Source organism: Arachis hypogaea, chromosome 4 (assembly GCF_003086295.3).
Source record: "Arachis hypogaea cultivar Tifrunner chromosome 4, arahy.Tifrunner.gnm2.J5K5, whole genome shotgun sequence".
Lineage (NCBI taxonomy): Eukaryota > Viridiplantae > Streptophyta > Magnoliopsida > Fabales > Fabaceae > Arachis > Arachis hypogaea.
The window spans coordinates 21,107,032-21,179,120 of NC_092039.1; the positions used below are offsets into that span (position 1 = coordinate 21,107,032).

Below are 72,089 nucleotides of genomic sequence, written 5' to 3' on the forward strand. Positions count from 1 at the left end.
CATAACCTTAAAAGAAACTTAACTCAAAATAAACTCAAAAATAAAAGGGTTGGCTGGTCCAAGCCAATAATATAATTCAGTACAACAGTCAGTAGTACACAGGCAAAATATAAGCAACAAAAAGTAGCTAACAAGTCCATACTGACATTGCCAGGACCTTAGCACAAACTTAAGTAAAAATAAACCAACATGCATAGTATAGAAATATGACAATTTGATGCTAAGTTTTCCATTTCCCTAAAGCAATCCCAATTTTCCTGGAGACAACTTTGCCTTTAACTTAAGTTTCTTTGGAGAAACGTGAGATCCTCCAGAAAGCCTGACAGAAAAGTGTCCAGTGGGTTGACTTGAAGCTGTGGAAAGAGTTGGCTGAGATGCTAGAAGAGTTCTAGTAGTTTGCTGTGATGAGGATGAAGAAGGTGTTGAACTTATTGGGCTGACAATCCTCTTGGGTTGTGGATCATGTTGGGCTGAAGAGTTAGGCTTAGTGGTTCTCTTGGGCTTGCCTCTAGGCCTTTTTGACTGTGTTGCAGAATTGGACTAGGCTGAAGTTGGTGGCTGTGTTGCTGAAGCAGCTTTTCGCTTGACAGTGAGTTTAGGAGTGGGCTGTGAAGATGCAATCTTCTTTCCTCCCTTAGAAGTTAGAGGCCGTGATTTGTTGCTTCCCTTTTTCTGCTTGCTTTTGCTTAGTTTCTTTGAATGTTGGGCCTAAGAAACAATTGCAGTGAACGTAAATGAATATAAGGCTTATGAACAAATCTCAGACAAGTAACCAGAAAAATTAATCAACATATCTCATCCTCAATACGTTTAGGGCATCTGCTTTTATTATGTCCAACTGAACCACATATAGAGCACCTTTGTTTCTCCCCCTTCGTTGACATGTGAGTGCGGCTGCTCTGTTCTTCATCTTCAGCAGCTGATTTTTTTTTACCGGCCTGTGACTAGGCATTCTATAAGGGGGCAGCATAACATCAGGATGTATTATTCTCTCCCATAGATCAGCTCCATTTAATGGGTGTATGACTGCCTCGTAGCACCTTAAGTATGCTTCTCTCTTATAGTAGTTGGCCACATAAGGTTTTAATCCAAGCCCCTTGAATTTGATGCAACTAATAGCATGGACACAAGGTATTCTACTCATATGCCACCTTCTACATGAGCACTCATAAGATCCTAAGTCAACAAAAAATTTGTCTAATCCATTAACAACCTCATATTTCTGAGCTGCAGACTAATATGGCCACCATTCTCCAGCAGATCTAGACCTCCTCTCTAACCTGATTCTAATCCTAGGTAATATTGTCCCTGAATAGTTTTGAGCAAGATCCCTATTCTCTACCCACCTAGTCATTAGTTTAACCCTGATCTCCTCTAACATCGTAACTATAGGTTTCTCTCTAGCATCAACTATGGCAGCATTAAAGCTCTCAGACATATTGTTAACCAGTGTATCTACTTTAGAATTATAGGTGAACCTAGATCTAGACTAATACCTAGGAGGGATAGCATTTAGGTACCGAAAAGCTTCCTGATTCACAGCTTTCAGTTCGGCCATGTACCTCTCCCATTCCTTTCAGTGAGTTGCCTTAGCACACTTCCATATGAGTTGCTTCAATTGTAACCCTGGAAACCTTTTCCTGAAGTTGTTGTATAAGTGTCTCACACAGAATCGGTTATCCACTCCTGGTATAACATCCTCGTATGCTGGCAACAAACACTCATGAAATTGAGGAGCATACAGTTAGTGATACTTGAAATGCAGTAATTCACCACGTAAATGTGCATAAGTAAAATGTGGTGAACCATGCTTACTTTCTGCTGGTCAGACATGAATGTAGATCTTCCCATCTTCTCAGCTCCAATGTCAGATGCAAGATGATTTAGAAACCAAGTCCATGAGTCCTTGGTCTCGGCCTCTACAACCGCATATGCAATGGGTAGCATTTGGTCATTCGGATCCCAACCAATGGCAGCGAGCAATTTTTCTCCCTGGGGTGTCTTCAAAACACAGCCATCTAGACCAATGAAGGACCTGCAATACTGGAAGCTCTGCTTGCATGCTTCCAAGCACACGTAGATCCTTTAGAAGATGTCGTAATTGGTCATGGATGAGGCTTGTGCTTCATTATCAAGATCAGGGGACCTTTGCACTTGTACACGAACGAAGGAGCCTGGATTTGCCGGCAGGAGCTCATGTCCATAATCATATATCCTCTTATACTGCTCTCGGAAGGTTTCCTAGATTTCATCTAGTGCAATCTGCTTGGTCCTCGTTGCCATTGACTTAGTGACAGTCAAGTTCCACTTTTTTTTAGCTTTTGAAACCAACTCCTTTATCTTCACCTTGGGATTTGATTCAACCTTCTTCTTAAATGCCTTGCCAAGCCATTTTGAGTATAAAATCCCCACCCTATGTGCTTGTGTACATGTGTGAGTCAAATTCATGCTACGAAGCTGCCAAGTATCATCTTCTCGAATTTTTGTAGCATAGAGCCAAAAGGGACACTCTCCAGAACAAACAGCCATAACCCTCTGCAGATCACACTTCCTAAATGTGATTGTCCTAGCGGTCTGCACGGCATATGCAGTCACAGTGTCCTTGAACTCTTTTCGAGATGCATACACTGTGCGCACTTTCCACTTGTATTGATTCATGTCTTTTTTATGCTTGTGAACTAGATACCTCTGTCCCTGATGGTCTAAAGCTGACACATCAGTTCCAACCTCGTGGTCGATTTCTAACTCATCACTGTTTGCTCCCTCGTCATCTTCAAAGTTGTCAGTTGGGACACCCTTCTTTTTCACTGCCCTACGTTTTTCATTCATGACATTAACATCCTGAAACCCACTAACATCAGGATCAAGCTCATCTTCACTGTCGGTAAAGTGTAAATCATCTTCACTGTCGTCCTCTTCTTCAGATGGTTTATACTCTGAATCAACACTGTCACTATCACCAGAATTACCCAACTCAGCTTCCTGATTAACATCATCATCACTGTTCCTAGTCTCTGCCCCAGAGTTATCAGCACCTGGTCCAGATTGGTTCAAACCAGCCTGTTCTCCACCATACACAACCAGCTCTTGTCCCTCACTTTCATCAACCATCCTATGATCCCCCTAACATCAATGTAGCTAGCAACAGGAAACACGTCTTCCTCCTCAACCTTGTACACAACATACAACTCCACATAATCTCTCAACTCAGCTATTTTACACATGGCAATCGAATCTGCATCACCTTTAAACAACTTTAAATTTTTCTCTAAGTCTTCATGTGTAGGATCCTTGAACCACAACGCAGAGATATTCTCCTCCACATAACCAAATTGTTTTAGCTCTGCATAGGCTTCAAAAACGGACCACCGATCACCATCAATCTCTTTTATCACTGTTGTTTCTCCTCCCACATACTGTAACGGCCCGTTCTGATAGGTAAACCATCTTCCATGGTAGACTTTCAGTTTAAAATAATACATTGTCTTCTCCAACACCCTATACCCAGTACTATATCGCAACAATAGAAGAAAAAATTAAAAAAAAAGAACCACACAGACCTGCCTATTTCACAGTGATGTTAATCCCTGGTCTCAATAAACATCGACTCCATTCAACCATCAACAAACTACCAAAATGTAACCTTCTAACTTGAAATTAACTACTACGAGAGTTACCAAAGCCAATGGAAGGATGGAAACATACCTACGCCAATTCTGCGAGTACTGCCTGACGAACTGTCCACGACCCTGCCTTCCAGTAACCCGAAATCGCCTGTTTTGAGTTTTGTTTGAATTTTTTGGCATAGATTTTTTTTTATTTTACTTTTTTGTATTTATTTAGAAGATAATAAGAATCGAATTCTATATCTTTCAGTTATAAAAGTTATGATACTATGTCATAAAATTATTTTGTTTAAAAATTTAAACTAATAATATATATATATATATATATATATATATATATATATATATATATATATATATATATATGTGGTTATATTTGTAACAAAATGTGGTTAGAGTTATAAAGAAAAAGAAAAAGAAAAAGAAAATTTTGGAAGGGAGATAGCTTAAAGAAGTGAAAGAAGGACTTAAAATTTTTAAATTCGCTCTCGTTAGTTCATGAGTCTGAAGTAAGAAAAATGAGTTTAGAGGGCTTAATTATTATACAACTTTTTCAGTAATTATATCCTTTATTTAAATGATATGAATAAAAACTTATTGACGACACAAAAAATTGTTAGCAATAAAAAGGTAATTTAAATTTAAATCTCATAAAATCTCTCAATTTAGAGAAACCTAAAAATGAAGAGTTTGTAAAATTTTGGAGGGTTAACACAACTTCATAAACCCTGGCTTTTCAAATAATAAAACTTAGGAATGAGATTTAACGAACCCTCTAAAGCCTTTTATTTTCTCTCCTCCAAAATCTTTTACAATCAAACTCATGAATACATCATAAATGAAAATGATATTATTAATTTGAAAGTGGAAATATGCACTCTAAAACAAATAGTTTCAATGATGTCTCCTCTACAGTCTTATATTTGAAGTTGACACCAAAATATATAATTATGAGTTTAAATAGTATTTTTCATAATTTGGTGATATATAATTGAAGAAAAATACCGATAATTTTTTTCTTCCCATATGTTTCAGTTTTTTGTCTTTTTTAGGTATGTTAATATGTTATCATCCATGTGGATTGACTTATAATGCTTGAAATTTCAAATTAATTAAGAGTAAATAACTATTTTGATAACGAAAAATTCTGATTTTGACAAAATAAATTTTAATATTTGTTTTTGATAAAATAAATTTTTAAATATCAAATCTATTTGATGAAATAGTAATTTAAGTGTAGTTTTGTGAAAATAGATTAAGCAAAGAAAAATTAAGAAGAGAGTTTAAGAATAGGTAAATTTACGAGAAAAATATTTTTATTAATAGCAAATAAGCAACATAAGAACTAAAAATATAAAATAGTGGTAGAAAATAAATGTTGAAACTTTTATTAATGTCACAAGAGGATGAAAGAACTCTTTTAAAATGGACAAGAGTTAATTAAATTTGCTATAGTGTGTTCTAGTGGAATATGCGAATACTAACTTTTTTGAATTTTTTCGTTTGAATTTAATGAACAAAATGAAGAACAATGAGAAGAATTGGAAAAGAGAAAATGATAAAGATGATCTCTCAAATTTTAGAAAAATTGTCCTTGAGAGAAGTAGATTGAAATCTTTTTATAGTCTCAAGTCATTTTAAAGAGGAATATATTGTCTAATAATTACAATGTCATATTTAATCTACATTTTTTTATCCAAAGGCTTGTTACTAAATAGGATAATTGGTAGAAGATGTTTTTAGATATTCTCATTATTTTAAGTCATTAACTAAAAATAAATATAAAAAAGAAGTTGATCTCCATAAATTAAGGTAGCAATTCTTACATTAGTCTATATATATTATTCCTTTCAAAGAGGTATCCGACTAAAAGAATGTTTATGACATGCAACATTAATAAAAGAATATTTAGTTTAGTTTATTTTTGACTAGATATACTCTTTAACTAGATACACTCTCTATATTTTAAATCCAACTAATTCACTCCTATCAATTTAATTTTTATTTAAAGAGAATTTTATCTTTTTTTTTATCATGTTTTAGACCATCTTAAAATTATTATTTATACACAACAAAATTGTATTTTTAGTGTACAATTAGATAACCTAAATAATATTTAGAATAATATGTTAATAATTAGTCTATTTTATCCAACAAAGATAATATTTAAAAGTTCATTTTATTAAAATTAAAAATTGAGATTTTATTTTAATATAATCAGAATTTTTTAAATACCAAAATGACTAATTATTCATGAATTAATTAGGAAACTATAGTCCTTCATTCATGACTTAAATAAAAAAGATAAAGGAAAAAAAAAATGAAATGCTACTCCGTTCCATGTCTCCATCACGTAACTAACATAGCTTGGAATCTAATGTTATATATTGACAATTTGACACTTTTTTTTCCTCCACTCCTTTTTTACTTTTGTATGTGTGTGGTGTATACATAATATACGTTTTTTGAAGCAAATACAAGATGATATGGATTGCGTTCGAGAAAATCTACCAAAACTTGGCAGATAGATAGACTCCTTTCCCAATCGATCCTGTATCTCTCTGTCTTCACACTTCATAGAAGAAAGAGATTTTGCTGGAAGTATCTTCAAACACTACAAAAGAAAAAAAAAACGATGAGCATCATTAGAATTATCGTTAGAAAAACAAATAAAATCCAATGATAAATTAATTATCGATGAATTTATTGTCTAAAAGAATTTAATAGTATAAATTTTGTCGGTAATTAGTTATTATCAGATTTTTTTGTCCGATTAAAATTACAGTCAAATTCTGTAACAAATTACTTACCTAAAAAATTATTTAGTTATTGACAGATTTTTCTAACAATAATATTAGTGCCACAATATCTTATTTTCCGCACTATCATCGTCGGATTATGCTCTTAGTAAATCCAACGGTAATATCAATTTTTTTAAAAAATATTGTGATGCAATCTTTTTTAATTTTAATTTATTTTTCACACAATTGATGGTCAAATTATAAATAATAGAAACCAATTATGTAATATTAAAATATCAAATGTTTAAATAAATTAAAAGTCAAATAAATTAAATAAATACAATAAAACAGTAAAACAAAATCCTAATCACTAAAGATCCTAGTAGTCATTGTCGTCGTCATGCCGTGATCTTGTTGAGGCGATGGAAAACGCAATGATGTCTATGTCCCACTAGCAGCACTACTGCCACGAGCAGTACTGCTGCCACCAGCAGGGCCATTACCACCGGCGCACATCTGAACTCGGTACACTGTCATCTGCTGCTCCATCTGCTGAAGTCGCTCCAGTTGCTCCTTCCACTCCAACCTAAGGTCATCCATGTCTGTCACGCGTGTGAGGATCTTCTAATACCTCTCCCGAGTCTCGATCAGCTCCTAAGTCTATTCATGAAGGCTCCGGGTGAACTCCTGCACCTGCAACCTTAAATCAATACCTTCCTCGGGATCGACAGCTCAACTGGGGCAAAGGAGGACGATGGCCTCAATGTGGAGGTGTGAAGGCTGCTGGCAAATAATGACCCTAGCTCATATACGTGGTTCATGTACGGCGCAGAGGCGGTCTTACACCAAAACACATTGGGATCGATGACCAAAGCAGCAAAGCCACTAGCGTTTTCTCCACTTTGCTGAGATTGTTGAGTTGCGGCCACCAGTCTCTACGTGTAGGACTGCTGTGTGACACATGTTATTATGATTAAGATGACAGTTGTACAGCTAATTAAAAATTTTATATCACAAGATTATATGTTTACTCACATAACGATCCGCAGATCGCTAATCAGCAAACCTCTCTTTGCTCTCCTTCAAAGTGTGGGTGTACTTGAAAGTCTATGCCAATGTCTCATCACAATCCAACGACTTCGATCACACATGTTGCATTGAAACAATATGTTAGGATGCCTACTAATGATATGTCAAAGAATAAGACTAAGTTAATAACAAAATTAGAGAAGCTACATACTAGCCTGACCTTAGTCTTCATGAATATCGCTGAGCCACCGGTGTACTTGGACGACCTGGCCGATGCCTTCATAGTCTCCTAGTGAACGTACAGAGCTTGCTTGATTTTTGGGCGGAGCCAAGGAGTGTGGTGGTCGCGCCTCTCACGTACATCCTCCGGCTTCTGTTATAGCCACCTACCCATTCGATGGTCATATATCTTCCTTATGAGGGCATTGTGCTCCTTGTCCCATATAAAGTTCAACTGCACAAAGAAACTTTAAAATTAGTTAATCAAAATATATCGTATTAAATAAAATAGAAGATATAAACTAGTTAAGAAAGTTTGACTATATTAAGTTTTTACCGCCCATTTCTAAAACCATCACTCTCTCGTCTCAGAGGGGATCTTCTTATAGCTCAGCCATGGATGGTCGTACATCATATTGATGACGTTAGTCATTTCCTGAGTACATACATTGTTGTTTGACACAAACCTATCAACAATTCACAAACAAACCAATATGGCAATATAAATTAAAATTTCAGAAGCAAATAACCATAATATATAGAGATTTTTTTAGAAATTTTAGCAGAATTTTATCTATAACTGGAATGCGCCACAAACTCTATCCATCAACAATTAACTTAAATAACACCAACTGTCAACAATCAATGCACAACACTCAATAATCAAGAAGCAACATCCATAAATCCACTAAATTCACTAAACTAGAATCAATAACTAATCAATAATCAGGATATATCAAACACTTTGAGCAATTCAAACCTACAACCCTAAATCTACTAAACCAGAATCAACTATCAAGAGTCACTAATCACCATATATGAAACACTTTCAACAGTTCAAACTTACAACCCTAAATTCACTAAAACTAGAATCAATAATCAAGAATCACTAATCACGAGTTATCAAACACTTTCAGCATATAAAAGACATAAAACAGTACTTACATTGTTCTGCCATTAGGCTAAATCGTCATCCGTACAATGGGAGGTGGTGGAGGGGCATCGGCTGGCTGGCTTCCATGAAAGGATTTTGACGTCGCAGTATCCGTTGCTGGAGGCAGCGTCGCTGAGATAGTGGGCTACTGAGCAGATGGAGGTAGCGTCGTTACCATAGACGCAGGGACGTCGTAGTTGGGGTTAGGGACCATGATAAACAGCTGGTCTGATACACCCACAACCTGTGACGTCACCGATGTAGTCGGAGTAGAAGGAGAGGATCCGGAATTCCCAGGGGTACTGGCAGAAACTCTCCCTCTACCACGACCACGACTACTAGGCTGATCCGCAACACCTCTACCCGTCGTCATATATGCAAAGAGCATACTAATTAAAAATATACTAAACATATTCACAATATCATTCAAAATAATTAATCAAAATAAACTACATTAAACTTAGTTAAAAAAAATACATTATCTGTTGAAATCAAATAAAATAAAAAAGATAAGTGCATATTTCAACATCACAAACATTTAGTAATATATAGTATTACATGTATAATTTGTTCGTATGCAAATAAAAAGTATCCATAAGTCATTTAAAGTGATCTCATATTTGATCTTTTTTAATTTACTGTCATTTTCACGCTTAAAACATATTGAAAATTAATGTGACTTATTATTAGAGTCTTTAATCAAAACCAAACAAAGAGAACAAATCAACAATAATCAACACAAATCAACAATAATAAAAAATTCAAAATAACAAATGAACCTTACAAATGAACAAATTTTATATCCTAAATTCAGAATTTTTCAGTACAAGAAAAACGCTGAGAACATTCGAATTTACCGTCAAATTTAGCGGCAACGACTATAGTCGAATTTAGCGTAAGATTTAGAAAAGGATTTGATGAGAAATTCATCATATCAAATAATTACCGACGGATAGTCGCTTCCGACGGTAAAATTGACTGTAATTTTTTGTGAAAAACCACAACAAATAGGTGCTAAACTTCAGTGTCGGAGTTATCGTCAGAAGAATCTGATGGTAGACACGTTTAACGAAATGCTGTATTTTGGAGATCCGAACCAAATTATCGTTGGAAATATCCGCCAGTACATACGACGGTAACCGTGCCCTAAATTGAGACCGTGAACCTCCTCCCCCTTCTTTTGAATTCAGTCTCTCCCTCTCTCTCTCTCTTTCTCTCTCTCTCTCCTCTCACCCTCTCACTCTCTCTCTAACCTTCTTATCTCTCCTCTCTGTCAACTTCCTCCGCCACTGCCGCTTTCACAAATGCCTCCGACGTCGCCATCGCTGCTGCTACTACCTCCTACGCTAACACCGCTGCTAAACGTACATGCTGCATTTGCTGCAATGCCTCTGCCAAATCTATTTTTGCCGCCACTGCTCCTCCACCCTTCTTTAAGGTTTTTTGTTTGAACTCTGGTTATTTCAAATTCTGTTATATCAAGTTAATTAATTAGTTACTTTAATTTTCTGTTTTAGTAGATATAGGTGGTTAGGATAGGTTAGAGTGGTTAGACTCTGAGATTACAAAAATTATTTGATTATTAAGTTGTTTGCTGATTTTTGCTACTAAAATTATTAAGAAAAATGCTTGACTGTATTAATAATGATTGAGCTGTTTGTATATTACCTTAATAATGATTGAAAAAATCAACCAGTTAAGTAGGGTTGATGAATATTTGGTTTGGATGAAACCTTGAAAGGTGGAGAAATCTAAATTTTAGGAGAGACTCTGTCAAAATTTTTGTAATATTTTAAGTAAAATCGAAAAAATTAAAAATTATATTTTCAAAATTATTATAATTAGTTGTTGGGTTGCTGTATTTTTGTGTAATTGTTAATTTTTTGAATAATTATTTTGATCTTAGTTTATATTTTTTATTTTGTTAAGTTGGTGTTATGATAAATATTTATAGCATTTACAATAGAACTATATATATATATATATATATATATATATATATATATATATATATATATATATATATATATATATATATTCATTTTGGTTCTTATGAAAGAAAATTTTCTCCTTTGCAATTAGTGTTTTATTGCTCTATAGGCACTTGTTAGTTTGCTAAACTAACCAAAACACTTATTAATTCTAATTAATTATCTTGGAACTAAAACACTATGTAATTTTCCTTTTTTTAATTTACTAAACTAAAACACTTTTAGAATTATTTGTTATTTCTTGAGTTTATTCTTATGTTATTATTTATTGGTATTTGTTATGTTATGTTATTAATATGTTACTAATATATTCGTTGTACAGATATGACGACAGGTAGTAGAGGTAGGTCGAGTGGGTCACGTGATCGTGGTAGAGGATAGACTTCCACCGAATTCCCCAGGGCTGGGCAGTCATCGCCCTCTATCCCGGTTTCCCCAACTACCCTGTCAACCCCTGTGACATCACAGGTGGGATCATCGGACCAGCAATTCATCATAGTCCAAAACCCAAACTAGGTGTCTCCTTCTACTACGCCCCCTACAGATGCAGGGATGATGTCGACAAAACCCATAGTAGGTGATTTCTCTAATTCCCCCGAGCAGAATGCCCCTCTATCACCGTCCGTCATCCGGCTGAGGATTTGGCCAGTTGGCATGCAGTCGTGAGTTTATTTTTTTAATATTAAGTTTGTTTATCTTATGTGTTTGTTAATGGGAGGTTTTTTCTCTGACAGGTTTGCACCAAACCCCAAAATTCTTATACACAAGAGACATCAGAGGTCATTAAGTCCATGTACGACCACTCGTGACCGACCTACACGCAGATCCCGATTAAAACCAGAGAGTGTTAGTTTTTAGAAGTGGGTAGTAAGAATCCAATTCTGTTTGAATTAATTAACTGTATATGAACTGTATTTTATTCTGACTAACTAATCTTGGTGAATCACTTTGTGCAGTTGAAATTCATATAGGATGTAGAACACAATGTCATGATCAGGAAGATCTATGACCACTGGATAGCCAAACGACTTCAACAAATGATGAGCAACATTCATCAGGGAAAAGACTATCTGACATCTGAATCCGTCCAAACATCAATGGTGAATTGGAGGCCTATTTTAGAGATAATGACGGGTTCAAGCATCGTTGTCTGATGAACGTTGCTAATAGGGCTTTGCCCAGGTCATTGGATCATGAGGCGACACTAGATAAGACCTTCAATTATACCCATACTTTGAAGATAAAAAATGAGAGATTTGCTGATAAGTGGTCTGCGGCCCATTATGTGAGTTTAAATTAATCCTAAGTTTCAACTATATTTGGTTTACAGTAAATTATTTAACTATTATCCTAATCACAACTAATGTGTGTGAAGTAAGAGGAGTACATGCAGAGGTTGAAGGCTGCGACCCAGCAATCTCAGCCGCCTAGTGGGGCCAACAAAGTCGGCTCTGAGACCTCAGTGGTAGATCCTGATAGGATTTGGCACGAGACTTTCTCTAAACCCCACAAGAATTGCCGTTTCAGATTGGGGTCGTTCTTCGCTAGTGACCTCTGCTCCTCCACGTTGGCGGCGTTCTCTGTCTCTACATCTGCCACCAACCCTGCTGATCCCCAGGAAGTTATCGACATGAGGGAGGAAGTGTAAAAGCTAACATAGGAGCTTTACCAGCAGGCAGAGCAGTCTGAGCAGATGTATCGAGAGATTGTTGCACGTGTTGCCGTCCACTCGGACTTGACGGAGAAGCTCGTTTGGTTGCGACAGCATATGGAGGAGTATAGTCAGCAAATGTGCGCTAGAGGCAGCAGCACTGCTGGTTCCAACGGCAACGCTGCTGGTGGGGCACCGACGGCAGCACCTCCTCCGCTGCCTCAACAGGGGAACCACGACGCTGATGACAATGACGACAATGAAAATTACCGGGATGTATAGGGTTTAGGGTTTTACTCATTTTTGTTTGTCTATTTTATTGTACTCTACATTTTGTGACGTTTTATTTTATTCAAACTATTTATTTTTAAATAGAATAATTTCTTGATTTCTGGCAACGCTAAATTTTTGCTAACAATTTTGTAAGAAGAGTCTATGAATTGTGTCTTAACTGTGCCAAAAAAATTTTGAAAATAAAATTAACATTACCATAGAATTTACCATCGGATAAATTCGACGATAAATTGATGCCTAAACACGTGAGACGGCACCAAAGTTACTGCCGGATACATCCGACAGTAACCATCAACACAATCTCGCCAAATCAATTGAAAAGGCTGATAGAAAATCCGCTGGTAATTAGCATCGAACAAAATAAATCCGCCGGTAAGCAGTTTCTAACAACATTTATACTAACAATGCAAGGATGGCGATAAATCCGATAGTAATCTATTTAGTAGTGGATTTATTTTATTAATCTGATGGTAATCAGCATTTTTCTTATAGTGTTAGAAAATCCTAAGTTCAAAACTAAATAAGGAACAGAAATTAGAATATGTTCTAATTAAAATTGAAACTAAACAAGTTTAATACCCTAAGTTAAAATTTTTAGAAAACTCTAAGTTCAAAATAAGTTCAATACCCAAAATACAGAACTAAATAAGGAACACAAATCAGAATATGTTCTAACTAAAATTAAAACTAAATAAGTTCAGTAACTTAAGTTCAGAATTTTAGAAAATCCTAAGTTCAAAATAATTTCAGTACCCTAAATTCATAACTAAATAATCAACAATAATCAGAAGTCTTAAAATAGCAAATAAACCTTATAAATTATATCAAAAAATTAGAATTTTAGAAAACCCTATATTCAGAAATATTACCTGATGAAGAGCACAAGAGCTAAGAAGAAGAAGCGGCATAGACGTTAGTAGTGTAGGCAGCGGCGTAGACGGCGGCAGAAGCAGCAGCGTAGACGGCAGCACAAGCAACAGTGTTGGCGGCGGCGGCAGCAATGGTAGCAGCTTGTTAAGAATTCGGCAACTACAATGGTGACGGCAAAAACAACAAGGAGTAGCTCCTGGAAAGAGGGGCTGCTGCGGAGATGAGAAGGGTAGAGAGAGAATGGGAGGTGAGAGGGTTAGAGAGAGACAAATTCGAATGAGGAAAAAGAGGGTTGGCGCTTCAAATTTATGACACAGTTACCATCGGAAAATCCAACAGTAACGCATTGTGGGTCGCCAAAATGAAGCGTTTCTCTAAGTGGGTTTACCGTCGAATTTTTTCGCCAATAAATCTGACTCTAAAGGATGCGCCAATGTTTTTTGTTTTTCCTCCAATTATTACCGGTGGCTTTACTATCGAAATCGTAAATCCACCGGAAATAATTTGACCTGACATATTTGACGCTTAATCCATCAGTAAATTTGTCGGTAAAGACGCAATTTTTCTACGATACTAAATCCGATGATACTCCGCGTTTTTTTTTTTGTAGTGTAAGCTAAACCATGCAAATTGGATATCTAATTATCAAATCATTAATAGAAGTATTATCTCTTAAATTTGTTAATGACAAAAATAACATTAAAATGTTTTAAAATGTGATAAAAAATAATCAAAACCTACCATTCTTTTTATAAGTAGTAAATAATTTTTTTATTTGACAAATAATTTGTATATTTATCTAAACTTTTGTAGAATTATTTGAATAACTATTGAGCAAGTTTATATAAAAAATAAGACTAAAATCCGATCTTTATAAATTTTTATTTTAAAAAATAATTTTGGTCATTCATAAATACTTACAAAAAAAAATTCATTTGGCCTAAAATTTTTAAATTTTAAAGATAAAATATCTATTATTTTAATAATACATGCAAATTTTATATTGAAATATAATTTCTAAAGCCTTTTAAAATATATATATATATATATATATATATATATAACAGTTAGATACTTTTGTCGCGTTTAAAAAATTGAGTAAATTTTTGTCGTTAACAAATTTAAAAGATGCTTTTTTTATTAATTTAATAATTTATAGTCATTTTTGATAATTCGAGTTCAAAATGAAAATATTGTGTAAATCATTATAGTGGTAATTAAAAGTTCGTACTGCTGATAACATATTATCTTAAAAAATAAGCTCTTAAATTATTTAAAATATGACCAAAATATCATATTGTTATCATTAGAAAATAATTTTTGTATTTAGCAAGCAATTTGTGTATCTAATCCGAATTTTTGTGGAACATTTAGATAACTAGTTAAAGGTGCAGACAAAAGATTAGAACAAAATTCAATTTGTAATTTTTTTATTTTTTCAAAAAATTCATTCATTAAAAAAATTCACTTATCATAAAATCATTAATATTTAATAATAAAAAACCTCATTTTTTAAAAAATATTTGAAAGAAACACCATCCAAATTGGATTTTTTTAAAATAAATATATGAATTACAAAAATAAACATTTATGAGCATTTTTATTGAAAAGCATCACATCACTTATCTCGTTTATAGTATACATAAAATAAGTAAACACGTATCTCATTTATACTATAAACAAAATAAGTGATGCAGAAGCCTATATATGTATCTCGTCTACAGAGAGGGTCTTAATCCTTTGACTTCTCTTTTTTGACCTTATCTCCTACTTTTAATCGTTTCTAATCATATTTCTGAGTTATTCAAAGAATATGGCGTGCGCTGATAATTACGATGGGGATATTAATAGACTCAACACAACTTGACACATTGCAGGGGTAGAGAATTTTGAGGTTGGTGTTGTTTTTCATTTTATGTTTATATTTTTCATTTTATGTTTACGTAGATAATATGCAGTACATGTTAAGATGAGTTTAAATGTTAGGATATGATATTTAGGTACAAATTAAATTAGATGTTATTGATTTAGTTATTAATTAAGGTTTTTAACTAAGGTTAGGATTTGTTTAAACGCTAGCATATGATGTTAGGTTTAAATGCTAGTATGCTAAGTTATTGTTAAGTATATGTTTGTGAATTTAGTTATTAATTTAAGGTATTAACAATTTATAATAAACCTAATCTTGAAGCAAAATATTTATGTTTGTATTTACCAAATATCTAAGTAAATTATTTTTTGTTAAGTTTTTTTAAGTAAACGTTTTCATTTAATCTATCATATATAGGAGTGGCGAAATGAATTTTGTTATTCACTATTTCACTAAATAATTTTATTTAAATTAATTAAAATAGAAAGCGTAGTCATTAGTTATCTTAGGAGACATTTTCACTTGCATTAAAACAGACGTTAAAGTTAATTATTTATCTAAGCATTTTCATTTTTCAAGTAAACTTTTTTATGTAAATAAATTTATAATTTAAGTGTTTGTATCTGATTCAGTATTCTTATTGTTTACCAGAGGCCTCACCTGCTTTTTCCGAGGAGAGTGAGTCACACACTCCTACCACCAGACGCTATTGCCCCGTACCTGAGGGAGGCTGGATTTGGTGATGTGTTGCCGCTCAGGAATTTTGTTTTCGACAACTCTTTAATCACGACATTTGTTGAGTGTTGGCGCCCAGAGACCCACACCTTCCACATGCCTCAGATTAATAAGAAAGAAAGACCATGATTTTATCGTCTCAAACTCAACAATTGCAAAGGCTATAGGAAGGATATTGCTATTACCGTCTTGTGCAACAGCAATAAAGAGAATACTACCATGTTTTCCATACATATGCGTACCATCTAGGAGTGTTTGGTTTGCGGTTCGGTTCGATTTTTTGACAAAAACCTATCCGATCTAATGTTATCTTAATTATACGGTTCGATTTGGTTCAATTTTTTTTATTGAGACCATATGAATCAAACCAATTAATATCGATTTAGTTTGGTTCAGTTTTTTTCAGTTTTCCAATTAATTTCATAAAAAAAGTCTAAAAATTGAAGGAACGGCATGTATACAATATAAAATATACATTATAAATTTGAAGATAATTTTTTTCCAAAGTGCACCATGAGATATATGTAAATTTTTGTTAATCAAAGTACATCATTTGTTAACTAAAAGTTATAAAGTGAAAAATATCAAGTTTCAAAATGCAAATTCCCATCTCCATTCCATAAAAGTGAAAAGTTACTTTGTGCCTGTTGTAGAATTTAAATTGCATTAGCAACAACTTCCTCACACAATAAAATGTGCTTTGTCTTTAAAACAGTTAAATTCTTTGCACCTCTTGCTTCCATTGTCCCTTCTCCGCTTCCTTTACTGTGTCTTTGGTTCTTCCATTTGGATTAACAACCTCCAGCCTCTCATAACCCATTATACTGAGAATTAAAATTACAAATTTTCAACAAACATAAAATCTCCCAGCTCATGAAACTGAATCAGCCTAAAACAAACACAAGCTTCAGGAAATAAATCAAACAGTTAATAACACATTTCATATTCTAGTGAAACAGAAAGAAATGAAACCCCAATAACCAAAAGTAATCACAACAAACTCAAAACTCAAATGGTTTTTACATTAAACTATGCGTTTAGATAACTCAAACAACATATATATCTAATAAAACTGCTACATCATTATTTCAATCCAACAAACAAAGAAAACCAAGTAAGATCGATGATCATCCAAACCAAGTTAAATCAGTGATCTTAATTCTTGAACTTCTCTCATACAAAACAATTCACAAAGAAAAGCAAAAAGCAATATAAAATTAACAAGTTTGAATCCAAAGGTTCTAAAAGATCTTATACGCATTCACGAATTTTGATATGGCAATTCTAAAATTGGACAAATTATGCAAACAGAAATTTCAAAAATAATCAACAATTTAAAAAATACAACAATGAACAATAAACTACATAAACCACATACAACAATCAACAACAATCAACAATTTCAAATATACACTGAACATAGAGTAGAAATTATTCAACAGAAGCAAAAATTCAAACAAAATAAAATTAGTAACAACTACCAGAAACTCAGACAAAAATACACTGAACATGGAACAGAAATTATTCAAACAAAAGTAGAAATTGAAACAAAATAAAATTATTAGTAATTACCAGAAATTAAAACAAAAATACAATGAACATAGAACAGAAATTATTCAAATTAATACCTGACTTCAAAGCTCCATATCTGGTGTTCGGAGGGGCTGGGTTTGCTAGTTCGACGCTGCTAGGAGGGATGGTCTGGCACTGCTGGGTGGCTGGTCCGACGCTGTTGGGAGGGGCTAGGAGGCACTGTTGGGAGGAGCTGGGTGGCGCTGGTTCGGCGGGACTGGGAGGGTTTGACTGAGATGCTGACGATCGGATTTGACTGTATTAATGAGAGGATGACACGGCAGATAAGACTGCTATCAAATGGTCCTGCGACATTGTGGGTGCTAAACACATATGCGCTCTACCTACCTTACACACCTCCCTAGCGAAATAGAACAACAGTGGTAAACATGCTCAACAAGCATAACAACGACAAATGACAACATTGAATACAATAAATTCTTAAATACCAGTATCTGAGATTCTATCGGAGAGTAACACGGAGACTCTAAGGGCAGCTTGCAGCATGTTGTCGGCAACGCACATGGTATTTCAATCGATCGGACTCCACCATTCGATATTCAACACTTCTGTGAATGCTGTAATTCTTAACACCCTACACTACTGCATCTCTGCTTTTGATTCTGTGGCCAACCCTAAAGTCCACCCCACTGTCCAAGTTGTAATCTTCCTCACTCGTGTTGCCTAATGGATTCTTCTCGTGCATTGCATTCAAAACGTACTATAGTGACTACATATAGATGACAAGGCCGGAATTGGACAAGGGGAGGCAAAAGATACCTACATGATGCCTTAACCAGGGTCTCCAGTACAAACTCATCCTGTTGAGTTAAAAAATTAACTAAATTAATTTGATGATGACAAACATTATTTTTAGTGGGTTAAACACTCAATTAGTTTTTAATTGTGCTTGATAAAGTGTTGCAGGCCAAAGAAAGAATATTGCAGCAACTCAATAGGAAGAAAATCAAACCTGAAACAAAGTGGGCTACAAAGCACTAAAGGCCCAAGGTTGTTAAGCAATAGAATCAGTTGGGCTGAATGGAAACATATCTAACCCAAGTCCAAGTTGACTCCATCAAGCTTCTCATCCAAGATTGAAGACTTTCCTCTCTCTACTTGCTTCGGTCAGCATCAGAACAAAAGAGAAAGAGAGAGAGATTTGTTCTTCTTGTTCTTTCATCAGAAAAGAAAGAGAGAGAAAGGTAAATCACAAAAAGTTAATGTCTAATCACCCTAATCAGAGCAAGCTAAGCTAAGTCAGAGATGGCCATGCCATGGTTTACATCCTAGAAAGAAAAAGAGGTTAGCTACAAAGAAGAAAGAAGAAGAAATCAGAAGTTAGGGCAAAATCAGATCTTAGGCAAATCAGAAAGATCTTTCCATTATTGGTACCCCAAAGTAACTTGCTGAAGCTTCTTTTCCCCTCATACCCATTTTTGGTAAAATAAAGAAAATGGATGTTATGGAGTTCTACTGTGGATGAACGGTCAAGAAAGGAACTTGGAGCCAAAGCAAAAATAAATGGTTTCGGTCTTTGAAGATATTGGAAAAAGGATGAAAGAGAAGATGGAAGGTATGAATGCATGAAATCTGAAATTTCTGCAACAGTCCCATCTCTCTCTTCTGCGTAGCTGTTGCTCTATTTTTTGTGAGAAGGAGAAGTCAACTGTGTGAGGCAAGCCTATGGTGTAAAAAATTGAAATCATACAAATAGAAAAATGACTTCAGTTTGAAGGCAAGGAGAAATAACCAGTGTTTGAGGTTTGTTATGAGAAGTGTTGTTTGAAGAAGTTCATCTACTTGGACAGTGCTTCCTAGTCAAAGGAGCATTCCGCCAAAATGAAGAACTGAATCAGAGGCTAGCAAATATGGTTTATCACATAGCAAAGAGGCTGTTGAAGAAGTCAATCTCCTTCATGTTTTATAGATTATAATTTCTTTTTAATGTTTATCTTTCTGTAATTTCTTGAGTGAAAAGGCATAATGAGAAAGCTCAAGTAAAAGCCAAGAGTGGAAAGAAGCTAAGTGATACACTTGAGAGAAAAGCCTAGAGTTATTTTTAGATTTCTTTAGGTAAGTTTGTGTCTTGTATCTAGTACCAGTGAGGTACCCATTTCTTAGTTGGGTGAGCACTAAGAGTGAAGAGTTAGGTATTAGCATAGCCAATGTCAAGTTAGGTTAGAACTTGAGTGTGAAAGGATTATGTCAATTCTGTGGAATTGGTGTATGTAATACTTTTAACTATAGTGGAAATTCCTCCATTGTTGTGGAGGACACTGGACGTATGTTGCATAGCACAAGGCAACCGAACCAGGATACATGATGGTGTTAGCTATTCTCTTCTCTGCTCTGTCCTGTTTTCTGATATTCATGAGACAAAATGAAATTATCTCATAAATTTTCCGCTGCTTAGTTTAAACAGTTTCAGACAGCAAGTTTGTTTTAAAAGGGTTAACTCATTAAGCTAAAAGAAGGTCATAGACTCAACCCCTTTCTCTAAGCCTTCTACAACATTCACATCCTCATCATAATCTTCGGAAGAACCGCTCTCGCTGTTATCCGCAACATACTCCTCGTCGAACTCCTCACCGTCGACCTCCATGTCTTCCACTGGACTGACAACATGAATTGGTGGTGGTGCGAGAGGTGGGTCATCCTGGACGAAGTCTGACGACCCAGATCCATCGCCACTGACATCTCCAACCTCTGCAGAAAGCTCCATCACTTGCTCTGCCATGATTCTCCCATAGATGTCAAACATCAGGCGCACATGCTCGTCGCCATGGAGCCAAAACAGGTGGAACCGAAATACTCCGTTTTCCATCAGTGCTAGCAACCTATACTCCACTCTTCCGATCTCTTTTCTCCCACTCCCACCGACGCTACCCAATATCAGACTCTTCAATTCCGCCAATGAGCTTACTGGCCAGGTACGTAACAAAATGGGATTCGCACACTCAAATGTTACACTATTATCATTATTTCTTATATGGCAATTTGGATACACACTTACAACCAAGAAACCATTATTACTAGACATTTTGGCTTATTTTCAGAAGCAATAGATAGCAAAGAAGTAGTAAAATGTTTGTGGAGGATATAAAGAGTTGTATATCCTTTTATAGCCACTGAAAATTTGTCTTAACGTATCTCATTTACACTGTAAACGTTATAATGACCCACTTATCTTATTTACACTGTAAACGAAATATACATTACATTTATTCTCAGTCTTATCTCGTTTACAGTATAAACAAGATGCGTATTTACTTATTTCATTTATACTGTAAACGAGATAAGTGATACGATACTTTTCGGTAAAAATGTTCGTAAATACTTATTCACATAATTAATATATTAATGATATTTATTTTATTTATTTAAAAAAATTCCATCCAAATCCGATTATTAAAACTATTTTAAAAAATATATATTTAAAATATAATTATTTTTGTCATATTTTAAAAATTTATTTATAATTATTTTAACCATAACTATTTTAATCGATGGATAAACATTTTACGGCGGTCATATTTGATTTGATCTCTGAACTGCCGGCGACTTCCATTGTTGACTCTCTCCATCATACCAAATACAAACTCACCGGCCTAGCAAGCTTCTAGACTCGCGAAACCATTGCATCACACATGACTAAATCCAAAATACAAAACAACAAAAACCACAGAGTTCCAAAGTTACAATACATCAAACTACCTCCCATCTCAAATAAATATTCAATTACGTATTGTTGTTAGAAAATAAATTAAAGTTGTCACCGAAAACTTGTTTTTAATTTAAGTTAAATATATGAAACAAAATTATTCTTATTAGGTTTTCATATTTGTTTGTCCACTTATTATTCTCATTTTTTCCAATTTGTAGAATTACCGAAAGAATATAGTTCTAAAATTTAATACAAATGGAATTTGTATCTACCTAAATTAATTATTGAGTTACTATAATATTTTTAAAAAGTAATAATTTCAGAAACAAAATTTATAAAGAAATAGTAGTAGGATTTAAAATAAACAATGTAGCTGAGTAGAAATAGTTTATGATCTCTTAATTGTTTTCTTAATTTCAAATAAATTATTCTTTTTTAAAAATTCTCTTCTACACATAAATGTTTATATAGAAAATTAATATAATATTAATTTATTTATTTTTCAGTTAAACCCCTAAATTAATGGACGAGGGTCATAAACTTACTTATCCTATTTTTTTTTTTAGTTATAGACATTTTGATATTATAACTATATGTCATGAAATGACTTATTAAAAAGTTTAAACTATTAGATATAAGTATATAAAAAGTTATATATCTTAGCATGAAAGACAATAAACACAATAAAAATTAAACGATAGTTATTGCTATCAAGGATAATTTTGTAACCATCTTTTAAAATTTTTATGACTCTAATACATTAAATCATTTCTCTAATATACCACAAGGAAGATCTAAATTTTTCAACACAGTTTGATGCTAAGATATCAACTCTTTTCTAACCTACAACAACCAGTCAAAAATTAACAAAGATTAATGGTTAGGTTATTATAGTTGAAAGAGAAAGAAAACTCTCTTTGCAAACACTTATTTAAAAATGAAAGAAATAATTGTAGAAAACTCCAATATTTTGTCTTTAAATTTTTTAAAATATGTGTATATTAAAATTAATTATTATATATTTGTATATAATATATGTATTATTTAATTTTAATAGTTATTTTAAGTACACACTTAGCATAATTAATTTTATATTTATATCAGATTTTAATGATTGATTTTAACTTCGGCCTAATATGATTCTAATATTACATTTTTTTTCTCTCAATTTTTGCATCCATCCATTATTACTTTGATGGATTGTTAGTTATTAAAAAAAAAAGTTGTTTGTTCAGCCAAAACCAACTATGCAAGTGCTAACAAACAATAATCACCATATCAATTCAAAGGGAAAAAAATGGGATTAATAAAGATGCTACTCCCACAAAACAACTATAAATGCTTGTCCTAAACTCACAATACAACACACAAAAACAAAAAGCAGAGTTTCAATATCACTAAAAATGGCACCCTCCATTTACTACTACTTACTTCTTACACTTGCCTTCATCATCACTCTCAAACTCTTTCTCCGGGTCCAATCTAGAAGGTTCAAGAACCTTCCACCAGGGCCGCCAACCCTTCCCTTCCTCGGAAACCTTCACTACCTGAAGCCACCGCTCCACCGCATCTTCGCTGGCCTCGCCGCCTCCTATGGCGACATCATGTCGCTTTGGTTTGGCAACCGCCTCGTGGTGGTTGTGTCCTCGCCGTCCTTGGCGCATGAATGTTTCACCAAGAACGATGTCGTCTTGGCCAACCGTCCCCGCTTCCTTACCGGAAAGTACATATTTTATAACTACACTACATTGGGTTCTGCCTCGTATGGTGATCACTGGCGCAACCTCCGCCGCATCACCACCGTCGATGTCCTCTCCAGCCACCGTCTCAACTCCTTCCTCGATGTCCGAAAGGACGAGACTAAGAGACTGGTAAGTTACTCCTAATTTTTTTTTATCAACTATACTAAATGTAAACTAAAATAAAATATATATTAAAATATAAAACATACATTAAAAATAAATTAATCCAAACATAATCCATATATTTAGTGTTTTTTTAGATTATATAATGAGGAGTGCTAGAGAAAAGTAATCTTTGTAATTTGTAGTTATCAAATAGTTATCAATGATATTTTTAATGGTATGAAATTTTATGCAATAGTGTGAGATTACTCCCTTCTCTTTTATTGGTTACATGCCAGAATTTAATAAAGTTATTGACTCTAAACTTTTTTTTATATAATTTTTTGGATTCCAAATAATATAATAGGTAAACTTTTGTTTAATTTAACAGATCGAGAAACTATGGAAGGACACACGTAATGGTGAGTTCGTGAAGGTTGAACTAAGGTCAAGACTAACAGAAATGACATTCAACGGAATGATGAGGATGATCTCCGGCAAGAGGTACTACGGCGAAGATGTGGAAATGAGTGACGTGGAGGAGGCGAAGCAATTCCGAGAAATCATAACGGAAATTCTGTCGTTGCTGGGAGCAAACAACAAAGGCGACTTCATGCCGTTGGCCAAGTTCTTCGATTTCGACAACTTGGAGAAGAGGCTCAAGAATATCGCCAAGAGAGCCGATTCCTTCTTGCAAGGCCTCATCCAAGAGCACCGCGTTGCCGCCGGCAGCAACGCCGACAGCGACACCATGATTTTTCATCTCTTGAAGCTTCAAGAGACACAGCCCGAGTATTACTCTGATCTCATGATTAAGGGCCTTATCCAGGTATTTACAACTCTTATCTTTAGGTACTTGCTCCCTAAAGTTGTGTCGGTACCAACATTGTTAAATAATAATTTAACCGAATTTAGTCATGGTAACTATTCGTATATATTTAAAAACTGTTAAAAATAATTTAATATGTAATATATTTAATTAAATTATTATTAAATAGTTTTTAAAAAATATTAAAAATTATTAAATTTTTTTATTTTTTGTTATTATTAATTATTAAATTATTTTTTTAAAAATATTTTTTATAATAATTTTAATTTTAAAAAATAATTTTTTATTTTGTTACACTTAAAAAAATCAAAAATAATATTTTTATAATATATAAAAATTAAATTTTAAAATTTATTATCCAATAATTAAAATAAAATATCTTTATATAAGGACAATATAAAATTTTCGGTGAAATATCCATCACAAATATTTTTGCTCTTGTATGCACATTGGATACGCATCTCTTAAGTTTGTCTTGATTTATGAGGATTGTCACATCACTAGCTATTAGAGATAGGCAGATAGCACTCTTATGTAGTTATGTTACCAAACATTTGACCTTTTTTTTAAGATAAAATATATTATTTATTTTTAATATATTTTAAAAAATTTAAAAATATTTTAAAAATTTATTTCGTTTTAATTTTATTTTTAAAATTTTTATTTGTATTAAATATATTTTTAATAATTAAATTTTTAGAAAATTTTAGATTAATCTAATAATAATATATAATGATTATGTCTAATTTATTTATATTAAAAATTATTTTTATAAAATTATTATTGAATTATTTTTAAATTATTTTAAAACTAATCGTCAAATATATATTTAATATAAATAAAAAATCTTTGAAATAAAATTAAAATAAAATAAAAATAAAAAATAAAAAATATGCTTTGCCTCTTTTCTAAATTGAAAGAAAAATCCAAAACCACGATTTACATTTAAAAGGAGGTTTTGTGTAGATGTTTTTAAATATCTAAATATAAAATTATCCATTAAGAATAATAAATGTAAAATAAATAAAAAAATTATACCAAAATCTAAGAATTATAGATTTAAGAAAAAAGAGTGAAAAATAATATCTTTAATTAATATTTAGTCACTTTGTCTAAAGAAATATTATATTCGAATTTTTTATGAATTAGTTATTAGATAAAAATAGATTCATTTTAAAATTAGACCGTACATTAAATATGTAAAATATTTTTTATTATTGTAATATATTATTTATCATATTTAATTTAATTTTAATTTTAATTGAATTTTTGAATATTTTAAATTTTAAATTTTATTGATTTAATAACCAAAATGCAATTTACAAAACATTGAAATTTTGTAATTATGCCAAACTGCCAACAATATGATGTGATTCTTGAAGGTTGAAACAATGGAAAAATGGTTAATATCAGGATTTTAATTATTTTTAACCGTTAATTTTAATTATATATTATATAATTTTTATAATTAAAATTAACGATTAAACATCTGAAATAGTGATATATTTAAAAGTTTTTTAAAAATAGAAAATAACTTTAAAAATTTGACAAATTTAAATTTGGTTAAACTTGTTTGAATATATCCTCTTAATTTCATGACACCTCACCTAAATCTAGCTAGTACAATTATTTAACTTTTGTACATAAACTCTTTTTTTTTTTAATATTTATCTGAAATTTAAAATAAAATTTTGTTAAAGTTACTTGTTAAGATTACCTTATTAAAAAAATTAATATTTTTCTTTATAATATATATAATAGATTTATTAAAAAAATACAAATTATCTATATTAAAAGGCGGTTTATTAAAATAACGGTCAATTTTTAATATCAAGATAATATTAATTATTCTTTCAACATCTTTAATTTAATTATGATTATTGAGTAAGTATTGAATATGTTTAATTTTGTAATTTTATCTATTTATATAAGAATGTAATTTTAATGCACTTTTAGTATAAAAGTGTTTTATATGTGCATTTAATTAAGTATCATAATATCAACAAAAATAATTAATTTTTATATTAATTATGTAAATAATTATTTAAAATAATAGATGTGACTAGATGACCTACAAAACGTTTTATACTATCAATACATCAAAATTAAACATATATTTTGTATAATTTCAAAACATTACTAAGATTCATTTTACCTTTTACTTAATATGTTTATTTTTTAACAATTATTTTAAAACATAAAGAGTATTATTTAAATTATTGAAATTCACAATAAAGTATTTAATTTGCATTTGGTTTCCACTTTCAATGAATAAAATCTCAGGCGATGCTTCTTGCTGGAACAGACACATCAGCTGTAGCAATGGAATGGGTTATGGCTGAATTACTAAACCACCCAGAAATAATGAAGAAGGTAAAAGATGAATTAGACACACAAATAGGAAAAGACCGTTTAGTAGAAGAACAAGATTTGTCAAAGCTACCATACCTTCAAAACGTTATTTCTGAATCACTTAGATTGCACCCTCCAGCCCCGTTACTATTGCCTCATTCTGCCTCAGAAGATTGCACCATTGGAGGATACAACATTCCAAAAGATACCATAGTTTTGACAAATGTATGGCTAATTCATAGAGATCCTAATATTTGGGCCGATGCAGAGAGTTTTAGGCCCGAGAGGTTCGAAAAAGAAGGGGAAGAGAACAAGCTCATTCCGTTTGGGCTTGGAAGAAGGGCTTGTCCTGGATTGGGCTTGGCCCAACGAACTTTGGGCCTTACTTTGGGTTTGTTGATCCAATGCTTTGAATGGAAAAGAGTGAGCGAGGAAAAGCTTGACATGGCTGAAGGCAAAGGGATTGCAATGCCAATGAAAATTCCATTCAAATCTTTGTGCAAAGCACTACCAACTGTCAAGAATATTATGAATTACTAATAGGTTCTGTTTACGGAAACAACAAAATTAATCTTTAATTAGTAAGCAAAAAATTTTATATATCTCTAAAATTTATGTTGGCTGATTATATGGGATAATTTTTATTGTTTCTCTAAATTTATGCGTACTCATAATTAGTTATGTTGTATATTATAAAGTATATGTGCTATGATGAAATAAACATGTGTATTTATTAAGTGTAGTAAAGTAAGAGATTCATAAGGGCATAATGTACAGTTGTTGTCAGTTTAGGAGAAATAATTTTGGTGATTAGCTTATATGCCAAAGCTGATTAGTCTATTCGAGTATAGTTTGTTGCAGAATGCAAATACTCACGAAGTTACTCACACAATTAAAATGAAGGAAGGAGCAAATGGACAGATGACAATTAAGATTTATCATTTATCTTGAAAAAGTATATGACAAGTTAAATTAGCAATTTATCCAAAATGCATCATTTTTGTGTTTTTTTTTCCCGTATTTCTTTAAGTTTCTATGCAGATTTTATTGGCATTTTTTTTAAAGATAATTTCTATTTAACTTTCTACTCGTGTCATTATATCCCATTAATTATAAAAAAAATATTAACAAAAAATTTTAACTCTCTAAAATTTGTAGTTATGTTATTGGTATAACACAATTATGTTAGATATTAATTATGTATCAGCTAACATTAGTCAACAATTTATTAGACTACAAACAAGCCTAAAAACAAAAAAAAAAACATTTAAAGACAATGCAAAATAATCATACTCTTAAAAAAAACATCCTCTCACACCATAATTTCTCTTTTACTCTCCTCCTTCGCACCACACTTCTTAAGAGGAGCTCCGCATAACGAGCAATTCTAGTGATTTTTCATGCATGCAGTAAAACGGTGTTTGTAACTGGGAAGAATCTTCGACTCCCCCCTCCTCCCCAATAGCAGAACGCACTTAGGCATATGCAGCGGTCAAACGCGCCTCTGCGGTTTGGATCTGTTGCGGATGTAGTTGGCGGCGCCTGATACAGCACGAACGAGAGTTTATTGATGGTGGTGGCGTCCAAGCCATCAGACTGAGGTTTAGTGTGGTGGAGATGGATCTATGTCTAAGACAAAAATATTATTTTTATAACAAATTATAAAAAAGAAATGATTAGTTATATTGTTATGTTTCTGTATATAATATTTATATTGATTTTAATTAAATTAGGTCATTTGACAGTTTGATTATTTATTTTGATTTTTTGAATTGGTATCAAACAAGAAGTGCGAGAACAGTTACGAATGTAATTCAAATTTTCAATTGGTAATTGTCAGTTAGCATTAAGTTAGTCTATAAATAGAGCTTTAAGCACATTTTGTAGCGAGTTCAATTCTTTTGAAAAATACTTAAAAATCCAAAACGCTCTCAGCTCCTGGCATCACAGAGTAACATTGAGAATCTTAGGTAATTCATCTGAACTCAAACACTTGTAATTTGTTTCTTTCTTGTTTTTATTAATAAAATTTCTGTACTTTTACTCATTTTTCTTTTTACGTTTATGTTTCTTTTTTCATCTTCTCTTTAATTTCTCGTTTGTTTTAATTTATGCAATTTACTTTGCCTCCCGCACCTTGCATTTCTTTGTTTATTTGTTACTTTCAATCCTTTTTAATTCTTATTGACGATATAATTGTGACATTAAGATACCCATATTTTCTTTTAAACATTAACAAAAATTTGAGTAAAACAAATTGGCACGTTCAGTAGGACTTTGTCAATAGATTGTAGTTTGTCAAAAGAAAAAATCAGGCGTTTTGAATTTGCATGTGGTTACGTAGTGGGAAGATTGTGTTTTAGGGACCAAGAAATCAGCGTCAGTTGACATATCAAATACAGCTGCAGCATCTTCTTCTACTTCCAGCGATGAGACTAGAGGAAATGAGTCCGAAAATTCTCCCGTGATTTCAAACGCAGAGCCTACCTTGCTGTCAGTGAGGCATGATGGTGTTGGTCATGTCCATCTAGGGTTAAATGTAACTCACATAAATACCGTGGGGTGGCCGCCTTATGGCTTGCCACTGGAGTATGTCCCCTCCATGGTGACACAAGGATTGCATGTGCCTCTCTACTCAATTTTTCAAAATCCTCTTTACCAGAATGCATATGGCATGTCAAATGCACCTATTTCTAGGGTGTCAGGTTCACATATGTCACAACAAAATTTTTCACATCCTATTAACACAGGAAATAACAGTGCATCTAATTCTACTACACCCATTGTTACTAGGGTAGAAAACTCCAGGTCTGTGTTTTTTGATATGTCAAGAGCAATGCCTATTAATCAACCTAGTCAAACCATTGGATCTTTAGCAAATATTAGGCAACAGATGGATGAAAGCCACCATGATCTAGTAACCATGTTAACTCATCAAATGGTGACGATTTTGAATCCTCTTTTAGAAAACACAAACACTAGAATTGAATAATTAAACAAGCAAGTTAATAGAATTGCTACTGTGGTAAATTTAGAAGAAAATGATAACCAAGGTTTAGGGCTTGATAATGTCAACCAAAATGGTGGAGCAATTCCTAATTATGATGTTCATATGCCTAGACAATGCTGATGATATGTTGGAAAGACTTAGGCAAAACAACTTATGGGGGCATTACAATCTAACTAGGAATGTCGAACAAGTTTTAAACCGTTTGGGATTTAATGTTGGTTGCTTAAATAGGCCATATTTCTTGTCCGCTTTTTCTGAATATGTCCAACAAGCAGAGCTTCCAAGGGGTTGAAAATTTCCAAAATCCCTTACAAACTTTTTTGGAGAAGAAAATGAGTCCACAGTAGAGCATATTGCTCGATGTACTGTTGAAATTGGGGAAGCAGCTTCTAATGAATATCTCAAGATGGGATATTTTCTTTCTTCTTTAACAAAAAATGCATTTACATGGTTCTCCAACTTGAGACCAAATTCTATTCATACTTGTGCACAGTTAGAAAGAAATTTTCATGATCAATTTTTTTGAGGTGAATTGAAAGTTAGCCTTGCAGATTTATTCTCTGTCAAACGTGCAAAGGGAGAATTTATTGTCACTTATTTGGCACGGTTTAGAAACATGAGAAATAAGTGTTTTACTCTGATTCCAGAAACAAAAGTTGTCAAAATGGATACTAATGGGTTAGAATTTCGAATTAGGAAGAAACTTGTCAATCAACATTCTTTATATCTTTCTCAGTTAGTTGAGAGAGTAAGACAAATAGAACAAATTAAGAAAGAAAAAAATTTTCAAAAAGGGTTCTAAAAAGGTTGCATATGTTGATTGTTTTCCGATAGCAATGATTCAGATGAGAAAGAAGTTTATATTGCTGAATTACGTGGGGGTCCTCCTTATGTATGCAAATCTTTGAAGTCTGTTAAAGGAAAAGAAAAAGTTTCTTCATATTTCAAAATTGAAAATAAGACCTATTCTTTTGATATTTATAAGGCAGATCAAATATTTGAAGTTTTATCAAAAGATAAGCAGCTTATTTTACCGGAAGGAAAAAATATGCCTTCAACTGATGAAATAAAGAATAAAAAATTTTGTAAATTTCATCAGGTATTCTCACAAACCATTAATAATTGCGTCCATTTCAGGGATTTGATACAAAAATTTATTGAGGAGGGAAGGTTGAAGTTTGAGGATAAAACTGCTATGAAGGTGGACACTGAACCGTTTGATGTTGATTCAAATTATGTTGAGTCATTCAATTTGTTAGTCAACATGGTAGGAATTGACGCTATAGTGACTAGTGATCAAGATGAAAATAAAGACCTGAGAATTTTTTAGCAAGACAAAAAGCCAGTTTATCCTCATCCTTGTGAGGATTTGATAGATTTTTTATTGATAATTAAAGAATCTGACAGCATTATCGCTATGTACTCAAAGTGCAGTGCTGTTTTTTACAAGGAAGATACAAAGAAGTTTTAAAAGTACAAAATTGAAGAGAAAGAAAAGGCTGAGTTGAAAAAGAGAATGAAACCAATGAGCTAAAACGAAAGATAGCTGAGGAAAAACAAAAGTTGGATGGTCAGATTTCTTTGAACAAGTGTGTCAACAGCGCTGGGATACAACCCGTCAACTAGAAGATGAAGACTGTAGTCATGATTGATGGAAAACTCAATGGATTTTCTCAAAAGACAAGGATTCTTTCCACCAAAATTTCAAATAATAAATGGGTCCAAAATGTGAAAAATGTGTAGAATCAACCTACCGCTTTCTCAAGAAGGCAAAACAAGTGGGTGAGGCCTAGACCTTTTAAGCTCAGGTACTACGAGTCCTAGTTATGGAACATGAATCATGCACAAGATGGAGGTAGTGCATATATTCCAAAAAATATACCTATTCCCTCAAAGCTAATTTATTCTTGTTATAATCCTAACATGCAGCAGGTTCCTAATTATTCTCCTTGGCCAAATTGTCAAAATATTCCAAAGTATTCTTCTTTTACAACCTTTGAGAAAAAAGAGAATATACCTGAGTATGTTCCTTTAGATCCATACAAGGGGCACAGTGTAGATTTTTCTCCTTTGCCAACCATGGCTAAGTCTGCAAAAACAGGCAATTCTTTCAATCATCCTAAATGCAATAAAAATGTAAAGAAGAATCTTGCTGAAAAGAAGGTAATGGTTGAAAATAAGGGAGAAAAAGATGAAGATTTAATTACTAACAATATTGACACTGGTTTTGATGACAACTTAGAAGTGATATTTGGTGTTAAGCAACTTATAGCTGTGGTGTCAATACTACCTGAGGAGTATAGTCAAGTCTGAAAAGTGGAATCATTAGAAGATGATTGTTATGATGTCTTTCCTGGAAGCAAATGCTTATTGTTAGATTACATTATGTGTGGTGGAGGATTGTTTGAGAAACCTACTGAAAATGATAAGGAACATTTGTGTCCACTGCATATCAAGACTCGTGTTGATGGAAGGATAGTCAATAAGATTTCCGTTGATGGGGGAGCTGCTATCAATCTCATGCCTGAAAGAATGATGGGAAGGCTTGGAAAGACTAAAAAAGATTTGATCAAAAGTAGCATTGGGATGACAGATTTTCATGGAAGGACTTCTTCTGTTAGAGGTGTGGTTCTACTGTCAATTGAGGTTGGTTCTGTCAATAGGCTAACTCTGTTTGTTGTTGTTCCATCTAAAGCTGGTTTTAACTTGCTTTTGGGACATGATTGGATTCATGGAATGGGTGCTATTGCATCCACTTCACATCAAAAATTAATTTTTTGGAATGAAGATGGAGGAGTGGAAGAAGTTCTTGCTGACAATAGTACCTGTTACTATGATGAAATGCATGTGGAGTTCAGGATGTATAATCCTGGAGTCAAGCCGCTGACAGTTGACACTAAGGCATTTAATCCTGAAAAAATTGAGATGTGAAAAATAGATATGAATGGTTTTATTTTGGTCCCTAAGGTCGGGGCAGATACGGCCTCAGGAGAGACGTAGATGATAAGTTTGACGAGCCAACTGGCTCGGCTGTCAGCCTATATGGCGGACAGAGAAGGGTGCATTGACAGTGTACCTTATGATTGTATATATGATGATGGTCCTTTAGGTTTTGAAAAAAATAATACTGACAATGTGAAGAAAGTTGAGGTGCAAGATCATTTGGATGAGGTAGATATTAGTAACGGTGATCATCCTAGACCGACATGTGTGAGCAAGATATTGCCTGATGATTTCAAAAAAGAAATAGTGGAGATATTAAAGGAATATTGTGACTATTTTGCATGGGATTATGAAGAAATGCCAGGTTTGAGTTATAAATTAGTAGAGCATCAATTGCCACTGAAGGCCAATATCAAACCTATCAAGCAGCCACCAAGGAGATTTGCTCCTGAAGTCGTGCAGAAGATTAAAGAAGAGATTGAAAGAATTCTTAAGGCTAAATTCATAAGAACAACAAGGTATGTCAACTGGAATTCTAATGTTGTTCCTGTCATGAAAATTAATGGAAAATTAAGGATTTGCATTGATTTTAGATATTTAAATTCTGCAACACCAAAAGATGAATGTCTAATGCCTATAGCTGATATGTTGATAGATTCTACTGCCGCTCATGAAATTTTATATTTTATGGATGGATATTCAGGTTATAATCAAATATATATCGCTGAAGAAGATATGTCAAAAACTGCATTTAAGTGTCCAGGTGCTTTAGGAACTTTTGAATAGATTGTGATGTTATTTGGACTTAAAAATGCTGGTGCAACTTATCAAAGGGCGATGAATAAAATTTTTCATGACTTTATTGAAAATTTTATGAAAATTTATGTTGACGATGTGGTTGTCAAATCAAATGCTAAAAAAGAGCATCTAGAAAATTTAAAAAAGCATTTGAAAGAATGAGAAAGCATAAATTAAAAATGAATCCCTTAAAATGTATTTTTGATATTAGTGCAGGAAATTTTCTTGGATTCTTGGTGCAGAAACAAAGGATTGAAATTGACAAGAACAAGAGAAAGGTTATCTTAGAGGCTCTTCTTCCAGCTAACAAAAAACAACTATAACACTTTGTTTGGATGAGATGATTTTGGAAAGAAAGAAAATGGGGGAGAAGAAAAGGGACGAAAAATTTGATTTTCCTTCGTTTGGATCAGGAAGGAAAATAAACGGAAAATAAAAAAGTACGCCTGGGCCCATTTAAAATTTTTCACCTCATAGTTCGGCAGAAAACTGAGATAGGAGAGAAAATATTAGTAAAAAGACATAATTACCCTTTCAATTACAGAAATTACAATCCCTAATTTCAATCTTTCCGGAAGAAGAGAATACCTATCGTTGTCTTAACCTGTTTGGCTTTCTTCTTCAGCACTGCCAGCGTAGCTTCCCATCTGCGTCCACGTTGCTATAGCAGTTTCGTTATCGTTGTGACAGGTGAAGCACATCTTCAACCAGACATCCTCAACAGAAAGGTGAGTTCTTTTATCAGTTGTAGTAGGTTTTTTCAAAACGAAATGGAAAAAATCATTATAGCATATAGATTGTATTCCTCTTTTGTTTTTCAACTGAAATGTTCTGATTTTACATTTCATGGATGCCATTTATTTTTGTAGTGAAAAAAGAACCCACAGATTGTATTCCTCTTTTATTTTTCAACTAAAATGTTCTGATTTTACATTTCATGGATGCCATTTATTTTTGTAGTGGAAAAAGAACCCATAGATTGTATTCCTCTTTTGGTTTTCAACTGAAATGTTCTGATTTTACATTTCATGGATGCCGTTTATTTTTGTAGTGGAAAAAGAACCCATTCTTTGTTGTCTGTTCTTAAATACTTCATTCGTTCTAACTCAAAAATCCAACGATATATGACCCAGTTCACGTCTGATCCTAGAAAGGACTAATTTTTAACTCATCTGGTATTTGAAATGCTTTGCCCTGGTTTTTATATCATCAGATTTTTTCTCAAACTTTATTACATTATGCCCTTTTTTCATGGGGTGGTCCAAATATGAAGAAAAAAATTCAGGCAAGTGACCATAAAATTTAGTTACATTATTATTATTGAGACTATGAAAAGTGTGTGTGAGAAACAAGTAGAAAATGCCAAAAACTTATCTCTTAAGTCTTCATCAATGTACAATTATACACTAGATAATCAGGCACTTGTATTTAGGAAAATTTACTAAAAAATGAAAAAAAATTATACATTGTGATTTGTGAAAACAACATATTAGAAAATAGAGAGTATAAAAAAAGATTAAGCTCCTAATGCATATAATGCAATTCTAAATCAATATACTAATTAAACTTGGAGCTTCGACCGATTAAATCATTCAATTAATTTGAGCATGCATTTTAAACACATTTCTTTGTAGATTAGCACGAAGCAATTTTTTGAAGACACAAGCCAGCTTTTCTTTCTCTTTTTTACTTTCTTTTCATGTAAATATCATCAACAATAGCTATCAGATATATCATTCATAAAGGGAGAGATTTCACAACCTCTTCTTTAGTTCATGCATCATTTGCTTAGTTCACTAGGTACTTGCTTTGTAGATGATTCTTTTTGTAGAATTAAAAAAATTGAAAAAACTCCCATTGCATATCTTTAGAAAATTAACATGAATCGAAATTAAATTAATTTAATCAAAGATTTGTGGTGGGTAAACCACGACAATTACAATTATTTTAGATATTAGATATTAAATTGAATATATCATAAAAATCAACTCCTTATAATTTGTATATTTATTATATATGCCGTAAGAAGAATCTCTATCTTAATAATTCAAAAAACTTTAGGACATAAGAACGTATAGTATTTTTAATATAGAGAAAGAAATTACAGAGTCTATAGAATATGTACATATGCTTATCAGTTATCACAATATTTTTACATGTTTGATTTCTTAATTTTTATTGTTAATTTTTTTCTTTTTTTTTAATTGATTTGATTTGTTTATTATATGCTTAAATTACAACCAATGGTAAGGTGAACTGAATCAATGTTATGGGTATAGTTTACTCAAAAGTCCATCACTTATTAAGTAGATCCACCTGTTTAGATTTTATCTATAGGTGTTGTGATGCATGTACTAATTATTACAATCATTAATGGGACAACTTATTCCTTTTCTTTTTAGTTTTTTTTTTTAGTATAAAAATGAATAAACAGACATAAATAATAGGAACATATTATCAGTTATTACTGTGAAATAATTTCCTTCTTTGGTCTCATCCAATTTTTACTCGCAACTTATGTTTTTATGTTTTTCTCATTTGATTTTAGTGTTAAAGCAAGGTATTTATTAATATATCATGTCATTTACAGTTTATTTTTATTGTTTATGGCAGCCAGTTTTGGAATCAAGTTTGACATTTAGGAGCTAGAAATAAGTGCTTCATATCAAGGTATTTTCGTGTTTATAACATGACACCATAATGTTATATAAAATTTTATTTTCAATTATTTTTTATATTTCGATAAATGAATTGTTAAAATGTAACAACATATGTGACTTTCTAGTTACTTTCTTTATTGATATGTCCACCCTAAACCTTATATTTTCATAGATGGATAATGAAAATATCGAAGATGCGAATCTCAAAGATAGAACAAACGTCATATATGATTCAGAATTTCAAGTAGGTCAAATCACTTCTACTGATCTATATCATCCTGAACCAATACAAATACCAACTCGTGTCAGGGAAGAGTTAGAAAATAGACAACATATCTGTGTCACATCTCTTTCTTGTGTTGCAGTGCATCAGTTGTATCTTTTGGAATTAATATCACAACATAGGCCTAGGCAAATTAATAATGACAACTTGGAAAGAGAACTTAGGCGTACTCAATTAATAACACAGTTACTGGAATCTGAAAAGTGCCGAGATATCATACGTATGAGCCCTGAAGCATTTAGTCAGTTGTGTCAGAAATTAAGAAGAACTGGTAGAGTAAAGGATTCAACTTGTTCTACGGTTGAAGAGCAAGTCACTAAATTCCTACATATTATAGGGCATAATGTGAAAACTAGAACCATGTCTTTCTTCTTCCATCGGTCAGGAGAGACAATTAGTCGTCACTTTCACAATGTCCTTCATGCTTTCTATCGTTAGAGGGAAACTTCTTCAGGCAACCATCTGGTGAGGAAGTTCCTTATGAAATACTTAATAATAGTCGATTCTATCCGTTTTTTAAGGTACTAACTCTTTTCATTTACTTAGTCACATTTATATAATTGTCAATGAAATAATTATAATAATGTTATGTTAATAAGTCAATATACTTTCCCAAAAAAGGATTGCATTGGAGCCATAGATGGAACTCATAGTCGTGTGAAGGTACCAAGGGTGGACGCCCCTCGTTTTCGCAGACGAAAAGATCACCCAACACAAAATATTTTAGCAGCCTGTGGTTTTGATATGAAATTCACTTATGTGTTGTCCGGTTAGGAAAGAACTGCCTCTGACTCAAGAATATTGAAAGATGCTTTAAATAGGGAATATCCACTTCGAATTCTCGAAGGTCTGTGCTAATATAATTTACGAAATCATCTACATAAAGTTAAATTTACAGTCAGAGTGTGTTATACTTTAATTTTTGTATGCAACTGTTGTAGGAAAATTTTATCTAGGCAATGCTGGATTCATGCTAAAGCCTGGGATACTTATACCATATAGAGGTGTTCGGTATCACCTGAAAGAGTATTCACTACGTGAGCCACAAAATCCTAAAGAACTATTCAACCACCGGCATTCTTCATTAAGAAATGTCATTGAAAGATGTTTTGGAGTTCTAAGAAAAGATTCCCAATTATAGCTGGCAACACTGAACCATATTATTCATTTGAAACTATGAGAAATATTTTTTTGGCATGTTGTATACTGCATAACTTTTTGATGGGTGTTGATGTTGATCAATCTATAATTGATGAGGTTGACAGAGAATTGCTACAAGAACGCAATATAGCTAGATCACAACCAATTCAATAACGTGATGAGGAATATAGGCATGCAGCATTATTACGAGATAACATTGCGGTTGAAATGTGGAATGTGTATCAAACATTATGAGTGATTATACATTTGATATATTTGAATATGTATATATATGTACAGTTTATTGTCAAAGTTGTTTAATTGGATTTTTTAAGAAAATGTTACAGGTTAAATAATGCCAAATAAAGGAAATAAAACAGAAGCAACTCAACCTTCTAAAGACAACTTAAGATGGTCTGATGAGATGGATCAAGCTCTGCTAAATGCGTTAGCAGAAGAAGCATTGAAAGGTAATAGACACGATGGCTCGTGGACAACTAAAGCATATGCCAATGTTGTGAAGACTTTGAGTATAGTTATAGGCCCACACATAACGAAGAACCACATCAAGAATAGAATGAAGACACTGAAAGATCATTTTGCTGAAGCGTGTGACTTATTTCATCACTTAAGTGGATTTGCATGGAATCCTATAACTTGAAAGTTTGAAGCTGAAGAAGAAGTGTGGCAAGACTTTATTAAGGTATCTTATACTTTTTTAATTACTTATATCAGTGATGAAGTGAGTCACAAAATAATTTTAACATTTTTATGTAGGAGAAATCTCAAGCAGAAAAATAGAGAAAAATGCAAATTAAGCATTATGATATTTTGAAGGAGTTGTTCGGAGCTGATAAAGCTACTGGTAAAGGGGCTGCTACTTCACGAGAAAGGATTCAACAACTTGATAGAGATCCCATTGACTTGAATGACTCTTTTGAAAATGTTGAATTTTCTGACATAGATGTGAATACGGGACTTGATATCCCAATATTTTCTGCTAATTTAGATTCACCAAGTGCACCTCATGGTCAGCCAAATCAATTAGGAGGGAATTCAACTTTGAGATGTACAAAGCGTAAGTCTCCTATGAATAATTTTTTGGAGGCACAGTATGAGAAAGTTGCTTTGGGAATTACTACCATGGTCGATGCTGTAAAAGAGGGTAGTTATCTGTCTAGCAAGCTACATGACGTGGCTCAGAGGCAGGTTGAATCAGTTGAGAGACAAGCTTCTGTGGCTGAGAGGCAAGTTTCGATCGCCGAAAAATAAGTCTCATTAATTGAAAGACAAGTCGCGATTGCTGAAAAAGGATTAGCTATTATGCAACAAAGTAGGCCTCGCATTTACAGTAAATCAGATGTATGGGATATGTTGACTGAATTGGGTCTAGTAGGTTCATTTCGGATGCAATGTTATCAGTTTTTATGTGAAAATGAGCAAAAAAAGCACCAAATTTTTGGGATCCCATCTGAAATGCGACTGGATGCACTTTTTCATTTCATGACTGCTGCTGGTGTTCGCTTAAGAGATATGGTACTTTCAGAAAATATTTACCATTACAGGTAAAATTTTTATATGCGCTTAATCTCTGGTTAATTTGAGGTTATTGCGTTTAACAATTGATTGTGTTTCTTATTGTCGTAAAGTATGACTATATCTTCATATATTTGAACAAGAGATCATTTTCTGTTTTATTTATATTAACACATGGTTGGAAATCACTTTTTGCTGATACTTTGAGATTGATTAGTTGTTTGAATAGAAAGATATCAATAAAATAGATTATCATAATCAACTCTGATCTTTACGTTAATTTGTCTTTGTTGTATATGCTCGTGCAGGAATCCTAAAACTTGAAAATGTTTGGGACCAATGAGTACAGAGGACAACTAGAAATTCATCATGTGTTAATATCTTTAACTCGGAAAAACTTTATTTTTTTTGAAGTAGATGGGTACAGATGACTCAAGCTAAGTACAATTAATTTTTTGGACGTAGACCTATGCTGATTACTTTGACCATGAAGAATGACCCTTTTGAAAAGTGTTGTGTGGTGATAAAATGGTACTATTTTATAGTCCTGGTCGTTGTTACATTATTTGCGTTTTGTTATATGTTTATAGAAATTGTATATGATTTTTTGTCACACGTAGTAAGAAAGAAATGCTAGTCACTTTTGATAATATTTTATTTTACAAATATAATTTAGTGAAACTTTTTTCTTAAATATGATTAAGGAGATTAATGATGTAGAGTATGAGTAGTTTTTATTATTCTTTTAGAAAATTATTTATTTATATGTATTTAAAAAGAATGATACTAATTTTTATTTACGACATTAAACGACAACAAAAAAGGATAAATTCAAAAAAAAATTATTGTTAATAAAGATAACACTTTAAAATTTTTAAATGTAATTGGGATCACTTTTTTTTATTTTAGAAATAATTTAAATACATTGGTATATTATAATTTATATATAATATAAGGAATGGTATTTATGTAATTTCACTTGTTTATGATTTTCTCTCTTCCTACTTTTTCTTTCATCCAAACAAAAGAAAAATTTCCTCCCATTTTCTTTCCATCTATTTTCTCTTCATCCAAACAACATAAAAAAAATAACTTTTCCTTTCATTTTCTTTCCTTCTATTTTCTTTCCTCCCATTTTCTTTCCTCTCATTTTCCATCATCCATCCAAACAAAGCGTAAGCATTTTGAAGGAAGGTCAATTACCTTAGAAGGTTCATTTCCAATCTGTTAGGAAAAACTAAGGTTTTTGCGCCTCTGATCAAGTTAAAAAAAGAGGAAGAATTCCAGTGGAAGGTAGAGCACCAGGAAGCTTTTGACAACATCAAGCAGTACTTGACTAATCCTCCTGTTATAACACCTCCAAGTTATGGAGCACCTTTAAAACTTTATGTGTCAGCTTCTAAAGTAACAATTGGCGGAATGTTGGCTCAAGAAGATGAGGAAGGCAATGAAAGAGTAATTTATTACCTAAGTCGTGTGCTAAATGATGTTGAGAGCCGTTATTCTCCAATTGAGAAACTTTGTTTAGCTTTTTATTTTTCTTATTTGAAACTTAAGTACTATTTAATTCCTAGGAATGTTTATGTAATTTCTAAGTTTGATGTTCTTAAATATATGTTGTCTTCTCCAATATTGCATGGTAGACTAGGAAAATGGATGTTGGCTTTAACGGAATTTTCTTTACATTTTGTTCCTACGAGAGCTATTAAGGGTCAGGTTCTAGCTGATTTTCTGGTTGACGATCCTTATATTGACATTGATGAGAGTTTACTGGGTTTTGTTGGTTTGGTGCTTTGGAAATTATATTTTGACGGTTCATGTCATAAGGGTGGTATTGGTATAAGTATTTTAATTATTTCTCCAAGTGGCGAGTCAAGTAAATTCTTCTTTGAATTAAATTATTCATGTTCCAACAATGAGGCAGAATATGAAGCGTTAATACGCTGGGACTAAAATTATTATTAGAAGAGGAGTAAAAAATTTAGAAATTTTTGAAGATTCACAGCTTGTAGTCCGTCAAGTATCACTTGAATATAGGTGTGTTAGTGAAAATTTAAGAAAGTATTTTAATGTTGTTACAAAGCTGTTGAGCGAGTTTGACAATGTCATTGTAAGGCATGTTTCAAAGGAGTTAAATCAAGAAGCAAATGAATTAGCTCAAATTGCTTCAAGATATAAGATCAAGTCCTCAACACTAGAAAAATTGGTAAGGATAAACGACATATTTATGTCTCTGAGAGAAAGAGAAGTGTTGTTATTTGAAAAACTAGACTCAAAAGATTAGAGAGTACCAATTGTGGATTATTTAGAAAATCTAAGTCTTAGTGTCAGTAGAAAACTTAAATATAAGGCTCAAAGTTATGTTTTAATGAATAATGTCTTGTTTAAGAAATCTGTTGATGAAAAAAAATGAAATGGGTACAAATATGAGAAGATTGTATTGGCCAACTATTCAAAGAGATTGTATAAATTATGCTAGGTCTTGTGAGGAATGCCAAAAACATGGAAGCCTTCAACATATTCCAGCGTCAAAATTGCATGTTATAATTAAGCTATGGTCGTTTAGAGGTTGGGCTTTAGATCTGATCGAAAAGATTTACCTACCTTCTTCTAAAGGTCATAAGTTCATTTTGGTTGGTGTTGATTATTTTTCTAAATGGGTAGAGGCTGTCCCTTTAAGGAAAGTGACTCACAATGAAATAATTGATTTCATTGAGGAGTATATTGTGCATAGGTTTGGAATTTCTCAGTCTATTACTACTGATCAAGGAAAAAAGGTCAAATATGCCAAATTTATGAATATAAAAATATTTTCTTCTATATCGTATTATGCCCAAGCAAATGGACAAGTGGAAGCAGCGAATAAAATTGTGATTGCATTAATTAAAAAACACATTGGGAGGCAGCCACGAAATTGGCACCAAACTCCCAGTCAAGTTCTTTGGGCTTACCGAAATTGTCCAAGAGGTTCTACTGGAACCACCCCATATAAATTAGTTTACGGTCATGATGCGGTGTTGCCAATTGACATCAATTTGCAAAGTATAAGGGTGACTAGACAAGATGAGATACCAGTGATAGATTATTGGAACTCTTTATATGATGAACTCAATGAACTAGATAATGAAAGGTTGAGAGTTTTAGAGCGGGTAATTCGACAAAAGAGATTGTGTCAAAATCATACAACTGTCGTGTTAAAGCAAAGACATTTGCAGTTGGAGATTTAGTGTGGAAAACAATTTTGCCTATAGAAAAAAAAAGTAAAAAACTTATGGTAAGTGGTCTCCAACTTGAGAAGAACCTTATGTGGTTGACAATATTTATTCTAGAAATGCCTATAAGATTATTGAAGTCGTATCATGAAGAAGAATTCCTTCAATAAATGGAAAGTATTTGAAAGTATACAGGTCAGGCATTCATAAGATAAAAATTCCACATGTTTAAGGATACAAAAATGTTCAGTTGAAGTGTCAATGGCTAAAATAAAAAGCTAACTAATATTTGTAATTTAGTTTGTAAAAACTAACATGCCCATGTGATTTCTATGAATTGCAAGTTCCATTGACAATGTAAAACATTAAGATTATAAGGCAAATATGTGTCCAAGGCATTAATTTAAAATAAGGGTCAATACAAAAAATAACTTATCATTCCTTGAGTGCAGTACAATACATGCCAATATATAGAAATAAAAGGTTTAGTGAATAAACCTATGTAAAGCTAGAAGTATGTCAACAAATGCACATTTGATTTATTTTGACAACACTTGAGGTGAATGCACACGAGATGACATGCACTAGTGCAACCTGATATAAACAGATATTGAGGTCATCTTAAATAAAATATAAAAGAGGTTACTGTAATATTAATAATTGGTTCAATGTGAATTAATGTAATAACTTTCCAAAGATAACAAGTGTCAACCAGTCTACAAGATGAAGATAGGATGCATACAAAAAAATCCTAAAAGTTCGAAACGCTAAGATTGCAGGGATATATTAAAATGACAGAAGATCACATAAGAAATAACAAGACTAAGCTTCAAAGATCTTTTTCAAACAAGCAACTTTAGTTTGGAGAGAGGTTTGAAAGTTCTTGACTTCTCTTGCAGCTTCATGTGAGGAGAGCATCTTCTCTTCAAGTGACTATAAGGATGCATTGCTACTGTCAAGCATGCTGCTTGCTTTGGCAAATTGAACCTCATTCTTTATCAAAGTAGCATCCAGCCTATTTTTTACTTCTCTCTTGACAGTCAGTTGTTGTTCCAAGTCTCAAATCTCCTCAAATAACTCATGAGTCCGATCTTTAACTTTTGCAATATGGGCAGTCAGGATAGTTTTGACGGTCTCAAAAGATGAGGTGTATGTCTTGTTTCAACTTTGAAAGAGTTTCAATTGATTGTTGATATGATGAGATAGCTACTTGAGAGTCCAGAATTTTGATATAAATGTCCTCATAAACCTTTCGCAAGCGAGCCAACAAAGGATCAATAGTCCCAGGATGTGGTGTAATTGAAAATGTCTGAAGAATATCAGAAAGTTGAGCCTTAAAGTGGATCGATGGCAAGTGTCAAAACAGGTTTGGATAGAATAGCACCGAGTTGTTAAGCCAATGGAAGTAGGATGGATTTGTCAACAGTCTTGGTTGTGGGAGGTGTAATATGGAGCTGCTCTGTTGGAATGTGACTTTGAATGGTAGAGCAAGATTCAACTATGGCCTTCTGTGTATCCATACTACATGCATATGCTTCATTCAAACTTTTTAAGTTTGACAACAAATCATTCACCACATTAGGGGTCTGAGCATGAATGGAAGTGATTGGTATTTGTTTTTCTGACCGTTCACTCGGGGAGATTTAAGAATTTTGAAGCTAAACAAAAATGTAAAAGAAGGTGTCAACATAAAAAAAATGGGGATATAAGGAAGAGATGCTAATAATCAGGCTAAATAGCATGTCATACCTTATTAGCTTTTGGGTTAGGTGTAGGCTTATCAGATGTGGCAGTCATCAGATTTTCAGTACTAGGCACAATCAATGAAGTGATAAGAGTTGCGGTAACCTAAAGCAAGAAGTGAAATGAGGACGAAGGTAATTAATGAGATTAAAAATCAGCATGAGAGACATCATCATCATCATTTAAGTTTTTCAAGATAATGCTATTTTAATTGGAGGATATGAGAATATGTACAAATACCTGAGAAGCAAGTTGACCACTGAGACTAAGGGCATCGACACCATCTTCCGAAGAGAATTTACTCACTGCTTTATCACTAGACGAGTGGCTCTTATTTTTCTCTTCATTTTTCTGAGAGACTTCTGGTCTGTCAAGGTTGCCATTGGATGCATTGGATGTGTCATCCTTATCATCACTATTTGAAAATGTTGACATTGCAATTGGTTCAAGTCTTCTCTTTACCCGACAGCTTGAGTAATTAAAATTGATTTTCTTTTTTCCTACAAGCTTACCATAAGTCTTTCTTAAAGAAGACCTGGTAGGTTTTTTCCTCTGTAACGGAAAAAATATATATATAATAATGATAAAATAATTAAAATAGGTGCTATTTTTATAAGGCATTATGCATGAAGGAAATAATATTAATAACAACAGCACAGAAAAGAGGATAATTTTTTGAATTCAAATGGGTAAATAATTTAGTTATAATTACCTTTTTTTACGGTTGATGCTCTCCTCACTTGTTGTATTATAAGAGTAGTAGTCATCTTTTGACAACAGGTATTAAAAGTGACCTTCATGGAAGAGTAATAGTCTTTTGACTCGGAGTAATACTCTTCCATCAACATTAGCGATTCTCTTCTTCTCCCCCATAAGGTCTATGATCCAATCCAAAGTGAGATATACTCGAGTCAGAAACAATTTGGCTAAACACAACTTCCTACCTTCGCCTAACATAATAGCCAATGGGAGATAAGTGACTTCAACTTGAATACTCTGGGCACAGAAAACTACACCGCTCAACCAATAGAGAAGAAAGGCTATGTGCTCATTATTAGAAATAGGTGCTTCATCTTGACCTCTGTTATTGAGAATGAAGCTCTGGTAGGTGGTGAAAGAGATATCAATGGCATACTTAACTCCTGTGATCGACTTGCTAATAGTTAAAATTTTCTCTCTCGAAGGAGGTATGCCAGTTATAGCAGCTACATCCAGAAGAGTAGGCGTAATCATACCATATGGGGTGTAAAAAGTATGAGAAGTCTCATCCCAAAAATACAATGCACCTCCCATTAATCCTGAATTGACAGTGTAAGAGTTTTTACTAAGTTTAATTAGATTGTATATTCCAATCTCTTTCCACAAGGTCATCTTTTCAGTTTCAACCCTATTTAACTAAGTACGGTTGACTCCAATGTTGGTTTTTGGGAGATTTCTGAATAGCCTATTTTTGGAGTCAAAGTATCCAATGGGAATGGAGTCTTGAAAAGTAACGGGTTTTTTTCTTTTAGGATGACCAAGAAAAGAATTTTTGATCTTGTTTGTGACTTTGGGAGAGATAATAGAACCGATAAAAGCTGAGTCTACACTGTCAATAGTAAAAAGGAGTAGTAGCACATGAGATTTTCATATTTTTTATTTTGAGACATTTGGTTCAAGAGCAAAATCTTTGCTATTTTTGACAACAAGCTTATCGCAAATGACCACTTTAGATGAAGCATGAAGACTTGTTGACAGATGGTCGTTTAAGGTTGCCATAAGAGTACAGATTGAAAAAATTCAAGTATTGAGTGTCGAGGTTATCAACGATCAACAAACAAACTATAAAAGTAGAAAGTAATGCATAAGAAATTAATAAAAATTGAGTTTATATGGGTTTAATTTGGTTTAAGCAATAAGCAAGGACTTAACATGAAACAATACTTAATACTGCTTGGCAATACTCATGAATAAAAATATATGTATATTAACAGCCTATCTATTTAGAATTTTATCACAAATTCACAATAGGATCAAAAAGAAGAGATGCCATTTTAAAAACTAGAACATCCTAACATTTTTTCAATTAAAAAAAAAAAGATAAAGAGTATTTGAATTTTAGTACACATGAACATACTCAAAAAAGTAATTTGAAATATTTGGTTCATAAAATTTAATACAGTGGAGCACGCATATAATTTGAAGACTAGAAAACATATTGAACAAGATCATAGGTAAAAAAAAAAAAAAGCAACACCGTAGAATTGAAGAATAAGGATTTTAACAGCCAAATCTTAATTTGAGTCAAAGAATGATAAAAAAAAAATGTTCTCCAGAGTAAAATTTTAGTATTTATAGAGGACACAATAGATATTATTTACACCATTTTTTAGGGCTAAAATTTCTCTAAATCAACAATGAAAAAGAAATAGATAAAAATGGAGCTAACAATTAAACCTTATCTAAAATATAGAAGAGTTAAGTACAGTTGAACCTTTGAATGAAAGAAGTTCACTATAGTAGATGAAATTTAAAAGAATGAAAGACCCAGAAAAAATTTCTAGGTGTTCAAACACTAATGTATTTTCTCTCACAAGTATTACAAGATGATAGGATACTGAGCTGTTTTATTTTTGTTTAGTCAAAATAAAAAATAAATAAATAAATAAAGATAGAAAAAGGAATACAAATACTCCTATTTATATTCTAAGTTAACATTTTAAAAGAAGATACTTGTCAATGCGTGTTTTTATTATTTATATATATATATTTAAAAAAGAAAAAAATATTTAAAATATATATATATATAATAAAATAATAAAATATATATGTATATATAAAATAAAAAAATAATAGTAATAAATTTAAAAAAATAATAAATAAATACATGTTTATATATAAACTTCTTTTATTGTTATAAACAACAAGATTTTTTCACTTTCAATCACTATATGGTTTCAAGTAAAGAATTTTTGGAAACATTATGTTAGACAAAAATATTATTTTTATAATAAATTATGAAAAAAATTAGTTATATAATTATGTTTCTATATATAATACTTATATTTATTTTAATTAAATTAGGTCATTTGACAATTTGATTATTTAATTTGATTTTTTGAATTAGTATCAAACAAGAAATGCGAGAATAGTTACGAATGCCATTCAAATTTTCACTTTGTTAACTGTCAGTTGCATTAGGTTAGTTTATAAATAGAATTTTAAACAAATTTTATTATAAAAAATTTAGTTCTTTTAAAAAACATTTAAAAATCTAAAATACTCTCAAGTCCTAATATCACAGAATAAAATTGGAAAGGGATGAGTTACAAGCGAAGAAGAATGCGTGTTGACTCGTCTTTTCGGTCGTCGCTGGTTCTCCCGTTGGTTCCACCAAGCTGCCACTGTTTAGGGGGCCTTTGTCTATCTAATTTCGGATGTTTCTTATCATATAATTTTGGACATTTTTTTTATATATATTTTTTAGTGTATGATTTCAAATGTTTTATGTTTCTTTCATTGTATTAAAAAATTGACGGATTTTTAAATGAAATTGGCAGAAAGAGAGTTGATTTCCTATATTTTTTTTGGCATAATATTTGTTTGGAAATTCGGATCGTGGCTCCTGCTATTGTAACTTCTATCTTATAATAACTTCTCTCTTATATCTGATGACCTATTGACCTCTCTCTTTTATAATTATCAACACAGCTTTTATCACTCCCTTTTAATATATTTTTTCTGCCGACAAATAACCAGTTAAATACTCAAATCAATTACCTATCAAAGTCCATACTCTATCTTTACTAAAGATTCTTTAGTGTATTATCTCTTATTAGGGTTCTTGATAGGACAAGTTCATACTCAGTTCATGAATTACATCAACATGCCTACTATTAAACAACTTTTTTATTTCAGTTTATTGGTCGGTGTCTATTATAACTCTCTTATACGTTAAAATAATGTAAGACTCTATACAGCATAGAAAAATAATTTTTGGTTTTGATTAGTTTTTTTCTTGTATAGGAATATATATTTTTTTCTTTGGTACAGAGTGATTTGTTTTTGGGCTGAGGGCATAAATAGTGACTAAAAGAAACTGAATAATCCCTGACCCAACAGATTAAAAAAACTAAATAGTCAACGTTGAAGATTGTTGTTTGGGCTGCTAATCATTAGTTTCTTATTTTTCTCCCTTGTAAATATTTTGGACATTGAAAACGTTCCCCAGGCCCTAACCTCTCTCGTAAAAGAATTATTAAATGGTGCAGCTGAGGTTTAGTTTAGCATGTTGAGTATGAATGTGCGTGAGTTGTATGATAAAAAAAAAGATTCGTCAATATTTTTTATTTATTTTATATTTAAATTGATATTAATCATTTTTATTTTTTATTAAAAATATTAGCCTCAGGTATGTCCCTTAAAAAAATAATAAAAACTATATACATGTACTAAGTTTATTATTTGTGTGCAACTTTTGTAGGTAATCAACTGAAGTACTAGTCAATTGCAATCAATTAGTATATGGACTGTAAAAGAAGTCCGAAAAAAACAATAAAAAAAGAAACTAAATCCACACACCGTAGTATAAAACTGCGCCGCTACACTATGCTACCCACCACCTCGTCTGCGTTGCCTCCACTGTCTATCGAGTCCTTTTTTTGAAATTTTTTTTTAGAGGAAATGTAAATTTAAATTATCATGAGAAACATTTAAAATTAAATAAAAAATATCTAAAACCAAATAAAAACAAGCATCCAAAAAATAAAAAAAGAAACATCGAAAATATAAGAAAAAAAAACATCTAAAACTTATAAAAAGGACACATTCGAAACCTAAGAAAAAAAACATACAAAACTAGTAAAAATAACTATCCAAAACCTAGAAAAAGAACGCTGTGAGTGACGTAACTGCGACGGTTGCTCTCTCGTGTGTCGTTGACCGTGGAGGACGAGAGGAATTGGAGGAAGAGGGGGTGGCCTCGCAACAAGAAAGGTTGGAGTAGAGGCGTCCGATATCACAATGAGAAGGGTTGGAGGAGAGGACGTAGCATTGCAATGAGAAGAGTAGGGAAAAGGAGACTCGGTGATGCGGTGACATGAGACGAATCAGGAGGGCATGACGGCACGACGACATGACTTGGAGAGGGAGGGTGCGATGTCGTGATGAGAGGAGTTAGAGGGGAAGGTTGTGGCGTCACAGCGTTATGGGTTGGAGTACAACGTGCGTGTTTTTTGAGCTCAGACCTAGTTTTTTTTATTTTAAAATTAAGTTATTTAAAAAATTAGCTGTTAAGTTGCATACCGAGTTAGTTACCTATACTTTCTCCTTTTGTATTGTTTTGTGAATCAATACAATACAACGACGCCAATTTTCTGAGACTTAATTAGAACCAATGTAATTTGGGCCTGAACGTGAGGTCTAAATTCCTTTTAGGTGAGAGGTTCCTTCATCTCCTCCAAAGAAGTAGTGCCATCTGAGCTCTTTGAAGAGATTGCGAGTGATACCTATAAGAGATTCTGATATTTAAGTTAGTAAGGGTTTAAGCAGGTTTGTGTTGACTAGAGTTCGAAGAATTTATGAGGGTGCCAGGGTATTTATAGTTATAGGTAGTGAGCTAGTAACCACTTCTAAAGTGATTCTACCTTTGGTGGTGGATAGTTACTCCCTTTTGTTAGGAAAGTTGTTGAGATCTCATTTTTATATTAGTAAGAGAGATTGTAGGAGTTAGTTATTTATTAAAACAAGTCATGTTAAACTCATATCATTGTGGTCGACCTCCGAGAAGTCGAGCAGGCCGCAGTATGGATCTAGACTCTTTTTTTATAGATTGTTAATTGGGTTTTTAATATTTTAGTTCTGAATCTCATAATAAACTAGTATATGAATAGTATTTTTGCTCGAAGTCGAGTTTCACAAAGTCACACTCGAGCAATCAAATGATCAAGTCAAAATATCAAACTGTAAAAAAAGAGTTTGTGGTCTGAATGGTCATGTAAAGAAAATATTATTAAGTAGAATGTTATAACAATTTATTCTTCGACCAATAGAAAAAAAGAAAGCAAACTACAAAATATAAATGAATTTGATTTTTTTTTTCTTGTTTTCTGTGTGTATTAGAATATAACTAAGCAATAAGCTTCAATGATCTCTTTTAAAAATTATAAATAATAATGCTCCACATCCATATAAAAAAAACCTAACCAAGTCATCAAAGTATTTATTTTTTAACGCGTCTCTCCTCTCCCCCCAAGTTACGTGAAATACACGCGCGCCCTCCTCTCCCTCCGATCAACGTAACAGATTTATGTAAACCTCTTCTTCAACGTAAATATTCTTTTTCTTCTTATTTTCTTAAACGTTAACGATTTGCATTGTAATTTTCAGATCTGCAATCTCTGCTGCTCGTCATTCTTCTTCTTTTTTTCTTCTCTTCTACTCGTTGTTCTTCTCTGCTGCTCGTCCTTCTTCTTCCTATTCTTCTTCGTTTTCTTCTTCGATTTTGTGAATTTATCTTCTTCGTTTTCAAATTTCAATATTCTATCGAAACAATGAATGATTCAACTTCAAATCAGTTGAATGAGAGCGTTTTGGATTATTCTTCTGAAACGAATCAAGCGGATGAAGTTTGGATTATTTTTTGAATCGAATTGAATGGAATGCAATTGTTAAATTGAATTGAATGTACACATGTGTTCTGAATTGAATTGAATTGAATTGAATTGATAATCTCTAAATTGTAGGCACATATGTTTTGAATTTGATTTTATATAATGGATAATGTTCCGTTCATTTAGTACTATATAATTGTTTCACCATAATGACGTGTTCAGTTCATTATGCAGAAAGCTGTTCGAATTTGAATTTATATAATGGATAATATTCATTCATTTATTACTATACAACTGTTTCACTGTAATAACATAATCGGTTCATTCTACATATCAAATGTGATGTGGATGAATAATTTGTTTCAAAGGTCAGAATGATTTTCAAAACACTAGAAGAAGTCAAAAAATTCTACAAAAATTATTCTAAACTTATTAATTTTTCTACCAAAATAAAGAACACGACTCAAAAGAGAGCGAATAAAAATGTTCTATTGATGGATCCAAATCATTTTTTAAATATAAAATTATAAATATAAAGATGTAACGTGTATTCGACTTTGTTGAACAAATGAAATGATGCAATTACCATAATACCATCATCATACAAGCTTGATTATGTAAGAGATTAAAATTTTCCTCGCCATACTTGAGCCTTAAAATAATTTCAACCGCTTGAATTTAAACAGTTACACACTGTAATTTGATCTAATAATATTTAAAAGATCTTATTTTTGTCCTAACCATTACCTTTCTTCATCAAGTGCTAATCACATAGTATATGTTGAACGTTAAGTGGAAATTTATGTGTAGTTAATTTAATATAAAATTGATAGTTGAAAGACATAAAATAATAATTTAGTGTAATTTTTTTTTTTGTTATCATTGTCTTTTTTATTTTTATTGTAAGGACAAAAAAATTTAGTCAATAATTCACTCAATATATTAATAAATACAAGCATGCATATTTTAATTAAATGAATTAAAATGGTCATTTTCACTTAATTGAATATAATTTATAATTTATGTGCTGAATAAAACGTGATAAAAATTGAATCATCAAGAAAAATTTTTCTGCCTACAAAAGAATTCAACTGAACACATAACAATGAGGTGAATCAAAATGAGCAAATACATGGAATCGAACACCATTCATGTGTTGAATAATACGTGATAAATATTCAATCATCAAGAAAAATATTTCTACATGCACAGGACTCAACTGAACACACTAATAATCAGGTGAATCAAAATGAGCAACTCCACTGAACCGAACAACATTCATGTGCTGAATAAAACGTGATAAACATTGAATCATCAAGAAAAAAATTTCTGCATGCACAAGCACTCAAATGAACACACTAACAATCAAGTGAATCAAAATGAGTAATTCCACTAAACCGAGCAATATTCATGTGCTGAATAAAATATCATAAACATTCAATCATCAAGAATCGCATTTCTCCATGCAAAAGAAGTCAACTGAACACCCTAACAATAAAGTGAATCAAAATTAGCAACTCCACTGAACTAAATGAAAATAAGAACACATTTCATTTCAAGCCCTAGTTACGCTGTAAAAATGGAATCATAATAAGTCGATCTACTAAATGAAGCAACTCAATCCAGTAAACCTAAAATACAACTAGGAGAAATGCGAGATCGCAAGATTTTAAATGAACAGTAGTTTTTCTCATACCTTTCGCAGTATCTTTTCTTGTTTTCGTTCGTTTTTTCTTCTTTCTTTCGAAATCTTCTTGCGATTCTTCTCTAGTAGCAGTTTTCGCAGAAAACACGAGTAAAATTTGAGAGATTTTGAGAGAGATTCGAACTTCTCCAGTAATGGTTTCAATATTAAAGAAAGAACGTTGTTTCATATTCAAGGTGCAAATGAATATGTTAACGTTTTATGTGTTTGGGCGCGTGAAAGTCACGTTTCATTTAATGAGATTGAATTTTTTTAGTATTAGATCAACTTAGATAAGTTTAAATAAAAAAATTATATAAATATGTAACATGACTGAATTATAAATACTCATTAACTTTTAACATTGTATCCATATCACTCTATGTAAGCTTAGTGAATTTAACTTCAAAGAAACTCCTTAAAAGAAAAGAAAAAAGCTTAATGAATTTAATTAGTTTACATAAATTTAAAGATTATAATTATACTTCCGAGTGGTAGCTTACGCATATTAAGTCATTAACATAACCCTAAAGCACTTAACGTGCCTTGCAAGGCGAGGCCTTTAACCAATCAACATCATCGTTTTCTAATTTCTATATTGACTTCATTTTTCAGAAGACTCTCTCCTCAGGTAAACCCTTTAAATTTAAAAGCAAACCCCCAAACTATAAGAATCTTCTGTATTCTTGAACATTGACTAGCCACTATGGAGGAAATAGGAATATCCTTTAATTAGCAATTTTCTAAACTTTCCTCCTTATTTTTCTAGGGAACTTAATAAAAAAAAAACATCATAAAATTGTTGTGTAGTTTTTTTAATTAAAGAAAATGCTACGAAGATAATATTATTTAGTAGAAAAAAATTTTAAAAAAAAATTAACTAATGTTAACCTAACATTTTTCATTTTGTTTAGCATGTGTTATTGCTATTTTGGAAATATTTGTTATGCTTCATTGTCAAGAATCAAAATAGACCAAGTCAATTTGAAAGTTATTTTTTTTATTTTTATTTTTTTAATACCGCAGAAAACATGTGTTAATGCTCAAACTAATGAAGATATGAATTGATCGGCAAGAATTACTTTGTCTTTCTTTTACTTTTTTTGGTGGCGGATACCAATTTAATTTCTAATTTTAATTGTACTAATATTATCATTCAATATTTGTCATTCTTTGAAATCATTTTAAATTTAGTAGACCTTCTAATAATGAAGAGTATATTAAATAAAATAAAATAAATTACATAGGTTTGCATTTTTATATAGTTAACATGTTCATATATTAATAGATTATTAAATAATCATAGATCATGAGTTCACGTATACCATAAGAACCCGAATTAAAAAAAAGCACATTTTTCCTCAAGAAAATAATTTAAAAAAGCGTATCATGATGTAAAAATTTTCGTAAATATATAATTATTTTTTGCGCGCGTGCACACATATATAAAAGTAGATAATTATCTAAACAAATAATTTATATTTTTAATATATTAAAATTAATTTTCCTTTCTTTCTTATCCACCATTAGGGTAAGATAAAGTTTTATGTATACATCTAAGTATAAATAAGTATTTATGTTTTTATGGGAATATGCTAATTAAGATCAGATACTAAAAAATATTATATAATAATTTAATTAAATATATTAAATTATTTAATAATTTTTAATTATTATCTTTATATAAAATTATTTTTCCATAATAAATAGTCACTAATTAGATATTATAGATTGTCTCATTGTAAACGACTATTTTTCATAATTGAGTTGTATTGGCATAAATAATATGGTGATTGGCGATAACATTAAAGAGATAATAACTTAAAATTATCTTATTTAATTTAATATTTTTAAAATTTATATATCTAATATTTATAATTTTATATTTATTACATATAAAATTATCTATTTATTTTAATAGTAATTAAAAATATAAAAAGTAATTTTAAATTATTTTAGATTAATTTTTAAAAAATATTAGAATGTCATTAAAACATATTGTTTTTATCCGGCAGTTAGTCAGCAATATATAAAAATATAATTTAAAAATATGTTGTTAGATTAATGAACAGAATGAATTATACCAATAATTAAAAATACTAATAAAAAATAATAAATTTGACTCTTTTTTTGAGTCATTTTTATAATTTTTCAGACATTTTTCGTAATATAATGGAATGAGTCTGTAAAATATTTTGGGTCAAGAATTGAGATATATAGGTCAGTGTCTCCTATGACTATGAGACAAGAGCATAGTAGTTCCCCTGGCTCGTTCTCTGAACCTCCACTCTCTTCCTTTCACCTTTCGTTTACCATCTCTTTACGTCACACCCTTCACCCTTCACCCTTCGATTACGATACACAAACCTACCTCCACCCTTATTCAACTACTTCTTTTATATATTCTTCAACTCTTCTCTTTATCATACACAACACCACTTTCTTCATCCATGGTGCTTCCTCACTTTCTTCCCTTCTTCTTCCTACTTCTTGTTGTTGATGGCAGGTTCGTGGTGGAGAAGAGCAGCATCACGGTGCTGTCTCCGCACACCATGAAGGCCAAGCACGACGGCGCCATAGGAAACTTCGGTGTTCCTAACTACGGAGGATTCATAGTGGGATCCGTACACTACCCTGACAAAGACTCTCATGGTTGTAAGCCTTTTGAAGGTGATAAGCCTTTCAAGATTCACTCTTATCGCCCCACTATTCTTCTCCTTGATCGTGGAGGTAACTACTTCTTTTTCATTCTTTTCGTTGACTTTTTTTATAATCACCGTTGACTTCATTCATCGACCCCATGCTAGTTTCATTCTTATGTGAAACTCTATGATCCTGTGTTTTCTTTTAACGATTTCTGAGATTGGTTATATCTAAAGATAAGAGTCGTTGGTGATTTGTTGTATCAATGATGATGATATAATTTATGCATCTCTCGATTATCTTTTTTATTTTCTTCTTTTCTTTTTTTTTTTCCCTGTTGCTTTAATGTTTTCTCTTTTTTGTTTATCGTAAAATATTGTGTGTCCCACAATTAAAGTCTCATACTATTTCCCTTTTTGTCTTTTGGCCCTCAATTTTGTTTCTATTTATTTCTTGTTCATACACAATTCATTAATTAATCTCTCCCATTTCCGGATTACATTACAAGAAATGCTTCAACCTATCAGAATTTATTGTTTTTACCTTACTTAGCCATCAATTCAATTTTTTTAGTCTAATTCCTTTAATTAATAATTTAATAACATATTTTATCTTATATTTTTAAACAATAATAACTAACTAATAATAAAAAATAATAAATTTTAATAGTCCTCTAGAACTCTTCTTGTATTATATTCTCTTCCTTGCGGAGGAATACCTCTTTAGAGTTATTTGAATGATGTATTTGTACTTGGCACTGGCAGAGTGTTACTTTGCGTTGAAGGTATGGCATGCTCAAATAGCTGGAGCTGCAGCAGTGTTAGTAACTGACAGCATTGATGAGACCCTAATAACCATGGATTCTCCAGAAGAGAGTAACGATGCAGATGGATACATAGAGAAGATTCAGATCCCCTCGGCGCTGATCGAGAAATCTTTCGGCGACGAGCTGAAGCAAGCACTGAGCAAGAAAGACGAAGTGATGCTTAGAATTGACTGGAGAGAATCAGTGCCTCACCCAGACAACAGAGTGGAGTATGAGCTATGGACTAACAGCAACGACGAGTGTGGCGCTCGCTGCGAAGAGCAGATGAATTTCGTCAAGAATTTCAAAGGACATGCTCAGATTCTTGAGAGGGGAGGCTACACATTGTTCACTCCTCACTACATAACCTGGTTTTGTCCCAAGCCGTTTGTAGAGAGCAGACAGTGCAAATCTCAGTGTATAAATCATGGAAGGTATTGTGCGCCGGATCCCGAGAAGGATTTTGGAGAAGGATATGAAGGGAAGGATGTGGTGTATGAAAACTTGAGGCAGTTGTGCGTTCATAGAGTTGCCAATGAGAGTAACCGTTCTTGGGTTTGGTGGGATTATGTAACAGATTTCCATATCAGGTGTTCTATGAAGGAGAAAAAATACACCAAACAATGTGCTGAAGATGTCATGAAATCATTAGGTAAATGCTTACTACTTTTGCCTTTTATAATCAACACTAATCTTGTACACTAAAAATAAACTACCAAATCAGCTATAAGTGTTAGAATCTAAAATACACAAAAAATATGTGAATACAAATAAATAGTGGTTAATTTGATAAGTGATTTTTATTGTTAGTTTTTAGTATGCAGATGACTTTTTTTATCAATACTAATGTATATAACTAAAATTATGGTGTGAATGTAACAGATTTGCCTATAGAGAAAATTAAAAAGTGCATGGGTGACCCCGAAGCTGATGTGGAGAATGAGGTGCTAAAGAATGAGCAACTACGCCAGGTCACATTTTTTTCTTTCTCTTTAAATCTGAATTCAAAACTTTGTAAAAACTTAAAATCTTCTATTAAATAACACAACCTTATATATGGATTTGGTCATTCATTCTATAACATTTATAGGAGTTTTCTTTCATCTGTGAAATTCAGATAGGGCATGGATCTCGTGGCGATGTCACCATCTTGCCAACTTTGGTTATAAACGATGTCCAGTATCGAGGTTAGCAACTTAAATACCTATTTAACAGACATTCTGCTCAACTCTCAATCAAATAGTGAAGTATGCTCTATCGTCGACTATAATTTTCAGGAAAATTGGAGAGATCTGCTGTTCTGAAAGCTGTATGTGCTGGATTCGAGGAGACTACTGAACCTCCAGTTTGTTTAAGTGGAGGTTGGTGTAAAACTTTCGAGTTATGAAAAGTTTTCACGCCATTTTATCAACATAAGTATGATTTCTAAACTTATCATATTGGTTTGTATGTGCTTATCAGATATTGAGACTAATGAGTGCCTTGAAAGAAATGGAGGATGTTGGAAGGATGAGAGGGCCAACATAAGTGCTTGCAGAGTAAGGAATATCCATAACCACCATTTTTCTTTTTCTTCAAAGATTATTTATATGTAAATATCATTGCCCATGTGTGTGTGTGCTGCTTAAACCATGATTTGTTGGCAGGATACTTTTAGGGGAAGAGTTTGTGAGTGCCCTGTTGTGAAAGGTGTCCAGTATAAGGGTGATGGTTATACATCATGTGAAGGTATGCCTTCTTTTCCAATCTAACAAACGTGGTCTTCCATTTTTTTAAAAAAATTATTAAGAAAATTCAGTTCGTTTTGAAATCATAGCTTTTTTTTCAAGATTATGTTGACATCATAAGAAAACAGAGACATTTGTAAATTAAAAGGTAATAGCTAGTTTAGTTTGACAACGACAACCGTCAACCAACCTTTTTTCTGGTACGGTTGGCTTCATGGGTTCAATAATCCTATTGTGTTATTTCATCAATTTCGCATATAAATAATAATTAAAAAAAAACTCAAATTTTAAGTTTAAATTAGTTCTAATGGTTTGCAGGAGCATAGATTTATATAACATAGTTTTAGTTTTAGTTTATGATACCTATTGTAAAAGTCCTACATTACCTATTTTTCTAAGGTTTTTCTTCCTCTATTAGCATAAATACCCTTATACCCGTGTTGTGTAAGTTAAGTTATTATATGTATTCTATTCACATTGTTTAATTTACACGATAATGATTTTCTTTTTAATTAGACAATGTGAGATTTCTTAGAGTAAATATAATAAAGATGTCTTAAGGCACATGTTTAAGTTTAGTAGACATTTTTAAGAAATTTTTGAATTTTAATTTTAATAAATGAACAATAAATAGTCTAAATACATTGGGAATTTAACTTTGGAATTTTCTTATACAAAAATTTTCTTAACTAGTAACATTAAGATTTGCTTTAGCTAAATCCATATAATAAACTAAACTTAATACTATACAAATCTATGCTCCGGTTCATTTACGCTACAAATTTTTCAAATTTCTGTCTACTTTTGCAGTTTTTTCTCTTTTTTTTTTTTTAGGTGTCCTGTTTTGCTCTATAATAATACAAAACATTTGTATGTCAATATTAGTAAAATATTCAAAGCTCAAACATCTAATCCAGGGGGTCCACGGTTAATACATAATAGAGTGAACATACTACTGAAGAAGAAGAAAAGAAGAAACTCATTACATGATCTCCATTCCCCATTTAAGAGGAAACTTGTTTTCTTACATGTTTTATCTGTGATAATCAAAGAGATATTCCAGTTTCTTCATGGTGTTGCTGAGACTTGCCTTGCCTTATTTTACAGCTTTTGGACCTGCAAGGTGTTCAATAAACAATGGAGGTTGTTGGTCAGAAACTAAAAACAAATTAACTTTCTCAGCTTGCTCAGTTTAGTACTGCTTAACCAACTCTTATTCACGTTTCTGGTTGTTATAAAATAGTAAATATTTATTGAATCACTTTTCTTGTTATGCTTCAAAGCTTACTGAATTCAGTTTATGTGTAAAGGAATTTATAGTAAATGGTTGTCGTTGCCCAGTTGGATTCCATGGGGATGGATACAAATGTGAAGGTAATATCTGTTTCCACTCATGCAACTAAATGACTAATTTTGGAAGAATATAATTGTATTAAACTTCTCTTTTGGTTTGATAGATGTTGATGAATGCAAGGACCGAAGCGCTTGTCAGTGTGATGGCTGCACCTGCAAGAATACATGGGGTAGCTATGATTGCAAATGCAAAGGAAATCTTCTTTACATGAGGGAACAAGATGTTTGTATTGGTAAGATACTAAGCTCAGCACGAATAAGATTATAGTTTCAGATTAAATGAATCAGACTATAGACATGGATTTTTAAGTGACAAAATAGTTAGTACTTAATTAAACATTCAGTCTAAAACCTCTAATACCAATTGCTTCCAATGCACTACATATTCATTCAAAATTAAAGCGCCAGATTTTCCTTACTGTAGGATCCTTATATGTTTGTTCAAAGGTGGATTAGTTATTATGACCACAATAGTGTGCTAAGCTAATCTACAAACAGATCATTCAACACAGATTCATTTTACTCAACACCTTAGGACAGTAAATTTACATGATAAAAAACTTGCCTGTTAACAATGCAGAAAGAAGTGGATCAAGATTTGGGCGGTTCCTCGCATTTTTGGTGATAGCAGTTGTTGCAGCTGCCGGTTTAGCCGGTTATGTATTCTACAAATACAGACTCAGGGTAAGTTGATTCCCAGAAAACAGATGGAGCAAACAAAATATCCTCATTAAATTGGAGATCCAAGTTAAGCTCCACATTTAATTATCTCTACCTTCTTGTAGGCTTACATGGACTCGGAAATCATGGCTATCATGTCCCAGTACATGCCACTAGACCAGCAAAATAATGTAGCTCATGCCGAAACTGAACCTTTACGGTCACAAGGCACTGTATAAGGTTTTCACTCTGTCTTTGCCTTACAATTAATTTGCTTTGAGGTTTGCTTTCATGGAGAACAAAATTTTCTTACTTAACTATCTGCATTTTGCAGACATAATCTAATAATGGCAAAATGATTGAGCTACATACAGTGAAATCCAAATCAGAGAGGTGGGGTATATGAGCAAGATTGGCGATATTCATGACTTAACAGCAAAGAATGGTTCACAACTTTATAGTTTAGTGTAGGGCGATTATGCAAACTATTTCGTGCATACATAAATATTTCCTAGAATACCATCTAGTTTTTGGTTTTTTGTAAATAGAACTGTTGAGATGTAATGGCACACTTGTTTTAGTATCAGGATTCAACATAGATACTTCCCAATACAAGTAAAGACTTTGGTTCTTTTGCATAGTCTTAAAATATAACCATCTATTGTTCACCAATCAATATTTCACTCAGCATTTTGCAGTAGATGATGGTAATAAGGTATAACATCTTGTGTGCTCTTATGAGGTAATGACCAGATAGCTATCCCTGTTACCATTAATCTAATATTACTCACAGCTCTTCATTCGTGACAGTGAAAAGTGTAGCAAAGGGAGGAAACTGAAGGCATGAGAAACGGGACACTTGTATGTTGGAAGTTTATTGTAATTTAAACTTCTGTTGTGGCCTAAATGTAATTATCTATAAACTATTAATGATTTAATCTCATCCGTTAATTCTAATGTTTGATGGACGCATTAGATTTAAAGATAATAACACATAAAAAAGGTGGTCCTCTCCCTGTCTCTATACACGACGTCTTTACAGTTTCCACTCACTGAAAATACTGAGAAACTGCCATCCTGAGGAACGTCTGCAAGAAAGGAAAGGGAGAGAAACCAATCCAGGTATGAAAATCACAACTTTTAAGATCCTATTCAATTGGAGAGGAAATTCTTTTCAAAAGCATTGCTGGTGTTTTTGCAGCAGTGATTTAGAACATTAGACCTTTGCCAAACGCACAAGTAGAACAATCTTATGATAGACTTATGGTTATTGTTTCGAACATAAAATGATACCGTTTGTCTGAAAATAATCGATGCATTGGCATGTGTAAAGTTAACATACCTTAGTTGAAGGATCAATATCTCCAACTGGTTTTTCCTTCACATTTCAAAGTCCATTCTTTACCACTTCGATGCTTCTTTAGTTTGTTTCTTTTCAAACAATGAACTGAAAATAAAAACACCCATTCACTTGGTACAAACAACAATTTTATCTTATAGTACAAACCCTAAAAACATTGCTCTTGGCTTAAAAAGTTGCCATTAAGAATTCCTAACAAATCAACAATAACAACTAAGTAATTTCAGCTAAGCATTTTTAATCTAATCATGCAATAAACATTCACTCTTATCTAATTAGCAGTAACACCTTACCTTGTTTCTACTCATTCCACCGAGCAATGACGCGTTCCAGCACCGCCAAAATCCTCTCCTTACATTCTTCCTCATCATCACTGCCGCTGCATTTCTCGAATCCCAAAATTGCATTGTTCAACTCCACCGCATCCTCCACCCTCGCCTCCTTCAACATCCCCCGATAAATCCACTCCCTCAAGCTGCCACAAGGAGCCACCAGCTCGCCAGCCACCACCATGTCCCTCGCCGCCGATAAACCCTCGAACATGAATCCGTTCCTGCAAAGACCTTCTATGACGACCTCGTAGACCTGCCTGGTCGGGGGAGAGGGGGAGTCAGGGCGGCGGAGCCAGCGGAAGACGGCGAGGGCGGCCTTGCACATGCGGTTGTTGAAGTAGGAAGTGAGGAGCATGAGGGCGATTGGGGAAATGTGGTGGTGGATTTGAGGCGCGTGGCGAAGGCGCGTGAGGAGGGAGAAGGTAGGGGAGGTGTCCGGGTGGGAGGTGAGGGAGTGGATAAGTGGAGAGAGAGGGAGAGCGTGGAGAGGAGTGGTGGTGTGGAGAGCGGCGGAGGTGAGGCGGAGGGCGGTGGGGAGGTGGTCCGGTTGAGAGAGGAGGCGGGGGAGAAGGTGGTTGAGGTTGGAGAGTTGTTGCTGTGTTAGAGGAGGATAAGGACGTGTTTGGGGATGGGAACTTTCTTGCTTTGAACAATAAGAATAAGAGGTGGAATAGTGTGGTGATGGTGGTGTGAGAAATGGGTATTTCGAGGGACCGTGAAGAAGGCGTTGGAGGAAACTCATTTTGCTGCTCCTCGCCGTTGCTACTCTGCTACTCACTAGTCACTACTAAAAGTCTCAAACGAAAATGAATCTGTTTTTTTTTTTTTTTCTTTTGGTGACTAAATGAATCTGTTTTAAACACACACTTTTCCTTTTTTTTGGACGGGATCTGTTTAAAATTTTTAATTAATTTTCGCTTAATTTACTTTTCAGTTTTTATTTTTGATCTATTTATTATAAAAAAATAATTTACATCGGTTTTTGTATTTTAAATAATATATTAATGGATAAAACACTTAAATAAATTAAGGAGCTATCAATATTATTCAATAATTTTAAAATAAAAAATATTACATAGATATTCCAATGCATGTATATAAATCGAATTGATTTAATTCAAATTACACATTCTGGTATTAAATCGAATCAATTTTATTCGAATTAGTAGAGTTATTAGTAAATCGAAGTTATTAAATTCAAATTATCAAAGTTTAATATTCGAAATATAGCCCATTAGTAACAAATTGAATCTAGTAGATTCAATTTATTATTGAATAACCCATATATAATAAATCGAATCAGCTTAATTCGATTTAGTACTAATACAGATTATTATTTATTTATTATATATTAAATTTAAAACATAAATATTAATAAGAAAATACATCTATTTGGATTCAAATAAAATATCAAAAAAATCAAAACGAATAAGAATAAAAATTTAATTTTTGTGTTTTAGTTCAAATTCCAAAAAATCTATATTTTTATAAACTTATAAATTTAAAACAGAACAATAAACGATTTCTAAAAATTCACTAAAAATCATTCTTTGACTTATTAGCATTTAAAGAATCATCACCGAGACTTTTAATGTTAAAAAAATTAATATAAAGTATAACCCTCTAAGATGGCATAGGGGCTAAAACTTAATTTTTTTCAGAATCAGAAATAATAGATAGTTATACAATATAAAAAGACTAACTATATTTATACAATATATAATTTGAAACTTTAAATGTATTATTCCTCAAAGTTTAAATATATTTATACAATATGTAAATTTAAGACTTTAAATTTAAAGTTTCTCAAAATTTTAATATATTTATACAATATGTGATTTGAAACTTTCAATTAACTTTGAAAAACTTTGAAAGTTTCAAATCACATATTGTATAAATATATTAAAATTTTGAGAAACTTTAAATTTAAAGTCTTAAATTTACATATTGTATAAATATATTTAAATTTTGAGAAATAATACATTTAAAGTTTTAAATTACGTATTGTATAAATATAGTTAATCTTTTTATATTGTATAACTATCTATTATTTCTAATTGTGAAAAAAAATTCAAGTTTCAACCTCTACGCCATCTTAGAGGGTTATACTTTATATTAATTTTTTCAACATCAAAAGTCTCGGAGATGATTCTTTAGATGCTAATGAGTCAAAAAATGATTTTTAATGAATTTCTAGAAATAGTTTATTGTTCCGTTTTAAATTTATAAGTTTATAAAAATATAGATTTTCTCGAAACTAAAACACAAAAATTAAATTTCTATTCTTATTCGTTTTGATTTTTTTGATATTTTATTTGAATCCAAATGGGAGTATTTCCTTATTGACATTTATGTTATAAAGTTAATATAGAATAAATAAACAATAATCTGCAGTACTAAATCGAATTAAACTGATAAATTGAATCTAGTTGATTTGATTTACTACTCATGAGCTATATTTCGAATATCAATCATTGATAATTCAAATCAAATAACTTCGATTTACCAATAATCCTACTAATTTGAATCAAATTAATTCGATTTAGTACCAGAATGTATAATTCGAATTAAATCAATTTGATTTACATAGATATATGCATTGGGACATCTACATAACATTTTTTTAAGAATATTGAGTAATATTAGTGACTCCTTAGTTTATTTGCAAAAAAGTCATTATCAATTAAGAGAACATGATTTTTCACAAACATATTTTGGAATTTCTCTACGTAGGATTTAATGCTGATTGGCTATAATATTTTAAAAGACGTTGTTTTTTGTCTTTGTTGTTATCTCAGTTGAAAGAACATTTTCTGTTATGAATATCATAAAGAGTCGACTTCATAATCAAATAGGAAACAAGTGGTTGAATAATTGTTTGGTTACATATATAGAAAGAGAGATATTCAATCAAGTTGATAATGAAACAATTATTCAACATTTTCAAAATATGAAAAACAAAAAAAGAAGTACTTTCAAGATTTAAAAAGAAGAAAGTTAGTAACTAATGTAATTTTTTTCGAATAATTAATATATATTTTTTTAATTTGAGATTAATATATTTTTTGATAATAAAGTATCTTAATTTTTGTCCCTAACATAAATTTTTTGGATTCGTCACTGATTTCTATTGTAGTCTTAATTAATTAATTAATTAATTAAAATAACTAAAATTAATATAGTTATTTTTTTCATAATAATATTATTAAAATTTATAAATTTAAAAATAATTTATTATTAAAAATATTAATATTCGAAAAAATTAATAACTTTGTAAATAACAATAATACGCACAATATAAAATTTGAGATTAAACTATGAAGAAAATCCATACCCTAAGTTGTTCAAATTGTGATGTTAATGGTTTGATGAACTAGAAGTGATTGAGAGAGGAAAAAAAATAAGTTATTCTCATTGTTGAAGAGAATGAGAAATTCCCTTAAAAAATATTTGTTGAGTTATTACACCTTATATATTATGTACTCTTTATGTATACTCACTAAAAAATAATTACAATGGTAAACCTATTATTGATAAAGAAATAATCTAGGTAACACCCTCCCGCAAGCTAGAATTGTGTAAATCTAACAATCCTAGCTTAGAAACATTAGCAAGAAAAGGACCCGGTGGCAGAGTTTTTGTAAGAAAATCAGCAAATTGATCTTTGGAACGAACTGGCATAAGATGAATAAGACCAGACAAATGCTTTTCACGAACAATGTGGCAGTCTACTTCAATGTGTTTAGTTCTTTCATGAAAGATGGGATTATTGGCAATGTGAATGGCTGACTGATTGTCACAGAATAGAGTGATAGACTTTTGAAGTGGTGAACCAATGAAATCCATTAAGAAAGATAACCAACTAGCTTCACAAGTGGCAACAGCAAGACACCTATATTCAGCTTCTGCAGAGGATTTGGATTTGACAACTGTGGTTTGATTCTTACTCTTCCAGCTAATGAGAGAGTTCCCAAGCATGAAGCAATAACTAGAAACGGAGCGACGAGTATCGGCACAGGTAGCCCAGTCAGCATCGACAAATCCAGTGAGATGTAGATTAGAAGTAGAGGAGAAGAAGAGACCAGTTGCAGGTCGGCCTTTTAAATATCAGAGTACGTGAAAAGTAGCCTGTAGGTGAGAAGTGGTTGCACAGTCCAAAAATTGGCTCAAACGTCCCACAACATAAGAGATATCGGGTCTAGTATTTGTGAGGTAAAAAGGAATCGGCCAATGAGCTGTCTGTAAACAGTGTTATCTGTTAAAATAGTACATGATTTTTTTGAGAGTTTCTGACTATAATCAAATGGGGGTAGAAAGAGGCTTGCAATCTAGATAACTAAAATCCTGAGAAGGTCCATGGTGTACTTCCGCTGATAAATGTGAATTCCAAAGTTAGAGCGTGCGACTTCCATTCCCAAGAAGTATTTGAGATCACCAAGATTCTTTATTTTGAATTTGTCATCCAAATTTTTCTTGATGAAATTGATTTCGCTAATGTCATTCCCAGTTAAATCCAAGTCATCAACATATACTAGAATGGCAGTGAAGCTTTCAGATTGTTTCTTGATGAAGAGTGAATGATCATAAAAAAATTGCTTATAACTAGCATCCATAAGAGTTTGAGTGAGCTTAATGTTCCATTGCCTGCTTGCTTGCTTAAACCCATATAGAGACTTTTGCAATTTACAAACCAAACCTGGTTGTGACACATCCAAACTGGGTGGTATCTTCATATAAACTTCTTTGTCCAAATCTCCATGAAGGAAGGCAGTGTTGACGTCCAGCTGTTTCAAATGCCATTTCTTTGCTGCTGCTAATGCTAACATTACTTGTAAGGTAGTCATTTTGACAACTGGACTAAAAGTATCACCATAATCTACTCCTTGCACTTGAGTGAATCCTTTTGCAACTAGCCTCGCTTTGTACCTCTCTATGGTGCCTCGGAATTAAATTTTATCCGAAAAACCCATTTGCAACCCACAAACTTCTTGTCTTTTGGGAGTTTAGTGAGACACTAGGTTCTATTCTGATCTAGAGCTGTCAATTCATCTTGTATTGCCTTTCTCCAACATTCATGTGCAGTCGCTTTCCCATAAGTGCTAGGTTCTTGATTTGAGGTGATAGCTAGATAAAGTGACTTATATTTTGGGGTTAGTTTATCATATATGACAAGTGTTGTGAAATAGGGTATAAAGAGTTAGAGTTGACAAAGTTGCTAAAGTGAGCTGTCTGGGTTGTCATACAATGATAGTCCTTCAAATAAGCAGGCGGTTTCTTGATTCTTTCAGATTTTCTAGTAATACAGTCATGTGTGATGTCAGAGTGTTGTGATGCAGGTGCATTGTTAGTGTGTGGTGTGGTAATGGGTGCAATGGTGTGTGAAAAAATTGGTGAGTGCATTGAGCTTGAAAAATGTTCATTTGAATCTGTGAGAGTGGTATGTGTGAGTGATTGCAAATGATGTGTGGATGGTGTATCATATTGAAAAAGATCAATACATTGTGGAGTATGAGTGGGTACCACAGAAATGTCAGTGCTAGTGGAATGTAAAAATGAAAAATGAGTTTCATAAAAAGTTACATTTCTGGATATGAAAATTTCCTTTGGTTTTAAATCAATAAGTCAAAAACCCTTTGTTCTTAATTTAAAACCGAAAAAAGTTGTTTGTCTGACTCTTGAGTCTAATTTTGTTCTTGAATTTGTTAATGTGGAGGCATATGCAAGAGAACCAAATACTTTTAAATGTGAAAGGTCAGGTAAGTTACCACACAAAAGCTTGTAAGGAATAGCATTATCCAGGTTAGTGCTGGGCAGCCTATTAATTAAGTGAATGGCGTGAGCAACTGCGTATTGCCAAAAATAATGTGAAATTTCTTATTGAAATAGCAGTGCTCTAGCAACACCTAAAATATGCTGGTGTTTTCTCTCTACAATCCTGTTTTGCTCTGGTATTTCTATACAAGAAGTTTGGTGTAAAATTTCAGTTAATGCAAAAAAGAATTTTAGAGTGAACTCTGATCCATTGTCAGTCCTTACACACTTAACTTGTTTTTCAAATTGTACTCTGACAAAATTCACAAAATTAATAACTAATTGTGATGCTTCAGATTTGGTTTTCATAAAAAAAATCCAAGAGAATCTGCTCTTGCCATCCACCACAGTCAAAAAATACCTATGTCCTTCATTGGAAGGGACAGAAATATGACCCCAGATATCCATATGAACTAAGTCAAAACAATCTTTTATTTCAGTTGTACTAAGATTAAAAGATAATTTCTTTTGTTTTGCAAAATGACATGAATCACAAGGAAGTTTTGAAGCAATACAATCTATAAAAGGGTAATATTTCTTCAGAAAAATCAATTTATGCATGGGTATGTGTCCTAATTTAAGATGCCAAATGTTGTTGTACTCACTGTGTGAAGGTGTGGTGGGATGAATAGTAGTCGTAGTTGCCGCCAATAAAGCTTGCTTTGTTGGAAGAGGGGGAAAGTGAGAGAATTCTAGTTCTCTATTCATTGTATATAACCATTTTATAAACTCAGCAATGCCAATCATTTTTGATGTGGATTGATCTTGTATCTCACAACACTTATCATTGATTAACAGTTGACAATGTAAGTTTTAGGTTAACTTTGACTTAAAATCAAAAGGAGGAATGTATAAAATATTTTTGAGAAAAAAATTTTAGAAAATGTGATTGTGCCAATGATAGTGCTAACAGTTTTGGTCCCATTTGGCAATATCATATTGATTGGAGCAATATTTTGAAAACTTACAAAATCTTTTAAGTCAAAAGTCACATGATCTGTTGCACCGTAATCAATGACCCATAGTGCAAATTTTGGAGTGATAATACTCATAATTCTCACATTAAAATATAATACAATGGTTTTACCTGGAGTGGAAGTCTGAATGGGATTAGTCAAAATTTGATTTGTATTATGAGGTTGTTGCTGCACACTTTTGTCTTTGATCAACTCTAACAAGGCAAATCTTTGCTCTGAGTGAACTCAGATCTTGATATTCCAGTGTTTTCTTGGAGACAATTGAGCTGGGATTGTTTGTCACTGAATATATTATCATGCCCCTCAGTGATCACGTGATTGATGGTGATGTTATGTTGCTGCCGTTGATAGAAATGGGAGGAGTACCCATGCTTCTTATAGCATATATCTTCTGTGTGGCCTTGCTTGTTACAATAAGAGCAAGCCAATGTAATTCCACAACCTCTATCATGGGAGGATCTGTTGACCATGTTCGCTATTTTGAGAAATCAATGAATCACAAAGTAATAAGGATTCAGATCTTCTTCCTTCTAACTCGTTGATCGGAACAACTATATTCACCAAGAAATAATCTTGTAAAATAGCCTCTCATCAAACTCTATTGGATTAGTTTGAAGGAAGAGGTAAGAATGGGGGAAAGAAAATGTCGAAAGAAAAATTAAGGATAGAAAAAAAATGGCAAAATTAGATTGGATCTCAATTCACAACTTTTTTTTTAATTTGATTCACAGCTTGGTTGCTCTCCACGCTCACCGCACCATGAAGAAAATCTCATGCCTTAAGCTGTTCAAGCTGTGATGTTGATGGTTTAATGAACCAGAAGCAATTGAGAGAGGGAAAAAATAAGTTGTTCTCATTGTTGAAGAGAATGAGAAATCCCCTTAAAAAATATTTGTTGAGTTATTACACCTTATATACTATGTATTCTTTATGTACACTCACTAAAAAATAATTACAATAGTAACCCTATTATTGATAAAGAAATAATCTAGGTAACAAACTAATTTACAAAATTACTTAATATAAAAAAAATACATAGTTAAATTCCATAGTTGACGACAAGCATAGTAAAATTGTCATATATGTTCGATCAAATCCTCTTTCAATTATCGATGCTACTGTCAATTTCGAAGTTGGGCATTTCTTTGGAGAAATTGATAGTATAGTACAAATCTTTCTTTTCCAATTGAGGTTGTGATAAGCCATTTCGACATCGTCATATTCTAGGCCTTGAGCAAAATTTTCTGTATAAGTGTCTCTTTCATCCTCAATAATCATATATGCAAATAATATAAACTCTCATTATATTTGCAAGCTTCTTCTTTTTTCCAAAAGCACGTTGGAGCACATATAATTGCAAAGCGTGCTCGCAACACTCCGATACTCGCTCCACGTCTTTTCTTTGTTTGTCTTGGTATTGTGCAAATAACTTGCATTTTTTTCTTGTAACTTTGATATTGATTTAACAAATGTGACTCATTTAAGAAAATACCTCTACTAATAGTATTTTATAGTATAATTATCACCGTTGATAATGTAATTTACCTCATGGTCATTTAAAAAATTATCGAACGTTGATGCATGATCTAACATGTTGAATCGTTATTTGAACTAGAAACTCCAAAAAATGCATGCCATATCCAAAGGTTTGAAGATGCTATAACTTCAAGTATTATGGTTACAACCCCACGATAACCACTTATGTACATACATTTTTACGTCTTTGGACAATTTTTTCATTGCCAATGCATGTAGTCAATGCTATCCAACATGCTAAGAAAGCCACGATCCTCCGCTATTTGTAGCAGGCATTGTACATCATTTGAATTTGTAACTCCTTTTCTTTGATTGTCATAATCTTTTCTCTATATTCGCTCTCCTCCCCTCTTTCCTTTTTCCTATCCATTAGTTCATTTTCTCTAACATTTGTGCTTTTTTCTTTCCTTTTTTCTTGCTCTTTTTTTTATCTTTGTAGGCAAATAGAAGAATCCACATTGATTTTCTCAGCCAATGGTGTTTTTGGATTTAATGATGATGAATATGCTTCAATTGCACTGACCTTGGTTCTCTTTGAGCCTCCAGTTTGTATTAGTAGTTGGCTTCTCAATTTTTATTCCAAACGAAGTATATTCTAATGTCTCTCAAAAGTGAATTTTTTACCATAATTTGTGGAATAAAGTTTATTGGCCAACTCCTTTATATCGTCAGCATTCAAATCACTCTTTATGTTTTGACTAGCTTGATCGTAGCAGCCAACAAATTATACAACTACTTTATTGATCTTATACCATCATTTTTTATATGCAACTACCCCCTTTTTATATCAGTATTTAATTCTACACAATAGTTGTGAATTCAATTCCCAAATGTTTCGTTTTTTTCGTCGATACAAACTATAGGATCAATTGAAATATTCAATCATGCATTGATCAACTATATTGTGAAATTTTGATTTGAAATTTGAGTGTTTAAAATTTGAGATTGTTAGATATTTAAATTTTAAAAAATTTTTTGCAAATAATTAAAAAAATTAAATTAATTTGGATCTATTTTTTTGAACAAAAAATAATATCAGTAGAACTTTAGTTTTATAAATTTAAAAGAAAAATTTTAAAAATTTAAAAATTTATAAAAATAAATATATACGTAAATAACATATATAAAATAATAAAATATTAATTTATTGATAATAATAGTAATATAATAACGATCATATATTTTTATTAATATATATAGTATATATAATATATATACAATGGTCATATATATATATATATATATATATATATATATATATATATATATATATATATATATATATATATATGTATATATAAAGAGCAACGTACCACTACTTAATATATACATCATATATATTTTTATTTTTTTTATTAATTGTCGCATGTTAAAATTTTATTGAAAGTGAAAAGTTTTTTTTTAAAGGAATTCTTTTCTTCAAAATAAGAAAAGAACCTCACTTTTTGTTTTTAGTGTCTGGTGTCAAAAACAATCCAAATAAACACAAAACTCATATCCTATTCCAACCCAAATTTGATCATTCTTTTTTTCCATATCTGCTGGCTACATCTTCGCTTTATTTTTATGGCTGAAAGTTTTAACAAATCGACACTGCAACATTGTCTCTCCCACGTGAAGAAGACGCTGACAAATGAATTTTTGTTGGTGTAGAATTTATCAAGTGATCAATCGTAGTATAGTCTAAACCAACGCGAAATCCATCATCAAACAAAACTACAATCTATATCCGAGAGTATATATCTCCCGAGTCGTCCTCCCTTGGAATTGCCAAAGTATGCATCTTATTGTTTTAGTAAGCCTTGTTGAGTTCTTGGAAGAATTTAGCAAGTAATGAGAAACAAACAATCAATTATCAAAAGGGCTTGACTTAGGGTTGGCATTGGAAATCTTTATCATTATAGTTTACTTAAGGTTGACAACAATTAGGACTTACTTCATTTAGTCATCCCCTAAGTATAGAGAAAAGTCAAATGAAAACAATTAACTTGAGTCACAAGTTCTAGCTTCACCTCATGGGAATCTAGTTTTAGTGTACTCCAAGGCAATTGGCAAGCTCTAACTCCAAATCAACCCTTGATATAACTATTCAATTCATTCCAATGATCAAACCCCATGCCAAGTATAAAAGTTCTACTCCATGGCTAACATTGACATTTTATCAAACATGTGATGAGCAAAAAGGAAAGTCATAGTGAAATGAAGAGAAAAGTAAGATTAGAAATATTGCAACACTAGAAACTAACAAGTATCAAGGAACAACAATGAGAATCAAAATCTCAAAATATCAATGGAATCCAAAAATCATAGAATTGAATCCTAGATCCAAGGAATGTCAACAATTATAACTACAATTTGGAATTGGGAGAGAAAATCTATTACATGAACAAAGTGAAATGAAAGTTGTAATGGATCTCACCAAAGAATGGATGAAAATCCAAAATTGTGATGAGGAAGAACCCTAGTGGAAGCTTGAGAGAAGTGGATGAATCTAGAGAGAAGTTGGAGTTTCTCTCTCTAACAATGTAACTAACTCCAAAATATCTCAAAAACTCAAAAAATGAACTAAGTGTCCTTCACACTTGCTCCCCTGGTCCTCTTAAGTCTTTTCCCGCCAAAGCACTCCTCAAAAGTTGGGATCTCCAACCAACTCCACGCCTAAGTCACGTGACTTTTAAAAAAAATCATTTTCGAACATCGGCGCGCACGCGCAAGGTACGAGTGCGCGCCCTTGATGCGGCTCTGGAGCATGCGCGGAAGCGGAGTGTACGCGTACGCGTCGATGAAGATTCTGGCTTAGCCGCTACGCTAGTCGGCTCGTGGCTTGGCTCTTAGCTTCGGCTTCACATTGCGCTCATCCGCGCGGGCGCGTCAGGTGCGCGCACGCGCCCATGCAGAAATTCCCAAAGCTTCAATTCTCATGCTTCCTTTCCTTGCACCCTTCTTCCTTATCTTTTCCTGTCCATTCCTAGTCTATGTCCTGAAACCACTTAGCACACGAGTCACGGCATCGAATGGCATCAAGGAGAGATTAGAAATGTGTCTAATTTAGTGCAAAATAA

The 72,089-nt window shown here is 32.3% G+C and overlaps 5 protein-coding genes across 10 annotated transcripts; 4 read left to right on the forward strand and 1 right to left on the reverse strand.

Moving 5' to 3' along the window:
- Positions 1 to 22,442: 22,442 nt before the first annotated feature.
- Positions 22,443 to 26,986, forward strand: LOC112796479 (isoflavone 3'-hydroxylase). Its single transcript, XM_025838943.3, has 3 exons — positions 22,443 to 23,070; positions 23,435 to 23,872; positions 26,156 to 26,986. Exons 1-3 carry the CDS (start codon positions 22,603 to 22,605, stop codon positions 26,762 to 26,764), a joined length of 1,515 nt encoding a protein of 504 aa, XP_025694728.1. The 5' UTR covers positions 22,443 to 22,602; the 3' UTR covers positions 26,765 to 26,986.
- Positions 26,987 to 31,619: 4,633 nt separating this feature from the next.
- LOC114927559 (uncharacterized) lies at positions 31,620 to 32,165 on the forward strand. The gene has a single exon (XM_029297582.1). The coding sequence runs from the start codon at positions 31,620 to 31,622 to the stop codon at positions 32,163 to 32,165; it is 546 nt and encodes a 181-aa protein (XP_029153415.1).
- Positions 32,166 to 38,381: 6,216 nt separating this feature from the next.
- Positions 38,382 to 41,821, forward strand: LOC140184070 (uncharacterized). The gene is made up of 4 exons (XM_072234355.1): positions 38,382 to 38,594; positions 39,858 to 40,049; positions 40,191 to 40,431; positions 41,259 to 41,821. The coding sequence occupies exons 1-4, from the start codon at positions 38,382 to 38,384 to the stop codon at positions 41,819 to 41,821; spliced, it is 1,209 nt and encodes a 402-aa protein (XP_072090456.1).
- Positions 41,822 to 53,994: 12,173 nt separating this feature from the next.
- LOC112796480 (vacuolar-sorting receptor 6) lies at positions 53,995 to 59,683 on the forward strand. Its single transcript, XM_025838944.3, has 13 exons — positions 53,995 to 54,553; positions 55,231 to 55,923; positions 56,154 to 56,242; positions 56,389 to 56,458; positions 56,549 to 56,632; positions 56,733 to 56,809; positions 56,918 to 56,999; positions 58,106 to 58,188; positions 58,309 to 58,372; positions 58,456 to 58,584; positions 58,932 to 59,035; positions 59,137 to 59,251; positions 59,346 to 59,683. Exons 1-12 carry the CDS (start codon positions 54,274 to 54,276, stop codon positions 59,248 to 59,250), a joined length of 1,869 nt encoding a protein of 622 aa, XP_025694729.1. The 5' UTR covers positions 53,995 to 54,273; the 3' UTR covers position 59,251; positions 59,346 to 59,683.
- LOC112796481 (uncharacterized) lies at positions 57,866 to 61,537 on the reverse strand. 6 transcript variants are annotated; one of them, XM_072235329.1, is made up of 5 exons: positions 60,665 to 61,536; positions 60,354 to 60,458; positions 58,917 to 59,016; positions 58,287 to 58,504; positions 57,866 to 58,114 (listed from the first exon to the last, which is right to left on the reverse strand). In XM_072235329.1, exon 1 carries the CDS (start codon positions 61,443 to 61,445, stop codon positions 60,672 to 60,674), a length of 774 nt encoding a protein of 257 aa, XP_072091430.1. In that variant the 5' UTR covers positions 61,446 to 61,536; the 3' UTR covers positions 57,866 to 58,114; positions 58,287 to 58,504; positions 58,917 to 59,016; positions 60,354 to 60,458; positions 60,665 to 60,671. The 6 variants fall into 6 exon arrangements, with proteins under 6 accessions (XP_072091430.1, XP_025694730.1, XP_072091432.1 ...); XM_025838945.3 differs by lacking the exon at positions 58,287 to 58,504; XM_072235331.1 differs by lacking the exon at positions 58,287 to 58,504 and having other exon boundaries at positions 58,917 to 60,099.
- Positions 61,538 to 72,089: the final 10,552 nt, after the last annotated feature.

Bases quoted from the DNA above. Each gene is read 5' to 3' on its own strand.
- LOC112796479 (XM_025838943.3), top strand. From the start codon at position 22,603: ATGGCACCCTCCATTTACTACTACTTACTTCTTACACTTGCCTTCATC. The intron at 23,071-23,434 runs GTAAGTTACTCC...TTAATTTAACAG, and splicing joins AGGACGAGACTAAGAGACTG to ATCGAGAAACTATGGAAGGA. The intron at 23,873-26,155 runs GTATTTACAACT...ATAAAATCTCAG, and splicing joins TGATTAAGGGCCTTATCCAG to GCGATGCTTCTTGCTGGAAC.
- LOC114927559 (XM_029297582.1), top strand. From the start codon at position 31,620: ATGTGTGGTGGAGGATTGTTTGAGAAACCTACTGAAAATGATAAGGAA.
- LOC140184070 (XM_072234355.1), top strand. From the start codon at position 38,382: ATGCAACAAAGTAGGCCTCGCATTTACAGTAAATCAGATGTATGGGAT. The intron at 40,050-40,190 runs GTAATTTATTAC...GTAATTTCTAAG, and splicing joins ATGAGGAAGGCAATGAAAGA to TTTGATGTTCTTAAATATAT. The intron at 40,432-41,258 runs GTATAAGTATTT...CTAAATGGGTAG, and splicing joins ATGTCATAAGGGTGGTATTG to AGGCTGTCCCTTTAAGGAAA.
- LOC112796480 (XM_025838944.3), top strand. From the start codon at position 54,274: ATGGTGCTTCCTCACTTTCTTCCCTTCTTCTTCCTACTTCTTGTTGTT. The intron at 55,924-56,153 runs GTAAATGCTTAC...TGAATGTAACAG, and splicing joins AGATGTCATGAAATCATTAG to ATTTGCCTATAGAGAAAATT. The intron at 58,189-58,308 runs GTTTAGTACTGC...TTATGTGTAAAG, and splicing joins TAACTTTCTCAGCTTGCTCA to GAATTTATAGTAAATGGTTG.
- LOC112796481 (XM_072235333.1), bottom strand. From the start codon at position 61,445: ATGAGTTTCCTCCAACGCCTTCTTCACGGTCCCTCGAAATACCCATTT.